Here is a 61,845-nt window from a genome sequence, read left to right on the forward strand (position 1 = left end):
GCCGTGAATAAAAATACGGACTGAACAGGGCTTAGACTGTTGGGTGAACTTTCTTTGTTTCAAAACCAACCAACCAACCCCTGAAGCTCCTGTGTAATTGAATTCTGGCCTGTGGGAGGCAATGAGGCAGCAGAGGCGAACACCAGCCATCATCCTGAGATTCACGCAAGCTCAGTCAGACCAAAGCTCTTGTCCTTGGGACACGGTGGCAGGGCTGTGAGCCATAGGCCTTGTGTCCTGTGCCGTATTTGTTTGATCTGGATGCTGCTGGCTGCTCTCAGGGAGCCCAGAGGTTCTCCCCACCCTGCTCAGCCCCAGGGAGCCCCACTGTGGGGTCAGAGCTGGCACTGTGGGGTCAGGGCTGCCTCTGTGGGGTCAGAGCTGCCTCTGTGAGGTCAGGGCTGCCACTGTGGGGTCAGGGCTGCCACTGTGGGGTCAGGGCTGCCACTGTGAGGTCAGAGCTGGCACATCCCTGTGGTGCAGGGGGAAGGCCCCTCAGTAGCCGTGTGGCTGTTGCCCCGGGCAGGCGTGTTCCTGCTGGGAGCTGGTGTGGGGCTCTGCCACAGCTGGTTTTGACTGTGCAGGCCAGAGCGCTGTGGTTGGGGAGGAGGAGCCCAGCCTTGTGGGGCCCTGCCTCTGCCCAGGGATGTCGAGCAGAAGGGCACCCCAGAGCAGACGGCAAGGGGCCCGCAGAAGCCCCCCGGGGCAGGAGGCTGAGCTGCAGCCTGCGGGGGAGGCAGAGGGGCCGAGTGGCTGCCAGGAGAGCAGGTACAACATGGGCTGCTCCTGCCCGGGGCACCAGGTTGGGGTGGTAGCAGGGACATGGCCTAACACGGTTGGCGGGGTGCACAGTAGCGTGGGGAAGCTGACTGAGGTTTTCTGAAGAGCCCTGTGGCTTGCAAAGCCTCCCTTCTGCGGGAATGGTTGAGGGCTGAAAGCGTGGCTGGCTCTGCTGCAGACAGGGGGAGAAAAGCCCTGTCTGAGAGGGCCACGGCAAGCAAAGGGGAGAGCAGAGGCTTCTCCCTCACCAGTAGCACAGCGATCACGAACAGCTAAAGGCCTCCTTCCTTTGCAGGGTTAAGAGGGCCCTGAAGTACAGAATGTCATTGAAAATCGTCTCCCTGTGGCTCCTCCTGGTGGCTCTTGGTAAGTATTTGTGAGCAAGCAGCTGAGAGTGCCTGCCTGGCTGTGCTGGATGCCAGCGGTCCAGCTGTCCAGCGGTCCAGCTTTCTTTTTGGCCAACTTTGTGGAAACTCCTGCAGCCCACATGTTTTTTGAGAACGTTCTGGATGGGGACTGGCTTCTGGACTGCCAGGAAGACTAGTAGTCTTGCAGCCATGCTGCTGCTCTTGTCCCTGGAGCAGGCCGCCAGACGGCTTGTTTAGCCTGCAGGTCAGCGGGAGAAGGGCATAGGTAGTTCCAGGCCTGACCTGGGGATTCCCAGCGGGGGACCAATGGAGAGGGACCTCTCCTAGCCCATGCAGCCTGGTCTCAGTGCTCGCTGAAGCAGTGCGGGGAATGGACTGGCTGTGGGACACTGAGCACACCTGAAGATCAAGGTTGCCCCTCAAGCTTGGGCTGATGGCTCCAGTCAGAGGCACATCCTCTGCACCCCACATTCCCCACCTTGTCAGCTAAACTGCTGCCCCACTCCAGGGGACACAAAGGGGACACAATGCGACTGCAGGGATCACTACCAACCCCAGTAAAATAACTGTCTCTTGGCGATGTGAATTGCAGCTGGTGTTTACTATGGGACGACACTACCAGTGTGGATGTCAATGGGGTCAATGGGACTCAGAGAAAAGGTTGGTGACTCTTGTGGGATGGTCACCTGCTGCCACAGAGCCCTGCTGACGGCAGCTGGCTGAATCACGGGCACTTCCACGCAGGGAGACCCAAAGCAGCAGCAGCTTGTGCCATGTCTTCCTAGGGAGGCCTCTCCTGGGAAGCCCTGGCAGCTCTGGGTAGCAGATGCTCTAACAAAGGATTTTTCCCTCTCAGGATCTGACCAGGGTGTTGGCAGATGACCTGGAGGCCCTGTGGTGAGAGATGTTTCCTGAGCTGGAATTGGTTCTGTGCCTTAGATGGCTCAGCCGACCTTGTGCTGCCTGCTGTCATTTCCCTCACAGCCAGGCTCCCATCCTTCCCTCCTGCCTTTGCCTTTTGCTCAGCCTGGTGCGGAACGGGAGCTCTTGCAAAGCAGGGAAAGCTCTTTGCTGAGCCCAGATACTCCCAGAGGGGATGGGCTGCTCTCTGACAAGATGTCCTTTCCTGTTGCTGCAGGAAGGCTCCTTTGCGTGAGGAGGAAACCCCGAACCTGCAGCTTCTGCTGGCAGAGGTGGCTCAACTAAGGGCGGAGCTCAACCGGGAGAAGGAGAGGGCTTCAGAAGAATATGTGAAGGTGTCTGACTGGGCCCTGCAAAGCTCTGGTAGGGACAGAAGCAGCCTGGTGTCCTTCCCCTGCACCTGTCTGCGGCACTCCCCAGAGGAGCCTGTGCTGCAGGCACTGCTCCCCAAAGTGGGGGAGCTGAACTGCTTCGTGGGGTCCAAGAGCAAGGCTGTGGTAGAGTGGCTCTCCCAGGCTTCCTCCCAGTCCTGCCCTTGGCCTCCGCACGTGTGCCTGTGTGGCTGGAGGGGCTCTCCTCCTTGCCTCTGCACCTGAGAAGGGAATGGCTGGGCTGTCCTTGGCTGCCCCTGCACCAAGCCCTCAGCTTTGGTTGCTGTCACTCACATGGGTGCCTGCAGTCCCCAAGAGCCCTCAGACCCTCTCCTCGTGGTGCTGTGAGAGAAGCAGTCACCGGGCATGTGGCTTCTGTCGTTCCCCTGCACAGCTGGGCTCCCCCACCAGCCTGGTGATGAGGAGAGGAGTGACAGATGTGGAGCTGGCAGGCGGTGGCAGAAATAGTATCTGAGCACCAGGCCCTCCTAGTCTGTAGCCTCTTGCAGCCACCTGCTCTCCCTTCCTTACAGGTGCCAGCATCGACATCAGGAGAACTTCAGAGACCTATGATTTCAGAGAGAATTTGGGCTGCTGGATAAGATGGTTCTTCCACAGTCCCAGCCCTCCAGATACTATTTTGCAGGTAAGATAGCAGAAATCATCAGTGCCCATTTCATGCCTTCCTCTGAAGTTGGGGACCTTTCTCAGGAGCTGTCCCCCTCAGCCCACTGGTACTGCCCAAGACTCTAGAGCAGGGCTGTGCTTGCTGGAAATCCGTGCTTCCCCTGGGGAGGGGAATGGGGCTGCATGGAGCTGAACTGCTGCCTCTGTTTTCAGCTGGAACAGATCCCACATGTACGCTGGCTCCTGTGCTTCAGGCTTCACAGGCACTTGTGTTCTCCCCATCACTCTCTCACGTTTCACTGCTCTCCCTTCCTGTTGCAGCCGGATGTTACCCCAGAACAGTGCTGGCCTTTTCGAGGGCATCAGGGCCAGGTGGTCATCAGGTTGCCAGCACGAGTCCATCTGACTGCCATCACACTGCAGCACATCTCCAAAGAAATCTCTCCATCTGGGACCATCACCAGCGCTCCCAGAGACGTCGTTGTCTTTGTAAGACTCTGCTGGAAGCTCTGGCAGGAGCTGGGCCCCGGGGGAAAGCCACGACAGGGTCTTGCTTGCTTTTGTGCAGCCTGTGAGGTTTGAGTCCTGCTCTCTCCTGAGCACTGCAGTGTCCCAGCGGGATACGTCAGGGGCTCTAGAGGTTTCATCCCTCTTAAGACTTGTTGCGGCCCAGCACCTCTGGTGTCTTGACCAAAACTGAAGGGGGAGACTGAGCTCCACCATAACCAAGCAGTGCTAGAGCTCTGCTGGAGCCGCAGGAGCTGAGGGGGGTGGGGATGGGGTGTAGATAACAGCAGGTACGTTCATTCCCTCTTTGTCGGGCCCAGCCTGAGCTGCTCTCCTTGTCTTTTTGCGGCAAGGGAGTGGATGCAGAGGGAGAAGAGGAAACTCTCCTGGGGACGTTCACGTACAACGTGGCAAAAGAGCCCATGCAGACCTTTCCTCTGAAGGTACAGTCCACGCACGGGGACAGGATGCCAGGGAGCAAAGGAGGTTGGCCTGCAAGTCAATGGCTCTTGCAAGAAGGAGCACAAATGCTTTCTGCCTGGGCAGCAGGACCCGGTGCACTGCCGAGGGAGACCTGGCAGTCTTGGGAGGGCTGAGTAGTGCACACGGTGGTGGTAGTGAAAGGACAAGGCACCAAAAGGTGCCTGGCTGCACCCACTGCCCTCAGCAGAGCCAGCTGCACGCGTGGCTGCTCCACCCAAGCAACATCTTTGTTCTGTGCAGAAACGGGGATGCCTGGGAGGGGGAAAGGTGTCGGGCAGTGCTGCCGCTGCGGCCCGTGACCTGCTGGCAGGCTGGAGAGTGTCCTCTGCTCCCAGCATGGCATGGCCCTGCTCTGCCGGTGCTCTGATGCCTGCCGGGAGGAAAGCAGGCGGAGCCTGCAGGCAGCGGGAGCTCGGTGGGGTTGCACAGCAGCTGCCCCAGGCACAGGAGCAGCTCCCCGGCCTCTCTGTCAGCACGGAGCGAGCGGCAGAGGGAAGGGGCAGAGGGCCGGGAGACTGAGCTCCAGCCGGGCCGGCCGGCAGAGGCTGCCGGGTGCCTTCCCGTGTCCCGTGTCCCCAGGTTACCCAGCAGCCCTGGGACCAGGAGTGGGCCTCCGGTTTCCACGGCCACTCCCACCCAGCTTCTGGAGCTTGCTCCTGGGCAGGAGCAGCAGCAGGAGGACGGCTGGCAGGGGGAGGGAGATCTGTGGGTGGCATTGTCCCTCTGAACAGCTCCGCTGCCTTTTCCCTCTTCACAGAACGCACCATTTCCCAGACCCTTCTCTTACATCAAACTGCTCGTGAGGAGCAACTGGGGAAACCCCGACTACACCTGCATGTATCGAGTGCAGGTTCACGGGAAGATGGCCAAACCAGAAGGCGTCAACGGAAACTGAGGGAGGAGGGGAGGAAAAGAAGGAGAAGGGGGCGGGGGTGGGGAGAAATAAAGGTGGCAATTCAGAGCGGTGTAGGAGACTTGTCTGCAGAGTGGGGTGTGCAAGCAGGTCCCTTGCGGGGAGGGCGGGAGCGTGTGGAAAATGTTGGGACTGCTGCTGTGCCAAACCAGGGTGCGTTTACCCGGTGTGCAGTACTGCAGTCCTCACAGGGAGTCCAGGTACTCCTTTATTCCCGCTCTGCACAGAAAGGGGTGCTAGGTGGTAAATCCCCAGGGCCAGCACCCCTTCCCCATATCACAGGGCTTCTTTTATCCACAAGAAATGGCAAAATTGTCTCTTCTCTAAGTGTACTGATAGAATTGGTCTGCGTGATGGGTTATCTAGTTCTTTGCTTCCACTTCAAGTGGTCGCCCTTGTCCTCTTCACTAGGCCTGCTCAGAGGGTAGGTTGGAAGCTTTTGTGAGCAGGGGGTCCTGCCAGCCTGCGGGGAGGGTGTTTTAGTAAGTGAAAGAGGTGAGTTCACCGGAAGCGTCCTTGGTTATCTGCTTTGCTTAGGGCTTAAGGCTGAAGACCTCAGTGGTTACTGTTGTTCATTCAACTCTTCTTCATGCTCAGGTTAGTGCAATAAACATCCCCTGGCATGGGTCGCGCTGACCCGTTTTGTGCAGCAACATCGCTGCTACTCAGTTTTTTCTTAGCAACGAGGAATCATAGAACGGTTTGGGTTGGAAAGGACCTTCAAGATCGTCTAGATCCAGCCCTCCTGTATTGGCAGGGACACCTCCCAGTAGATCAGGTTGCTCAGAGCCCTGTCCAGCACAGCTTGAATACTTCGAGGGCAGCCACAACTTCCCTGGGCAACTGGTTCCAGTTTGTGGCCACCCTCAGAGTGAAGCATTTCTTCCTAATATCTAATTTAAATCTACCCTTTTCCAGTTTAACACCATTACTGATTTCCTTATTGCTACATGCCCTTGTTAATTGTTTCTCCCCAGGTTTCCTCTGTGGCCCTTCAGGTACTGGAAAACCAGTATGAGGTCTTTGGAGCCTTCTCCAGGCTGAACAACCCCAGCTTTTTGAGCCTCTTTTGGCCATCTTTGTGGCCCTCCTCATGACTTGCTGTAGCAGGTCCACATCCTTTTTGTGTCTGGGGCTCCAGAACAGGACATGGTACTTCAGATGGGGTCTCTGACAGGAGAATCACCTCCCTCGACCTGGGCCATGCTTCTTTTGATGCATTTGTCATGCATCAAAATGCTAGGCCATCAACGAAAGGAATGACAGATGCTGGGTATTAACCCCTCTACCCTCCCCTATAGGGAAAGGAGAGAGGATAAGGGAGAGAGTTATGGGATGGAAACTGAACTGCAGAGCTTTAATGAAACAAGGTTGTTGAAAATGAAAGTAATAAAATATTTCCAAACATATACAAAATCACCGTGTCCCCCTAATAATGCTCACATCACCACCAAGACTGCAGGGCAGGCCCTGTAAAAAGTCCCAGACTCAACTCCTGGAGTCAGTGACAGGCAGGAGCTGGGTGCAGGAAAGCACAAATTCAGGAACGCACAGATCAGGGTCAAAAGCAGAAGAATTGCTGGAATCTTCTCAGGGCACTGGCCATGGAGGAAGAAGAGCTTACCCTCATGATTTCTCAAATTTACATAAAGCATGAGGTCTATGGGATGGAATACTTCCTTTGGCCAATTCTGGTCACCTGTCTTGTGGGCTTCTCCCCAAAGGAGGGATGCAGATGTGACACCTTTCCTCCCTCCTGTTTCTGGTGCAGAAGATGTTTTTCAGAACCCAGCCGTGGCCTTGGTGCTGCAACACCATTCTCCAGCAGTAACTGTAAGAATGGAGCATTACCAGTACGTGCAGCTACTTGAAAGGTACTTAACTGAAAAGTTAAATCACTAGAAAGAAAATTGGTTCTACCCTGGCTCAAGCAAGGGCAGGTGCCCAGGACAGTTGGCTTTCTGGGCTGCAAGAGCACACGGCTGACTTGTGTTGAGCTTCTCAACAGTCCCAAATCCTCTTCTCCAGGGCTTTTGGCAATCCATCCTCTGCCCAAGCTGTAATTGTGCTTCAGACTGGCCCAACCTTGCACTTGGCCTTCTTGAACTTCATCAAGTTGGCATGGGCCCACCTCTCAAGCCTGTCAAAGGCTTGACCTTGACAGCTAGGAAGGGTAGGGCTTAATTGACCATGAGTAAGGTGAAAATAAAGCATGAGTTCAGAGACCACTCTTCAGTAACCTTCAGCTGCTTCAGAAATTTGCCTTATTTCTGCACAAAGCCCCTAATAGCTGTTCAGATGTTCAGCAGGAAATTGCAGATCTGATGCCTTTTCTCTGCAATGGAAGACATCAAAGTTCTCAGGCGGTTTTTCAAGTAGCTCTTCTGATGAGCAAAATCTGTGGAGAATGATGTGGGACATTAACAAGGCATTACCACAATTCTGGAACTATAGAGTCTTCCTTCACAATTTTCAGAATAAGCCTTGCTGTGTGATTTCACAGCATGAAAAGGAGTACAGAGAATCATAAACTGGACCCCCAGTGCAGACACAGTAGAAGTGTCAGTGGGCTTGCTGCAACTTTTCATGGATGCATTGTCCTGAGACCAGTCCAGAAGTTCTGCTGCACTTGAAGTAATGCCCAAGCAGGAACTTAGCCCTCTTTTTTTTTCTCAGCAAAGTCTGGTATAACAAAAAACTGGGTCAAGGGGATGTTGTTCCTAAGCTTGGGTGTTTATCTTTTGAAAACTGTATCACCTGTTTAATTTAACATTTTTTTTTCTTGCAAACAGTCACATTCTGTTAGCAGTTATGCTAATGCTTGAATTTTGTCTGTCTGCAGTAAAAGGATGAATATTTAATTGTAGTTCTGCTGATCAGATTTCTCTCCTATGAGAAGCTGATAAAACAAATCGCGCTTTCACAGCCACAGGTGAAGACATGTAGGCTTCCTCAGATGCTGAGAGCCGAGCAGCGTGACCCGCGAAGCACGGAAGTGCCCGGCACCGGGAACTGCCCTTTTCCCCAGCTCGCTCTTCCCGCCCCACGCGCCGGGGCTCCCCGGGGCCGCCGCGGGGCGCTGCCTGCAGGGAAGCCCCGCCCCCCCGCCCCGGCCCCGCCCCGGCCCCCGCCCCCCGCGCCCCGCCGCGCGCGCTGACCCTGCTGCAGCCGCCGCGCTCCTATTGGCTGGCGGGCGGGGCACGTGACGGGCCCGCGCCTGCACGTGGCGGTGGCGATATTAGGGGCCTCGGTGCCCGGCGCCATCTTCTCCCCTGCGGGGCTGCGGGGGCGGCGGGAGGGAGGTAGGAGCGGGGCTGGGCGCCCGTCTGATGGAAGCGGGGGTCCCGATCCCGTCCCCTCCTCTCCCATCGCCCCCCGCCCGTCTCTCTTTCTCCTTCCCCCTGGCTCCCTTTCTCCCTCTCCCCCGTCCTCCTCCCTCCCTCCCCACCCTCCGTCCTCCTCCACCCCTCCCTCCTCCTTGTCCTACTCCTTCCGGCCTCCTCCGCCCCCTCATCCACCCCCAGCCCCACCACTCCGTCCCCCCACCTCTTCCTCACGACGTTGGGGTGGCGATGAGGACACAGGCAGGGAGTCACTGCTCATGTGTTTCTTCTCTTGCGAGCAGATCCGGCACAACGCAGCATGAACCAGGAGGACTGGAATGCAGAAATGGGGGACGAGGATTCATCAGTTCTTCCCAGCCTTGAGCAGGTATGAGGTGGCAGCTGTTGGGCTGTAGCATGTTGGCTTTTTTGTAGTTGCCTGTCCCTGTGGTTGCTGAAGCACACGGCAGAACTTGTCCTTAACTCGAGTGCTGAAAACACTGTGTTTTCCTAACAAATAGCAGCAATTTCAGTCTCAAGATGTTGTGGTGTCTTCCCTCCTTGAAGGCTTCTGGGGCATGAAAGCCAATTGGTTTTACTCTTCCAGCTCCTCAATGCTGCTGCCTTACATGGGGTTGTGGCAGGATGTTTGATTTTTGGGAAAGTGTATGGAATAAAAGTGGCACATACTAGTAACTAATTCAATATGATACATGGGCTAGTAATCGAGTACCTCTGGGGGTAGGCTAGTGGAGCAGCAGAGGCTGGAAGGCAATAAGCAAAAGCTTAGGTAGAGCAGAGACTTGTAATTGCAAATCAGCTGTGGAAAGGGTATTCAGGGAATGTTTTGTACTTATTGGAAGGCATGGTTCCTGCTGCCTGCCATTTTTCTTTTTTTCCATTCTAATGCATTCCTGTTCCCTTATGTATGTCAGATCTAAGTGTTCTGAAATTGTAAGATAAACTGGCAAGAGATGACTGTTTTTTGGATTTGGGTAGGCTGCAGTTTCTGATCCAGGTTGCATTGGTTTCAAGGTCCTTTCAGCTGTTTCTTGAATAGTGAAAGGGCAGTGATGAAACTGCCTTATTGGAGACTAGGAGAACCATGTTGTTTGGTGGTAGTTCTCGGCGTTGGGTTTTATGTGAACTGGAACTTCTCTCTCTTAGCTTTTCTGTTTGCTGTCTCTTTCTCTTGGCAGTCACTGAATTGGTTTTTGTTTCCTTTTTTTTTTTTTTTTTTTGATCCCCACAGCGGAAGGGAACATGAGTGACTGTCTCAGCTGATCTCCATTCTTAAACATAGGTTCTTAAAAGACAGTTCTGGAGTTGGTAGCAGAACTAGGGTGATGTCAGGTACCTACTGCCAGGTCTAGTTTTGAGCTAAATCGTATGCAGAAATTGTTACTACTCAATTTTAGTTTTTGCATAGCAGCAGAATGCTTTGGTGTGAAATGGAGGGTAAGATACAGGTTTGTAATGAGAGACAGGTAAAGAATAATGTTTTTGCTGCTTCTGGTGTTGTTGTGTGTATATTGTTATCAGAATAAACTGCCAGAAGTTTGAAAAGAATCTGTGAAGAACCTTTGATTGTTTGCATTGGTCTCAGTGGGCATTTAAATACAGCCTTCATGGAAGAGGTTGGAAGCGTAGAGGCAAATGGCTTATCCAGGTGGATGTATAAGGCTAGAAGTAAGGTTGCCCAAAGAAGAAATGACAGTGTACACTTTGAGAATAGCATTTTTACCATTTTGGGTTTGATTTGTGGTAGTGGTTGCTAGCCACATTGAGAAGTGTGAAAGCTGTGGTAATACCTAAAAAGCACAGTCTTGAACTAGAAGGTTTTGTAGCTGTGTGATGTTCCTCGGTCAGCTGGTGTTTTGGATTAGTCATAGGGTATCTGGCTTGCATTTAACAGGAGAAATGTAAACATGGCCTTTGCTGGAAATAAAGCTGAATATAAATAAAGTGTGAAAATGAGGTGCTGTTCTGAATTACCTCAAAAGGATTATCTGAATCTTTGAATAAATTACAAGGACTAACATATTTCAGATACTTCAAGGTAATTTAGCTTAAAGATACATCTTTTAAGATGATCTGTAATAATCCTTTATTAAGCCCTAGAAATGCAGTTAGTCGAATATATTGATGTGCAATGAACTGAACTTAGCAGAAGAGTCTGAGAGACTGTATTTCCGAAGATGCAGGTGGCAACTTCTTTTAAGCTGGAGTTGTATTGATGTACTTTGCATAGCCTGGAGTCGACATGATGGTGTTCCTTTTTTCTTTTTGTAGGCTAGATTCTCTGGAAGACCAAATGGCCCCTCATCCGACTTCAGTCCAAGTATAGGCTCATTTGGTATGTGAAGGGTACTTCTGATTTTACTGATGTTTGGGGGGGTTGATCGTTGGAACAGTTGAAAAGATTAAAGAAAACCACAATATTACCATTGTGGTATGTTTGTGTGTTCCTCCCCCCCCCCCGAATAAACAACATAAAATTGTACCGTTAACATAGTGAGTGAATTTTCCTGTTGACTCTCAACCCGTATTTATTTACTGCATTTACATACTGAATACAGCCTGTAGCTTCTAATGGGAGTCAGTGTGTGTTACCTCACTAGTGTTTCTAGAACAGGTTATGGTAAATGTGAACAGCATTGAAAATTGAAAAGCCTTATGTGCAATGGTGAGCAGTTGTAGTGAGGTCCTCTGACAGTTATGTTGACAATAAGAGAAGGTGAGATGAAGAAATTCCAAGAAATTAAGCAAGAGAGGTGATGGAGGCCCCATCCCCTTTAATTTTTTTCGAACTTGTTGAACGGAAACTTAGATCCATTTAAAAAAAGACCAGCCCAACAAATGAAAAACAAAAGCGCAAGAGAATACAGTTATGTTTGCTGTTGAGTTTCTGTAAAGCACTCCTGATTTAATGAAGATGATGCCTTTCAAACCTTGAGCAGAAGTTTTAGATGCAGAAGTTAGAAGAAGTCTAGGTCTAGAAGGTGGAAGTTCTAAATATGCCAAGCCAGGATTGCTGCTGAAAGTAGCTTGCACCAGACTTTCCTTCGTGTGACTCTCAAATAGTTAGATCAGGGAACACATTTTGTTTAGAACTGATAGACTGTGGGATAAGGCAGCCAGGGTGTGGTTTTCACTGTAGTCTCTGATCTTAGGCATGGTCTTTTAAGGCTGCCTGAGTATATTCTAACTGTAGTGAAACTGAGTATGATGTACACATTTTGAGCTGGTATCATTTGGTTGACCCAGCTGTGGGAGAACGACTGAAACTTTAATTGTGGTTAGCACAAATTACATGGATAGCAAAGACCAGCCTAGGATGGAAGGGACCTCAAAAGCTCATCAGGTAAACTTTGCTGATGTCTCCCAGTGTGGCTTGTAGCTGTTGGCCTTTGTCTCCTTGGACGGAGGAGGGACTGGTCACTTGGGAGGAATATAGGAATGTTGTCAGGGAATGTAGGGAGGCAACTAGGAAAGCTAAGGCCTCCTTGGAACTTAACCTTGCAAGTCGGGTTAAGGACAGTAGAAAGGGCTTTTTCAAATACATAGCCAACAAAGCTAATACCAGAGGCAATATAGGCCCACTGCTGAATGAGGTGGGTGCCCTGGTGACAGAGGATATGAAGAAGGCAGAGGTGCTGAATGCCTTCTTTGCCTCTGTCTTTACTCCTGCAGGCTTTTCCCATGAGCCCCAGATTCATATAACCCCAGAAGTAGTCAAGATAGGTGAGGACATAGTAGATGAGAATTGGGTTAAGGATCAGTTGCATAATCTGGACATCCATAAATCGATGGGTCCGGATGAAATGCATCCAAGGGTGCTGAGGGAGCTGGCGGAGGTCATTGCTAGTCCACTCTCCATCATCTTCGGTAAGTCATGGGTAACTGGAGAGGTGCCTGAGGACTGGAGGATAGCAAACGTCACTCCAGTCTACAAGAAGGGCAAGAAGGAGGACCCGGGTAACTATAGACCGGTCAGCCTCACCTCCATCCCTGGAAAGGTAATGGAACAACTTGTCCTTGGCACTATCTCTAGACATATCAAGGAGATGGGGGTCATCAAGAGCAGTCAACATGGTTTTACCAAGGGTAAGTCATGTTTGACTAACCTCATAGCCTTCTATGAGGAAATTACTAGGTGGATAGATGATGGTAGAGCGGTAGATGTGGTCTATCTTGATTTCAGTAAAGCATTTGACACCGTCTCCCACAGCATCCTTGTAGATAAGTTGATCAAGTATGGGTTTGATGATCAGGCAGTGAGGTGGATCAAGAACTGGTTGAAAGGAAGAAGTCAGAGAGTTGTAGTCAATGGGGCAGAATCTAGTTGGAGGCCTGTGACTAGTGGAGTCCCTCAGGGGTCGGTACTGGGACCGGTGTTGTTCAATATCTTCATCAACGACCTGGATGAGGGCACAGAATGTACCCTCAGCAAGTTTGCTGATGACACCAAGCTGGGAGGAGTGGCTGACACACCAGAAGGCTGTGCTGCCATTCAGAGAGACTTAGACAGGCTGGAGACTTGGGCGGGGAAAAACCTGATGAAGTTTAACAAGAGCAAGTGTAGAGTTTTGCATTTGGGGAAGAAAAACGCCATGCACCAGTACAGGTTGGGGGCTGACCTGCTGGAGAGCAGTGTAGGTGAAAGGGACCTGGGGGTCCTGGTAGACAGGAGGATGACCATGAGTCAGCAGTGTGCCCTTGTGGCTAAGAAGGCCAATGGCATCCTGGGGTGTATTAGAAAGGGTGTGGTTAGTAGGTCAAGAGAGGTTCTCCTCCCCCTCTATTCTGCCTTGGTGAGGCCACATCTGGAATATTGTGTCCAGTTCTGGGCCCCTCAGTTCAAGAAGGACAGGGAAGTGCTTGAAAAAGTCCAGCGCAGAGCCACAAGGATGATTAAGGGAGTGGAACATCTCCCTTATGAGGAAAGGCTGAGGGAGCTGGGTCTCTTTAGTTTGGAGAAAAGGAGACTGAGGGGTGACCTCATCAATGTTTACAAATATGTAAAGGGTGAGTGTCAAGACGATGGAGTTAAGTTTTTTTCAGTGAAGACCAGTGATAGGACAAGGGGTAATGGATACAAGTTGGAGCATAGGAGGTTTAAGATGAATATCAGGAAAAATTTTTTTACTGTAAGAGTGACAGAGCACTGGAACAGGCTGCCCAGAGAGGTTGTGGAGTCTCCTTCGCTGGAGACATTCAAAACCCGCCTGGATGCCTTCCTGTGTGATGTACTCTAGGTGACCCTGCTCTGGCAGGGGGGTTGGACTAGATGATCTTTCGAGGTCCCTTCCAACCCCTAGGATTCTATGATTCTATGATTCTATGATTCTATGATTCTCCTTCATGTGGCTCTTTGTGAAGAGGGAGCCCCTGTCTTCTTTGTAGATACCCTTCAAGTACTGGAGTACTGTGATGAGATCCTCCCTGAGCCCTCTCAAGGGAGAGAAGACCTAACTTCCTCAGTTATTTCTCATAGGTCAGGTTATCCATATGTTTACAACTGCTCATGTGTTCATGAACAGTTAGAACACAGCAGTGTGTTTATTGCTGATGTATCTGTCCCTTGCCTTATAGTGTAGAGCTGAGAGGCAGGCTGACTTTCTGCAATTCCTTGTCTCCAAGATGTTGGGCGATTAGGAAGGGCAGAAACAAGATACCGTTTGTGCTACTTGAATTCCTCTGCATTTTGACATTTACAGGAAGTAGCAAATGTGAAGGATAGGCTTTGCATTCATCCTAGAACATCAGCAATGTTTTATGAGGTCTCCAGTTTGCTGACTTCAGTCATGGCTTCACAGAGAACAAGTAGGAAAGGCAGTGCTTGTGAGGAGAACTTTTGCACTCTAGGTGGAGGTGGGTCTTGGAGCTTTGTGTTTTGTTAGTTCAAACTCTTTCTTCCTGACTGCCAGCTCTGCCTGCTGGCTTTTTCATTGGGTATTGCAAAAATAGCTAAGTATTCTCTGATTCTGCAGGCTTTTTCTGCTGAAGGTCTTGCTTTCAGTGTCAGCATTGACCATTGATTCCTTTCCTGAGTGAGGCATGTTTTGCCGGTTTAGATAAGTGTGAGGAATTTCAAAAGGTCTGTCTTGGTGTAACAGTCTTTCTGGTTCTTCTTACTTGACAGGGATCTCTACTAGTGTGTTCAGGCATAGGTAGTAGTGCTGAGGTTGCTTAAGCTGGGTGGGGCAAACCTTGCTTTCTGTCTGAATGGGAACTGAAAGAACTAAAGCTGTTATGGAAGTCCAGAGGTGATGCTCTCTGCTGATAAGATACTGCATCTTGTCTTGACCTTATCTAAAAAGGCTGCACGACTATTATGGATTCTTTCCTTACAATTACAACATGATAGAAAAAGGTGTCCTCATTTGTGTTCTTTTTTCCAAAAAAGGCTGCATGGTCCTTACTTATTTTTTTTTTCCTTGCAAAAGTTTCAATTTATGAACAGATTGTTCTTCAGCAGAGTTTTAAATGAAGCTCTGTATAGTTTTTAACTTCTGTTAGTGGTACAGCTCACTTGTTTGACACTAAATAGCATGAGAAGAGTTAGTATATGCAGGTTAAAGTTGAATTTTGATTTTATTTTTTTCCTTGAGGCAGTAACTAGGCATAGTACTGCTGTGTAAATCCTTGGAATGAGGATAAGCTAGAAGTAATACTGCATACTTGGATATACAGTTTACTTTGACTTAATTAATTTTGTTAATTGCTTCTCCATGAACACAAGACTGACTTTACAAGCTGCCTAGTCTGAATTTTCAATTCCAAAGGCAGCTTTTTCTTTCCTGTTTTATACACCTTTGGTACTTGAAAAAACCCTAGAAACAACACCCACAAATCCTAGAACTAATAGTATTGATAAAATTTTATTTAATTAGTATGTACAGGATTTGAGGGTTCATGTCACTGGAATGGATTAAAATCAGGATTTTAACTCCCTACATACAGTAAAAAATGTAAGTGAATGCATAGTCAGTGGATCTAGCAGCTGCTCTTTGAGAGTGCTGATGCAATGCTAGATTTTAACTTGAGTGACTTGGAAACAAGGATTCATTCTGAAACTGTGGACTCAGGCACCCCCATCTGCTGCTGAGTCCCGTTTGGGACTTTTCTGGTCCAGAAGTGTTTACCAGCTGAGGAGCACGGGCTCCATGTTTCCATGTTGGTTTATGTATTTGTGATTCACCGTCATTATTAGTAAGTAGTAGTACTTCATTAAGCCTATTTTTTTTTTCCAGACCTGGAATCTCTGTCCCTTATTCCCCTTTTACTCTTCCTCTGGACGTGTAGTGGGGGAGTAACAGAGAGCGTCTGTCACCTGGTTGTTGGCTAAAAGTGGGACAGCTAGGACTGAAGGTGTTAAGCTGCGTTGGTCCCAGCATTGGTCAGTGGGGTGCTCTGCCAGTGATTGGGCACTAGATGGAGGCTGTGCTGCTAATCACAACCCTCAGAGTTCAGGGATTCTACTTTCAATCTTCCTGGCTGATTATGGAGGCTTGTACTTAATTGGTTTGTGTATGAGGATGTTATTGGAGATAGTGTCAGAAGCCTTACTTTCTGCTTGTTCTTCTCTTCCAGGTGCTGTTGAAAGACATAGGCAGGATTACTTTGGAGGGTATTCCAGGAGTAGAGGTAGGATTGTGTCATTAATGTTTTTAGTTTTGGGGGTGATGAAGCCTTCCTTTTGAGCAAAACATGTAGGATGGAGGCTGTTGCAGCTGGTGTCTGAGTAGATTCTGGAAACTGACATTTTTGCTGTGTTGTTAGCATTACTGAGTGCTGCTATTCCATATGAAAAACAGTAGCTACACCTGTGCTAAGCTTTGCAAGTTTTTATTTTTATGTTTTTTGTCTTATAAAAGGACACTTACATCACATATTTTTTTTTGTTAAGTGGGGGATAGGCTAAAGACGTGAGGTTGCTTTCAGCCTGAATGATTCTGTAATGCTACTGTTGTGTTTAAAAAAATTCAAACAGCTGGAACAACAAAGCAGCACAAAGCCAAAATATACAGTAATGTCTAAGACAGTGTTTAACGTTGTTTCTTTAACTGTGGATCCTGATGAGTATCTGAACAGACAGTGTCAACCAGTGAGTAGATTTGGGGGCAGCAGAAGGAATTTTGGAAACAGAGGTAAATTTCTGGGTGTATGTAATTCTAGTGGCTAGTTGTATGTGATACATTGAATTTACCCTATTCAGCTACTGGGTTTGGTTGTGTCAAAGTTAAATGAGTGTTTGTGACTCAAGACGGTAATACCAATCCTTATTGCTGCATAATAATGGAGGTACTCAGTATCAGCCTTTAGTTTTTACTACACAGCATAAAATACCCACCATGTTTGCCAGAAGGCAGGAGTCTACATTTAAAATCAATGTTTTGTTTACCTCTTCCTTGGATTCCATCTCCCTGGAGAGTGGCATTTTCCTGGTAATTTTGTAGAGTCATAATGTAATATGAAAGGCAGCTGAACATGAGAGTTAACTTCCATGCCATGTGAAGTGGAATACCAGTGCTGTTGTGTGGAAGACCTGAAAGCTTGCTTTCTTTATTATCTGTAAAGTGATACTTAATGCCTGTCCTCTTCCTGCTTGCTCCCCCTCAGGTGGCTGACTGGGGAAAGTAGTTGGAAATATAAATACACTAGGTACTTGACGCTGCCTGTCCCAAGCAACTGAATAAGCAGTTCTGAATAATAAGAAAATAGAAGTTGAAGGGCTGACAGGCAAGTTTCCAAATCCTTGCTCCATAGGAGGCAGCTACTGCAATACTGCTGCACTGTACAGTACTGGTGACAAAATGTGAGATGGTATGGATGCTGCCCATTGTCCTGGGACTGAACCAGGGGACTGAACTCCTCTGCATCATAACTAAAGAATTGAAAGTGACTAGCTTATATAGCAAATATGCCTGTAAAGTTGAGTACTTCAAGACTAAATGTTGGATTTACTACTTGCGGGAACCAATAATACAGGAGCACCTTAGACTCCATTTCTTGACATACTTTTTGGCAAAAAAATACTACAGTGCTCATTTTTCCATGTTTAGGAGAATCAGTTTTACTCTGCTTTTTATTTGAATTTGTAAAATAAGGGCCGTGAAGGGTAATTGCCAAATAAAAGTAACTTGATCTGCACTTGCAAAATTGGATAAACTAAGTTGTTGTGGTGCTATGCTGTAATGCAGGTTTTAAAGAAGGGGATGCTATAGAAGATTCTACACAAAATAGAGGTTTTAGAGGATTTCCTGGTGGCTTTGGACAGAAGGAGAGTAAGTGTGTCGTTTTTTTTATAGCGACTGGTTTGTGGGGAAACAACATGTATTTGGTAATTTTAGGTTTGCTTGCTCCCTGACAGAGCTGCAACTATAAAGCTGAAAGCTGTGGAATAATTTCTGTTCTTAACTGTGTTGTGGAACGTGGATGACATTTGAAAAGCAGCATCACTGGCAGTAATACAGCATAGATTGGAGTAATAAAGAATCTGTTTGGGCTGTGGCACTGTATTGTTTCTGGAGTAAATGGGGTTAGCTTTAGGCACAGTATTTAGTGATACTGATTGTAGGCACTATATCCACTACACTGTGTGTTACTTCCAGGTATTAAAGTTGAGCAAAGAGACAGACCTCAGTCTGGCGTTTTTCTTGACTCTCGAGGAAGACGAGCATGTGGAGATCGTACAGGTGAGACTTTTTGGTGGAGTGGTAAACCTTTCAGACTTCCTTATTGCTGATTTGGGGTGATGCAGGATCTTCTTAGCTTTGTTAAATGCTGTCACTGTGATTGGATCAATTTTGTTAATTGTATTTTCAAAGCTATTGTTATCTGTAGTATTTCTCTTGGTGCTGCTGTGCTACTAACTGGGTCAGTTAATGCACAGTGAAGCAGAGGTACTAACCCTAAAATTCAAAGCAAGCCTTTAAGAACTTTCTCAGTTTTGAAATAGTCACTCTAGACTTTTTCCACCCCCCCAATGAAGGAAGGTACTGCTATGCATTTGTCCAGGCTGGCAGGTAAGATTTATAGCTCTGAGAGGCCATCTCTTGATGACTTCATTCTAACCTTGGGGTTTTGCTGTCTGCAGAGGATTTTTCCCTCATGGTCTTCCTTTGCCACTGGTGCTGTAACTTGTAACCTGTGTTGTGCTACCTATAGCATAGTAATCTATCATTCAGAGGAGTCCCATAATTTAAATTAGAAGTACCATTAAACTAGTGTACTGGCTGGTGGTAAACTGTTGTAATGGGTAGTGGGTGGCTGATACTCTTAAGGTGAGAACGTTTTGTTTCATACTGGTAAAATAATTTTCACTGTTGAAAAGGTAGAATTATTAGCATGCGTTTTCAGAAGTGCTCTGTACTACCCAAAGAACAATTGAATAGCCTCTATGTGACTTAGTTAAAATAATGATATGTAGCAATTAGGTGTTGAGAGAGGCAACACATTAATACTTGTAGTGCGTATAACTGCAGCCTTAATATAGGATAGTCACTCCTTGCTTTTTCTTGACTGTTGTATGAAGTGGTTTTATGTAGAGACTGTTAAGGATTTTGGAAGGCAACAGTTGCTCTAGTCTGTGTAGAGGTTTATATGGAAAGAGAATTGTTCATAAAGATAGTTTGTTGTGTGGGAATGTCCTTTTATAGTAAGGGAATGTGCTTGGACCTAGAGGAGCAGTGCATGCACTGCTAGGCTGTTGTGCTGTCTCCTTCTGAATAGCTGTCACGTTGCTCGTAGTTTGCAGAGGTAATGAAGGCTGTGCTTTTCTTGACAGTGATGCATTCTGCAGAGATACTGTGTAAGTGTGTTGTATCTTCTGATGGAATATAATTATTTACAGGAGCTTACACATGCTGTATGTTGCATGTTTGGTTGGATTCTGTCACTGTCTCAATGAAGCAGTGGTTTTACAGAGTTGCTGAAGACTATTGCTGCCAAACAGAGCATTTCTGATCCAACTCACAGAACTGGCTGCCTCTTTCGAACTGGTATTTCTGCTCATAGTCAGTGATTCAGTCTTGCTGAATGTGAGCAAACATAGATGCTCTTTTCCACAACTGGTTCTGCCTGTGCAAAGGATATGCCGGACTTCAGAGGGCTCATTCCTCTTGGTTATCTTTAAGTAAATTATGCTTGTTGTGATTTAAGCCTAACGTACAAAAAAGAACCGGCCATTATGCTGCTCACTCTTTTTCTTGAAACCTTGTGAATTCCTTTACAAAGATTCTAGATTGTTGTATTTCATTACCTTAGGCAAAGCCCAAATTCTTAAGAGTCAGTTTCTTCAGCTTATACCATAAAAGGCAGTTAATGACTGTCAGCAAAATCACAAACACCAACAGTATCAAAAGTGGGTGAATTAAAACATTCAGGGTTCTTTCTGCAGAGGGTGAGTGTCCTGAAAAGATTTCCCACCAGTGATGGGTTGTCACCAGTAGCACTGTAAATTGCAACTCCTAAAGTTCATGTTCTGGTCCATCCAGTGGGAGATGTTTTTCAAGCTTTATTACCACATAGCCAATGCCATCCTGTTTCCGCTGGAACAGGCCATGGGATACTACTGTTTAAGTATAGTGAGGTTCCTGTGTCTCTGGGATGTGTGTGCAAATTCAGCAATCTCTTTTGTGAAGCATTCAAGTGATTTGTCACATGTTTCTGAAGCTCCTCTAAGCCCTCCCATTATATGAGTGGTACACAGCACATATGGAGCCCATTAGGTTCGTCCATGTAATAATTCAGAGGGTCTTAGGCTGCACTTCCCGTCAGGCTGAATTCTGATGCTAACACCAATGCTTTTACCCATGTTAATGTTTCCTGACAAATCTTACCTATGTCTTTATCAAATAATGCATCTTTTCTACTTGCCCCCTTACTGTCCTTGCTTGCAGGCAGTAAGTAAGCTGTGTGCAATTTCCAGTTAATTTCTAAGAATTTACTAGCCTGCTGAACTACTTTTGACACAAAGTGTAGTCCCCTGTCAGAGAATATCACTTCTGGCACTCCAAACCTCGGAATAATTTCCACAAAAAATTAACCTTGTCCTTCCCCAGCTTTATTGTTCTGCTAGGGAATTTAATAGTACCCCCAGTCAGTCTGAGTCCCTATCTTGATCCATTGTCACTATTCTGGAGATAAGATCTAATTTAGACCTAGAGACTCCTCTTCTGCCAGGAGCCTGGGGACTTCTTTTCTGATGCCCTTCTTGTTTACAGTATACACAGGGATTTAACACCATCTGGGCTCGATTTCAGTTATCATCATAGGCAATGATCTCGCATGTCTCACTCTGCGCTGGCCTCTGCTTTTTCCTGGCCATGCATTCTGTTCTCTGGGGCAGACCATCATGTAAACAACATGTTAAACATTTTACAGTTAGCTTCAGGGCCCGAATATATCAATTTTCTAGCAGGCTCACATAGTCTCTCAAAAGAGATTGAAAATTCCTTGTCACACCCCTGTTTAACCTCATACACAAGTTTGTTTGTTTGCTTTGGTCTGTGGGTCCCATTCTGAACCCCATACAAAATTATTTGCTGACGTCACTTCAGTCTGTGCAGGTTGCTCCTGGGGTTTGGGTTCCAGTCCGGGTTCTCCCTGGGCATACCCTGGTGAATGTTATATTGTGGATATTTATGTTCCACTTCTTTAGCTTTTCCAACTATGTGCTTTTCCTCATTACTGAGGAGGACTTCTAAAATGCCTGGATATTCCCCCAGGTGGGATTATATATTATCATGATTGCTTAGAGTAGCTCAGACACTTCTCTGGATTAGCTCCACAGACTGTTTCTAGTTCAAAAGGTGTGATGCTTTAAATGGGACATGCACAGCAACAGGCTGTCCCTTCACCTTGACTGTCTTAAAGGGGCATGAACAGCAGGACACTGTGCCCTCATTCTCTCAGCCACTGGAATGGAATTCATATCCTCCAAATACAACAACATTGACTGAAATATAATACTGCTATAAATAATAGTGGTCATCAGTTACCAGATTTTTTCCTGGTAAGGGGCTATTCCCAAACTTTTTCCAGTTTCCAGAATACATCCTAAGGGTGAGCATTTGGTAATGTTGCCTCCTGCTGAGGATACATTACCTATTTTAATAACACAAATACAAGACATTCCCCTCGTGGAGTCACGGCACTGCGGGTCAGAACTCCACACTCTCTTTGGAGTTAGACTGTCTCAGTCAGTCAAACACCCAATTCACAAGGCTTTCAACCATTCCCATAAAATAATGCAGTCCAATTCCTATCATCAGTCCCAAGCCAAAAATCAGTATTTCCCATAATAACTCAATGTCCGGGTAACATTTACCAAGTTCACAATGTGTAAGTAACACTCACAGAGTCGATTAGCAGGAAATCAGTGCTGAACCAAAAGCGCACTCAGGTGCTGAAACTATTTAACAGTACAGGATCAATACAATTTCAGTCACTAACCCTGGGTAGCAAATACCAAATCAAGGATTCCCAAATACATATACATTAAACATATGTGGATGTTGCACACACATGTAAATGACGATCAGATTCAAATTCACAAACAAATGACTGTACTAACCAAAATGATCGATACAGCCATGAAAAGCAGCAGCCAAATGATTAATATGAATCATGCGTGCAGTTGTATGCCACCCTGAGGGATTTTTACAAACCACGACTTGCGGGCAGCCTTCAAGATGACCAGTCCTAAAACAGAAAGAATGCCTTATTCTTACCAGAGGTCCTTGCCTGCTCCTGTGAGGATGCGCAGAGTCAATGAGTCCCTCTAGAGAAGTCTTTGGGGCCAGCCTAGGGAGTTGCTGACTCAGAGGTTCCTGCAGCCGGACAGAGAATGTCCCACCTGGGTTGCCAAAACTGAAACAGAATTCTGAGCTCTAAACACTGTTGGTATCTAACACTCCACCAGGGTAAGAGGCTAGGTGCAGCTAGGTAAGGATTCTGAGATAAAATCCGAATAACAACAACCTGTTATTGAGCAGGCATTCTTCACTGGCAGTGCTGGGCAACACTGGGCATTCTCCACCATAAGTGCTTGAATGAGCTAGCAAAACACCCCAATAAATGTACACAAAAACCCATGCATGGTCAGTTTTATGCCAGTGAGTTTCCAGCATTCTTTTACATAGTAATTTTATTTCCTGGAACTAGATAAAATATTTGCTTTGTAATTATGCATGCTCAGGGGTTTCCTGTGGGGGTCTTTGTGGATTCTAGTCCTTTGTTTTTTCCTCCTGTGCTAGTAGATTGCCCAGGTGGGTTCAGAATCAACATGACCATATGATGGAATGTTGTCTGTTGGCAGCAGATCTTAGAAGGCTTGATGTTCTGCAGAATGCTTGGCATAACTGACTGATAATTTCACAAAGGACATTGTTTTAAAAGTAACCCATTCAGCTAACTTAGTACAGCAAATTCATAATTTTAGTAAATCTAGTAGGCCTAATTCTTTATTTCTGTTAAATCTACTAATGAGTGTTCTACAACTATCACTTCCCCCTGCAGCATGGGGGACAGGGAATGGGGTTTAGAGTCGGTTCATTGTCCATTGGTTTCTGCTGCTCCTTCTTCCTCAGGCAGAAGGGTTCTTTACAGTCCTACCTTGTTTCCCCATGGGGCCCCTCCCATGGGAGAGAGTCCTTCATGAGTCTCCAACGTGAGTCCTTCCCACTAGGTGCAGTCCCTCAGGAGCAAGCTGTGCTAGCATGGGATTCCCACAGAGTCATGGGCTGCTTTGGGAGCAGTCACCTTCCCTCGTGCCACATCCAAGTCCATGGACTACAGGTCCATGGTCATCTCTCCTGGTGCCTTTAGGGGATTCTCTGCTCTTCTGTGGGGTGCAGGAGGACAGCCTCGCCGTGGACTGCAGGAGAGCTTCTGCTCGGACATCTCCTTCCCTTTCTTCCTCACCAGTTTTGGGATCTCAGCCCAGCGCTTTGCTCACCTCTCTTCTTGGGCTCCTTGCTCTCTGCTCTCAGGTTTTACCTAAGTTCTTTCATATGTTAATTACAGAAGTGCATCTCTACTGGCCTGGCCTTGGCCATGGGAGCAGGGGAGGCTTTTAGTAGCTTCATCCAGAAGCTGCCCCTGGGGCCACTTCCCCACTGCCAAAACAAACCAGCACAATGCTTTATTTTATTTAGACCTCTTGTGATGGTCATCTCATAATCTGGGGTGATTGCTTTTGATTTGATGATACAGGACTAAATACAAGTCAAGTAAGGGCCACATGTGGTTTGTGAAGTCCCTCAACAAGCTGGTGGGTTTAATTCCTTCATGTTGTTATGCGAAGTACTACTAAGTGCAGTGTTCCAACACTGTCTCCTTCTGCCCTTTAAAACACATACGAGGCCTTTGTCTTCTGGCTTTTTGTAACTGAGCTTTTGTTACTTAAATATTTTCAGTTATTCTACCAACCATATCAGGACCCACTGCTGAGTTTTCTAAGTGTCTCTGGGTGTTTATCATGAAGATTCCTATTTTTTCCTAAAAGCAATTAACTTTTAAATACTTTCTTTAACAGCAGCTTACAAAGAACGCAGTGAAGAAACAGATTCTGAAAGAGGTAAGTAGCTTCTTTGCAAGTAATACATGAGTTTTAATTTGCTTTTAACTCAAAGAACATTCTCTTACTTCAAGTTGTTGGAAGTACTTGGGTAAAAAAGAAGGTAGTGGTATGGGTAAGTGCATAACCGAACTGTTTATGTAACATGAGTTGCCAAGAAAATACTGTTAAACTCAGTATGTTTAAACTTTGTTGATATTTAAATTACTGGGCAATGTGGTTGTTCTCACATGAGGACTTAAATATTTGGAATCGAGTGGTGAAGTATTCCTCTGTTGATAGCTGTTTCTTATTTCTGATGGTGAAGCTTGAGAGAAAACTTTTGGAGAACTTACTTGGCAATAGTTTAGAAATCCTAAGTGGTGATAGTCAATAAAGCAAACTAAAAAAAAGGAATAGTAGTTTCTGATGCTACAGCATATGGGATGCTATTTCTGGAAAACAGGCTTGATATCTTTTACTGAATGCAAGCTAGTAAACAGAATTTCCTGATTTGCATGTGTAGATCAGATTGAAATGTATGATGAATATTGACTTTCTGACATGTATTGAAAATGCCAGTTGGACAAACAATTAGAGTGTTTACTTACCTGCAGTGTTTTTTGCAAATTACTTTAACCTTATTGTGTTTTTTTCTTACTCTTGAAATGCATCCTGACTTCCATATGAATAATTTTGTTTCCTGATCCTTCCTCATTCGAAATGTACCTGTGAAATGGTTTCTAGTGCTAACCTTGCAGTGAGCATCAGATAATTAATTTTGTACCTCTGAGTTTATTAACTTGGAAAATACATTAAGAAATACAAAACTATAAATGTACTGCCATGAACAGATGTCGTGGTTTGACTCAGAATTGACAATGTTCTTGATCCCCTCCCACCCAGGTAGGGAAGGAGAGACTAAGAGAGACTTTTCTGGATTGAAAACTAAACTACACAGCTTTAATTAAACACTAACAATTAAAGAAAATACATACAATTATATACAAATGTGTTCAGGAATGTGCAAACCTCTGTTGCCTCCCAGCAACTCCCACAGCATCTCATTAGCTGTCAACAGTCCCAAAAAGTCCCGGAGCTGCTGGAGAGAGCACAGAGTGATGAGGGTCAGGAGAGCTTGAGCCTGCGGGTTGACAGTGATGGATGGACGGAGTCCTGCCTGGACACCGGCCATGGATGGAAGAGAAGGGAAGGAGAAGCAGGAAGGAAGTTGTCTTCTGTGATCTCTGACCTTCCTCTGAGCTTACGTAGATGGAATGGAATATCTCTGGCCAGTTTTGTTGTCTGTCTAACTTAGCCTCCTATGGGGGGGTCATAGATCTCTCGGTAGTGCCTGAGCCAGCAGAATAAAGACTTGACCTTGGAGACCCAGCAGTTAGAAAAACATTGCAGCATTATCAGTAGAAAGCTTACTGAAAGAAAAAGAAAATAATCAGGAAAAGGAAAATTGGCTTCATCCTGGCTCAAACCAGGACACTTGACCCCTTATTCCATACCATATGTCGCATATAGGCTCTGTACTTTACCAGCTGTCAAATTAAGGATTTTCCCCCAGAGTCAAGTTACCTTGAGGTACATATTGTACTTCACCATCCTCCATCATCACACACCAGGTATGTCCAGGTCCCTGAGCAAAAGCAACACCCCGGACAGGTTTACCTTTGCCTGAAGCAGGATAGACCGAAACACTTTTACCCAGCAGGTTCCTTTCACATACCACAGGGACTTCATCCCCATCTGCAGTGTGTAAAAGGTCTGACTGAGCAGGACCAGCCCGATTGATGGATCCTCTGGTATTGAATAACCAGGTGGCCTTTGCCAATTTTTTGTCCCAGTTTTTGAAAGTTCACCACCCATTGTCTTCAGGGTAGCTTTCAACAAACCATTGTACCTTTCAATTTTCCCTGAGGCTTGTGCATAGTACAGGATATGGTATGTCCACTCAATACCATGCTCTTTAGCCCAGTCAGTCCCAAGACTGTTTTTGAAATGAATTCCATTGTCTTACTCAGCTCTTTTTGGAGTACCATGTCTCCACAAGATTTGCTTCTCAAGGCCCAGAATAGTATTCCAGGCTGTGGCATGACGCACAGGATATATTTCCAACCATTCTGTACTTGTTTCCACCAAGGTGAGCACATAGTGCTTACCCTGGTAGGTCTGAGGCAGTGTGATGTAGTCAATTTGCCAGGCCTCCCCATACCTGTACTTTGACCACCTCCCCTAATGCCACAAAGGTTTCAACCGTTTTGCCTGCTTAATTGCAGCACGTCTCAGAGTAGTGGATCACCTGTGCAATAGTGTCCATGGTTAAGTCCACCCCTCGGTCATGAGCCCATTTGTATGTTGCATCTCTGCCCTGGTGACCTGAAGTGGAACATGAACAGCCTCATCTTGTTGGTTGTATTGATGTTCCTCAGTGGTGCAACTCAGGTGCGTGTGTGTTTACATGATGCACTTTTACCATCACTTTCTCTATCTGAGCTGCAGTGTCTTTTCACAGGTCAGCAACCCAAATAGGTTTACCTTTTCGCTGCCCGTTGTTCTGCTGCCACTGCTTTAGCCAACCCCACAAGGCATTTCCTGCCATCCATGAATCAGTGTAGAGATAGAGTCTTAGGCCACCCCTCGTGCTCAGCGGTGTCCAAAGCCAGCTGGATGGCTTTTACCTCTGCAAACTGACTTGATTCACCTTCTGCTTCAGCTGCTTGTGCAACTAGTTGTGTAGGACTCCACATGGCAGCTTTCCACTTCCGGGGGGTTCCCTGCAAGACAACAGGAGCCATTGGTGAAAAGAGCAAATTGTTTCTCAGTTTCTGGTGGAGCTTCTTGAGCCCATCTCACCACTACTATGGTAGCATTCAAAGTCTGTGCCTTCTGGCCAGTTTGTAATTGCTTCTACAATACCTGGATGATTAGATCTTCCTATTCGAGCTTGCTGGGTAATTAAACCAGTCTGTTTACTCCAAGTCAAATCGATGGCATGATGGGTAGGAAAAAGGTTACTCTGGAACATGAAGCTCAGTATTGGTAATCTGGACACCCTTCAGTGCCAATCACTTCTGAAGCGGCTCTAACTCCTTCATATGCTGCAAGTATCTCCTTCTCAGCTGATGTGTAGTTGGCCTCAGAACCTCTGTAGCTCCTGCTCCAGAATCCCAGGGGTCAACCTCGAGTCTCCCCTGGTGCTTTCTGCCAGAGACTCCAGTTGGGACCGTTGTGCCCGGCTGCGGTGTAGAGCACATTCTTGATGTCTGGCCCCGTTCGAATTGATCCAAGAGCCATTGCCTGCACAATCTCCTTTTTGATCTGCTCAAAAGATTTCTGTTGGTCAGAACCCCATTTAAAGTCACTCTTCTTTCGGGTCACCCCATGGAGAGGTTTCACAATTTCCCTGTAAGTTGGAATATGCATTATCCAGAAACCAATAGTTCCTAAAGAGGTTTGAGGGTCCTTTTTAGTAGATGGTGGAGCCATAGCTGTTATTTTGTTAATCACATCCATTGGGATCTGGTGACGACCATCTTGCCACATGATTTCTCAGGAACTGGATCTCTAATGAAGGTCGTAAGGTCCTGTGACTGTGCTTCTTTGTACAGCAAAACCAGCAGCATTCAGAAGAATTTAGATGAGATTTTTACTTTTCTCAAAGACTTCTGATGTGTTGTGCTTAGGACCAGGATGCCATGATGGTCACCAGTATCAGCCTTTATTATTAGGTTACACAGCATTCTTACACCTTTTTCTCCTGTCCATGCACCTTATGCTTCCTTCCCATTGGTTAACAGCTTCTGTTCACATGTTCTATCTTACTTTGTGATAGGTTACAAGTTTCTTACATTTTCTTACAAAAATGTCAACACACATCTGTATCTCTCATCCGTATCTCTCTCATACCTTCTTTTCCCACAAACATGTTTGTCCCTGACTGCCAAGGGCACAGCTGTAGTTTGTCGAGATCAAGGCTGCCCATGGCCCGTAGCTGATGCCCACAATTCCTGCTTTTTTGTTTTTCAACAAAAGGGCTGCGTTTACCATCCTCTGCAGGGCCCCTTGCAGAGTAGACGGCAAACACAGTGCTACCAACAAAATGATAGTGATGACACATAATGTTGACAATCCTGTTTGCAACAAACTTTTAACCCACCCTGATATGTTTCAACCTTCCAACCATTATTCAGTCAAAAAAGTCCGTTATCTTCCGTGATCCTTTTGGTGGTGTCACTCAGTTCCTGGATGCCCCTGGGGATTGGCTTTAAGTTGTCTTTCAAGTCCACATTCCATCAAGGCTTCACGTCCGTTTCCATAAGCTAACAATAGGAAATCAATAGCAGCACAATTCTATAAAACAACATAACAAACACTATCCACATCAGTTACTAAGACACTCAATAATTCAGAAATCTCATTAGCTCCTTTTACCACAAAACACACTAACTTACTCAATTCTGTCAAAACATTTGCGTTTGTGTCTACGTTTGCGTTTGCGGCCTCTAGCTGAAGCAAAAAATGAACTAAACAGCAAAGCGCTCCCTAGCATTTCACAAATCTACTGTGTTAATACAATTCGACATCTGTTACAATCCTCTTTTTTACCTGTAGTGATAGGTATTATTTAATATAATTTTCGTGCTGATGAAAAAGATACTCAGTCTGACCTATTGAAGTACAAAGTTTTGTTTGATTCATGGCATGTAACAATGATACCCATATATCTTTACTGTTCCATGGCATCAGGCGAGGTGCCATTAATTCTGTCATCCCGATGATTAGTGTCCAGGACAGGGCATACACACCCAGCAGGTACCCAGGGAATCCCAGTATCTGTGGAGACACAAGCATAACCTTGCCCCCAAGTGACAAGGTCCCAGGGACCTTCCCAAACTCAGGTCTGAAGGTTATGAACCCAAACAGGGGCACAGGATCGCACTAGGTCCCTGTCAGAATGCAAAGAAGAAAAATAAGTTACAAGAATAGGTACTGTGCTAGAAGGAGGAATGGTTAAATGATTCATTGTATATACTGCTTTCCATACTCGCGCTTGTGGAGTTTCACCCATCAGTGTTACCTCACACAATGATGTACTGCAGGTGTTCTGGAGCAACACCCTTATCAAGTGCAGTCCATGGAAAATGGTTGAGCTGTGTTTCCACCCCTGGGGCAGTCGATTCCAGGTGTACTGGACTCCCCTCCAGGTAAAAGCAAACTGTGACCTGCACTCTGGTGCTAGAGGAAGAGAGAAAAAGGCACGAGCAAGGTCAGTTGTGGCAACACCACCTGTCTGCTTTCAACTCCAGCTCGTACTGAAGTTCTAGCAGAGCAGCACTGAGTGATGGTGTCACCTCATTCAGACCACCATTGTCCACTGTCAGCCTCCAGTTGCTATCAGGCTTTCTCCTTGGCCAAATAGGACTGTTGAAGGGTGAGAGAGGCCTGCTGATCACTCCCTGGCTCTTCAATTGCCGAGCAGCTTATGAATGGGAATGACAGAGTCTCTGTTGGTGTGATATTGTTGTCCGTGCACTGTTGAAGTGGCAGTTGGCACCTGTTGGTCTTCAACCTTCAGCAACCCCACTAGAGAAGGGTCATGTGAAAGGCCAGGCAAAGTATGCAGCTGTTCAGTGTCCTCAGTCTCTACAGCTGCTGTACCAGAGGCCCACCAGTACCCTTTTGGGTCATGGAAGTATCCTTTCTTGAGATAATCTCTGCCAAGGATGCACGGAGCATCTGGCCAGTCACTACAGGGTGCATTTGTCACTCCTTACCAGTGAGGCTCACATCCAGAACAGTCACTCCAGAAATAGTGATGGATTCTGTCCCTTTATGATTCAATGGCATCAGGGTGCACTGTGCGCCAGTATCCACGAGGGCTTTATACCTTTGTGGTTCTAATGTGCCAGGCCACCGAATCCACACAGTCTAGTAAACTCAGTTGTCCCTCTCCTCCCCCTGGCTGGAGGCAGGGCACCTTGAATGTTGAGCATGAGAGGTCGATGCACCATCCTGGGTGGAGACTGGTGCAACCTTCTTCTTGGAAGACCCATCTCCTGCCTTTGTTCTGTTTAGTAGCTCTTGCACACCTATCTGGAGAACATCAGTGGGTCTCTTGTCCCAGATTCTCACATCCTCCTTAAAATAATTACGTGAGAGAGTCCTCTTCAGATGCCGGCCATGGATAGAAGAGAAAGAAAGAAGCAGCAGGAAGGAAGTTGTCTTCTGTGATCTCTGACCTTCCTCTGAGCTTACATAGATATATGGAATGGAATATCTCTGGCCAATTTTGCTGTCTGCCTAATTCAGCCTCCTATGGGGGGGAGGGTCATAGATCTCCCCGCAGTGTCAGCAAAGACATGGCCTTAAAGTCCTGGCAGTAACAAAAACATTCCAGTGTTACCAGTAGAAGTCGTACTGAAGGAAAAAAAAAAAATCAGTAAAGGGAAAGTGGCTTCATCCTGGCTGAAACAGGACAACAGATTAATTTTATCATAATGTGTTAATAAATGTCTTGTTACTGAATAGGATAGTTTACAGTGTCATGAGTTTTTGTGGTAGAATTGGATTTTGCGTGATGGTAAAGTGAAGCCTAATTTAGGTTTTGAGAGTTGCTCTTCAAAGCAAAGCCTTGGAGCAAATGTGAGACAAGAGTGCTTTTAAAAAGTCTGACTTCATTTGTAAGTGAGTTTTAGGCCTAGTAGTACAAAACTGAGTTATAATAGAATGCATTTGTGAAATTTCTTGCCTTCCTGAAGGTTGAAGAGAAGTACCACTGAACATTACTTCAATAGCTCCGTACTTTCAAAATAGTTTTAAAGTTTTCTTTATATTATTCATGAACATGAGTGGTTGTGTTCTTAAGGTCCAAAGGTGACTTATGTGCCCCCTCCTCCACCTGACGATGAACAAGCCATATTTGCACATTACCAGACAGGAATTAATTTTGACAAGTATGATGAAAATGTTGTTCAAGTGTCAGGACTTGACCCTCCAGCGCCATTACAGGTTAGTGAACTTCTTTATCTCAGGGTTTATGTTGAGCATGATTCTTCAAGAATGTATACTGAGTCTAATACTCACTGCTGATTAAAATATTACTACAGAGTTTGAATCTTGCAGACACTACTATGTTGGAAGGAGATGCTGTACATTTGAAAAATACAAATTTGAATTCAAAATTATGTTGACAAACTACAGAAATGGCCCAGAGAAAGTAATACATCAACGACAGGAGCTATAGTCCTTACATTGCAGAAAAACACCAATTCAGATCTGGAAAGAAATAAGTTGTTGGCAGCAGTCTGTGGGAAGGCTGTTAATTATCTTGTTGAGATCTGGTATGGAGGCAGTGTAAATGAACACCTTTCAGAATAGTTTTCATTTGGACAGAGAGATGTTTTTGAAGTAATTCATAGCTCTGTTTTCTGTGGGTGCAGTTTGTTGTTTAAATGTAATATATAACTTTGCTTCTGCTCCATACCAGGTGGCTAGTTAAAAAAAAAAGCAAAAAAAAGGCAAAAAACCCGCTCGTTTAGGGAGAAGAGTGAGGAAGAAGGCCAGAGAGGGTGGCAGCACCTGTGTTGAAAGAGAAGATGAAGAGGTTTTTCCCCCATCAGTCTTCTGAAATATTTTCTTCCTAGAATTGAACTGATTTTGTCATGTATGTTGCTGGATCCCTGGATAGGGATGTTGCTTTAGCTCCCTTTAATAGTTCTAGCACAGAGACTGAGTGTGTATCCCCTATGTGAAACGAAATTGAAGAGTTTCAGTTTGTTTTTATAGCATGCCATAATGTGAGTTCACCTGCTTGAATCCAGATGTATGCTTTCTGAGCAGGTTTTTCTCAAAGCTGGTAAGACCAGCTGAAGGCCTTGACTATCTTAGAAACAAGTTCACTTGAATGGCATGAGCAGGTTGAAGAAACATTTGGGGCTTTTTACCTGTAAGGAACCTTGGCAGTCTAGGTGAGACCCCCTTAAAACTTCATGCCTTTTAGTGTTTGGATTTCTGTGTCCTATGGTAAGCATCTCGGTTTTTAAACTGTTACCTTTAGTGGTTGTGTACTGTTAATAATAACTTTCTCTCTTACAGGATTTTGAAACAGCTAACCTCTGTCAGACCTTAAATGTGAACATTGCTAAAGCTGGATACTCTAAACTTACGCCAGTGCAGAAGTATAGCATGCCTATTATACTGGCTGGGCGGGATTTAATGGCATGTGCCCAGACAGGATCGGGAAAAACTGTAAGCGTTTTTTGTAGTATTCGTAACTAGTGGGAGTGTGTGCCCTTGAACTTTTAGGTGGATGCCTCAGCCTTCCACATTCCATATTCTTCACATCTTGCTGTTTAATTATCTGACTTGTACTGCAATGTGTAGTATTAAGCAGAGATAGAAGTGATGAATGTGTTGTCACATTTTTGGGCTGAATTTCTTTTTTGTTTCAGTGAGCCAGTGTCTCAATACAGCATGCCAGTCTTCAGGGCTTCAGATACAGGACAATGGGTTGTTTTCTTTCACACTTAGCCAGATTATAACTGTGTTGGTCTGTTTTGTTAGACTTAGTTTTGGGTGATGCAGTATTAATCATGGGAAAGGTTTTTGAGTTGATACTAAGTTGACAGTTGTCTAATGTACCCAAATCTAACAAGCTTTTTCCCTTTCAGTAGAGTGTGGAACTCCAGTGTTACATAGCAATTGCTTTTTTTGAAAAACCTCTTTTCTTGCAGAGGAGATGTCCAAAGCTTATGCTATTTATGTCCTGAATGCTTTTGGGACTGCTGTACAGATTCTGTTTTGGGGGTTGCTAGACTTAGGTAGAAGGAAGGGTGCTGATGCAGCTGTTTTCCAAACTGATCTACTATTGTTGAAGAATGGTGATAAGTGGTTACCTTACAAACCTAACTGATAATAGTGTAAAGCTTGTAAGGAGGGTTTTTTGTCCTGGGGTGTATAATGTATTTCAGTGTGTGTCAGCATGATGCGCGGTACTGCCTGAAGAACCCAGAAGCTAGGTGCTGCATGACTCTATTCCTGCATTATTAGATTGTTAAGGCCCAGAGAGCTATTTTCAAGGAGAAACAAGCTTTTAACTGTAGTGCAGTCAGCTCAATCCTTTTGCAGTCTGATTTCCTTCAGGTTGATAGTGTGCTATATCATTTAGGGTGACAAGAACTTTAAGACTAAGCAGCATAAATACTGATTTTTTTTTTAGGCAGCTTTTCTTCTACCAATTGTGGCCCATATGATGAGGAATGGTGTAACTGCCAGCAGCTTTAAAGAGCAGCAAGAACCAGAATGTCTTATTATTGCCCCAACTAGAGAACTGATAAATCAAATCTTCCTAGAAGCAAGGAAATTTGTGTATAGGTAAGCTTTTGCACTGTTGTCTGGTATTGATCATTACTTTTTCTGAATCAGCAGTGCTTTGTTTTTTGCATGAATTCTTTCAGAAATTTTCCTCTGCCAAGTGAATGACTACAGACACTTGAATTTAAATGGTAATATTGGCTATCAGGTTTCTTAGTGTATTGCTAGGGATTTAAACTCCTAATCCTCCTGATACTGGGGTGTGGGAGAGAGCGAGGCTTATTCTAGCTTGAAGAGGAGGTAAGTGCTAAACTTCTGTCACGTAATCTTTACTGATGAGAAAAATGAGATTTTTAAAATGAAGTAACTGAAACATAGCTTGCCTTATGTAATTTATACGTGTTTTTATTTTTGTCCTGACAAAAATAAAGGTATATGTTAAGGGTTTTGGTTAACTTTCACAGGTGGTTTCTAATGACTCTGTACTTCCAGTTGGTTCTGGTCTTGGGCAGAAATTTCACAGCAAGCTCTTTTAGCTCTGCTTCTTCAGAACAGAATGAGATGCCTAAACTTGTCATTAGGCCCTAGCATGTTGTGTGAGAGTACTTCTGGACTAGTTTGCCAGTGGACTTTCTGCTGCTAAGTGATAGTTTTCATCTATGCACAGGAGGAGAATTAAATCTGTTGTCTGTAACAAGTTGCTCCTGTTAGGAGGTGGAATGGAGAACATTCACATTTTCCATGCAAAATCTAGAGGGCTATGGGAAGTACTGTCATGTTTGCCTGGCTACATACTAAGCTTGTTACTAAGAATAGCTTCTTAATCTCTAGAATTGTCATAACTATGTAACTAGTTCTATTAATTATGCTATTTTAAGCTAGTTACTGACTATTTAACAGTCAAGTGACTTCTGAATTTAGAAAGTTTCTGCTACAGCTGCCCTGCAGTAAAAGCAAGATAATCCGCATTTGGAGGGCCCTTAGGGTTTGAATCTATTGCCTGTAAAGAAGTTCACAAGTAGTAATATGAAATACATGTATTAATTGATACTGGATAAGTCTTGAAATGTTATGATTCCAACATGTTTCTGTTTTTAACAGAATTATAGAATGGTTTGGGTTCAAAGGGAACTTAAAGATCATTTAGTTCCAACCCCCCTGCATGGGCAGGGACACCTCCTGCCAAATCGGGTTGCTCAAGGCCCCATCCAGACTGGCCTTGAACACCTTCAGGGAGGGGTCATCCAAACCTCCCTAGGCAACCTGTTCCAGCATCTCACCACCCTCACAAGAAGGGAGATTTTTCCTAATGTCCAACCTGAATCTCCCCTCTTTTAAGATTGAGACCATTGCCCCTTGTCCTCTTACTATACACCCATGTAAAAAAGCCCTACCCCAGGTTTCTTGTAGGCCCCATTCAGATATTGGAAAGTTGCTATAAGGTCACCACGGAGCCTCCTCTTCTCTAGGCTGAACAACCCCAGCTTCCTCAGCCTGTCTTCATAGGGGACATGCTACAGCCTTCTGATTATCTTGGTGGCTCTCCTCTGGACGCTCGAGGAGTTCCATGTCTTTATGTTGGGGATTCCAGAACTGGACACAGTACTTAGTCCAGGTGAGGTCTCACCAGAGCAGAGTAGAGGGGGAGAATCACCTCTCATGACTGTCTGGCTGTGCTTCTTTTGATGCAGCCCAGGTTATGTCTGGGCAGCAAGTGCACCTTGACGACTCATGTTAAACTTCTGATCCACCTCTACCCCCAAGTCCTTCTCCTGTGGGCTGTCCTCAATCCTTACTCCTCCTAACCTGTATTCATACATTTGGATTGCCTCGACCCAGGTGCAGAACCTTGCACTTGGCCTTGATGAACTTCATGCAGCTTACACGAGCCCGCTTCTTGAGCGTGTCAAGGTCCCTCTGGATGGCATCCCTTCCCTCCATTGTGTTGACTTCACACAGTAACTAAAACTTCCTTGAAAGTTCCAGTTAAACCTAGTAAAATGTTAAGAGTTTATCTGATTGACCATTGTTGCATATGAGGATGAATTAGTACCTTCAAGGAGAGACAATTTGAATTTATGTATAAAAATACACGCTGCATGCATGTAAAAGCCTTAGCAGGAGGTTATAAACATCAGCTTGTAAACTTGCTCTTCAGAAGCATAAGGTGGATCTTGCTTCTAGAGCTGATGTTTCTACAGCAGAAGATGATCTGGTACAGATCTAACAAAAAACTTCAGTAGGGAGAGCACTAAGTCATGTAGCTTTTGAACAGGTTTGCAGTCTAATGCTTGAGAGGCACACTACATGGTCAAAGTGATGAGTTGCTTCACAGAGATCTATCTCTGTATTTTTATTTTTTTTTCAGTCCTTTCAAGGTGTGCAAGGATTACTTCTGAAGCTCTGAAAGTGTATGTTTGGTGGCTCTGCTTTTTCTAAGTATGCCATACCAAAGGGGACAGTGTCTAACACAATTTTGGCTTACTGCCAGTAGCTCTCAGTTGAAGGGAGAGGGGAGAATGTGGGTGAAATGCAGTGTTCTTTCCAAGTAAGCCAGCTGTGCAGCCTCTATTATGCAGTGTGACTAGAAATTTTGAGCTTATGGTGAGTGTGTTTCTGGTCTTGCATCCTGCTTTTGGTTTTAAGCTGTGCTGTGTGGGGAAGGAATTGAACTGAATAAACTAGCTGATGGTAGATCTGATGTTTTTTTACATACTTTCATGAAACAGTAGTGTTTGCATACTTACATAATTAATCCCAATTTTTTTTCTATATAATAGAACTTGTATAAGGCCTGTTGTGATCTATGGAGGTACACAAACGGGCCATTCAATTCGTCAGATAATGCAAGGCTGCAATATACTATGTGCCACTCCAGGAAGACTTCTGGACGTCATTAGAAGAGAGAAGGTAAGATCTTAAAGCTTAATCTGAATTTCCTAAACACTCTCAGGTTTTATATGCTGTTGTTCATTCTTCAAATTTGACAGGAGCAGAGATGGAGCCACGAAAAACAGTCAGTATGCTGCCTTTGTACAGGCGCTTACTTGAAATACAAGTGACCATTTCTTGGAATATCCAAATAATGTGAGGTTTTTGAAAGAGCAGAGTGAGCCCAGACCTATTGAGTCCCTTTCATGGTCCACAGGAAAATACCAGTTTAAATCAAACTGGCTGCAGTGTTGTTGGCAATTATGTTCTGTAGTTTAAATACATGGAACATCTTCTCTTAATTCACTTCAGAAATTTTGTAGCAGATTTTTGCTTGATGTTCTGTTTGTATTGCTACAGTAGCTTTTATCTCTCTGGAACAATGCTAATATTAATTCTTTTAATGTTTTAATACTGATTTTATTAAAAATATTAAAGCCTCCAGGTGTAATACTGTTTTTGAATTATTTTTTTTTGCAGCCATTTTAAGTTCAGTTTGAAATTGCACATATTGTAATGGTGGCTCAGTGATGTTGCACTGGACAAATGAAGTTTGGAAAAACATTTCTTGGTAATAAACTGAGGGCTGGCTTTCTGCAGTTGTTAAGCTTCTAGTCAGAATGGCAGTCTAGGCCAGCAGCAGTGAATTTGTAATGTCCTTAATGCTTTCTGACATAATTTTCTTTTAAGAACAGGCTTTTTGAGAATGTGTGAGGGTTCTATGAGAGAACTTTCTAGAACTCAGGACACAATTTAGAAGTAGATGTGCTGAATAATTTTTGATCTATAGGCTATTTATTGGTTTTCATCACTGAACCAAGTTCTGAAGCACTTCATTTTCTGCATACTGTTAGAATTAGTACAGATTAAGAAGTTGAAGAGAGGTTGAAATGCAATTAAGGCATAACACACATAGACTTCTGTTTGTGAATAGTTAACTTCTACTGGAAAGAGAAATAAGAAGTGCATTTTGGCAATTAGGATGTGACATAAGTGTATAATGTCAGTGAACCAATACAGGTATTCTGTGTTTTTTTCACTGAAATACTTGTAGATTGGTTTGTGTAATGTGAAGTACTTGGTGCTAGATGAAGCGGACCGCATGCTTGATATGGGTTTTGGGACGGATATGAAGAATCTGATTTCTTTCCCAAGCATGCCACCAAAAAACAAACGTCAAACACTCATGTTTAGTGCCACTTTTCCTGAGGAAGTTCAGAGGTGAGTAAAGTAATAATGGAAATATATCTGAAGATGTATAGAGATAAAAGTCTGAAGAGTTGTTAAAGACAATCCTTACGTTTAAAAAGTTGTAATCTTTCTAGAAGATACTGAATGTTGATGTTAACATTTCTTGTTGAAGACTTCCTTGTTTTTTTAGGTAACGGAACTCTTGATAACTTGCATAAATTAACTAGTCAATTTAGGTCAGGACTCTAAAGTAACTTAGAAATTTTGTCTGAAGGCTTTTAAATTCCACTTCTGCAGAAATTCTTCTACTGCCTCTCTCTTGTTCCTCCCCCACCACATCTGTGCAAGCCAAAAAATAGTGATCTTGCTGTTTAACAGGTAGCACTGGTAGCATTGTCTTGGACATCAAGAAATAATATAACCAGAGATCTCAGTTACTGCTCAACTCAACAGCCTTTCTGATACACATTCCTTATTTACATGTATAAGTGCTGTTTTGTTTTTGTAGTGTTAAAGCTTCCACAAATGGGCTAAGGATATATCTTAGAGCTTTACTATTCACTGCCCTTAAAGTTCCACTTTCCAAGACTCTGAGAGACAGACTTCAACAGATGGTAGTAGGGTTGCTGAGCCTGGGAGTAACAACAAAACCACCCCATTCCCTGTAGATGGGTGGACATTATTCAGTATTTCTTCTCTTGAAGAGACAGGCATCTGAATACTCGTATCAGAGGTGTCTAAGCTTCAATTTGAGCAGGTGAGACAATTTTGATAGCTTTTGTGGTACGGATACTTTTTGTGACAGCAGGACTAAAAAGTGGTACATATTATTGTTTGAGAGCACTGAACTGATCAGACTGCTGCAGTGAAGTATGTTGATTCTTCAGTGAAGTCCTAACAACTTTCTTCTGGCCTTCAAAAAGCCTGAATATGTTTTGTGAGATGGAGATAAAACATCTCCAGTAGTTGATTGTCCTGAAGGAAAGAGGGGAGTGGGCTGCTTTCTCCCATTCAGTCAGTTAATACCAATATCTGCTGGGGAGAGGAGTTGCCTTTCTTTAAGTAGGATTGCATTAACTTTGAACTCTTTCTTTATCTGTCTATTGTAGTTTTGTTTCCTCAGTAAGACTCTTTTTTATAGTTTTTTTGTATTGGAAGCTCTTGTTGTGGACTAGTACTGGCCTTGTTTCCACAGCTGGGAACCAGGTGTTCAAATGGTACTGTACACACGTTCATCTTCATTCCATGCATTTACTGTTTGTGGCGGAATGTGGCTCAACTTCACATGGCATCCTGGGAATGTCTCCCTTTAAGATGCATGATGTGCTCTGCTTGGCTCAGGTTTTGTGCTTGAGAAGCGGAATCTTGATCCCTTGGTCTCTGATGAACTGTTGTCTTTACCAGTGTGTCTTCACTAATGGTCTTGTTACATGTTTTTGTTACATACTGACAAATGAGTGAAGAGTGCTGCAGCTGCCAGCATCTGAAAGGAGGAGATGTTTACTGTCTGCTTCTGTTTAATGAAAAAAAGCCCAACAGATCTACCTTTCTGCTGTCAAGTCTTGCAGGATTTTCAAGTGCTTGTGGAAGACTTCAGAAACCTGACTGCTTGGATCATGGTTTGGCATCATGTTAATAGCATTCTTTTAACCTAACTGGAATGCCTAAAGATGATGTTCTCATTTTAGAGAGTAAAAACCCTTCTTGTCTGGAGTAATTTTATTCCTGAATTTACCTCCTTTCTGATTCTCAAGTCAGGAAAGCTTGTGTTTTCCCACACTGCTATCCAAACAGCTTCAGACAGTATACTACTTTGGTAGTATAGGACAAGGTGCTTTATTTGGGCTTGCTCTGTTCAGACTCTCCTGACTTCTGTTCATAGGGTGTAATCAGTTTTAACATACCATTTGGTTTTGTGTCTGAATTTGAGTCTCTGCTGTTACATAAAGCTTTGGTTGATCATGGAGACTCTTTCTGTGCATGTCTGCACATTTCCTAGCCAACTGATGAACTTCAGCCTAGCATTTCACAGAATCACAGAATTGCTAGAGTTGGAAGGGACCTCTAGGGGTCATCTAGTCCAACTCTTCCAGTGAAGTAGGATAATCTAGATTACTTTACACAAGACTGTATCCAGGCAGGTTTTGAGTAGCTCCAGAGGAGACTCCACAGCCTCCGTGGACAGCCCGTTCCAGTGCTCCGTCACCCTCACTGTAAAGAAGTGTTTCCTCATATTTAAATGGAACTTCCTGTGCTCCAGCCTGTGCCCATTGCCCCTCATTCTGACACTGGGAACTACTGAGAAGAGCCTGTCTCCGTCTTCCTTGCACCCACCCTTTACATACTTGTGTACATTGATAAGGTCTGCCTTCAGCCTTCTCATCTCCAGGCTAAAGAGTCCCAGCTCTCAGCCTTTCCTCATAAGAGAGGTGCTCCAATTCCCCCTATTGTCTTTGTCACCCTTCTCTGGACTCTCTCCAGTAGTTCCCTGTGTATCTTGAACTGTGGAGGCCAGAAATAGATGCAGTATTCCAGCTGTGGCCTCACCAGGGTAGAGTAGAGGGGGCAAATGACCTCCCTTGACCTACTGGCCACACTCGTCTTTATGCATCCCAGGATTCCATTTGCTTTCTTGACAACAAAGGCACACTGCTGGCTCAGGGATAATTTACTGTCTGTCAGGTCTTCCAGATCCTTCTCCTCCAAACTGCTTTCCAGCAGGTCCACCCCTCATCTATATTGGTGCTTGGGGTTCTTTCTTCCCAGATGCTGGGCCCTACACTTCTCTTACTGAACCTCGTGAGGTTCTTCTCTGCCCAACTCCCCAGCCTGTCCAGGTCATGCTGAACGGCAGCACAGGCCTCTGGAGTGTCAGCCACCCCTCCCAGTTTGGTATCATCAGCAAACTTGCTGAGGACACACTCTGTCCCCTTGTCTAGACCAATGATGGAACACATTGAACAAGACTGGACCGAGTATTGATCCCTGGGGGAAACCACTGGTTACTGGCCTCCAACTTGACCCTGATCCATTGATCATCACCCTCCAAGATGTGTCACACAGCCAGCTCTCAATCCATCTCACTGTCCACTCATTAAGCCCACTCTGAGTTTCCTAATGAGGATGTTATGAGAGACAGTATCAAAAGCCTTTCTGAAGTCAAGGTAGATACAATCCACTGCTCTCCCCTCATCTAGCCAGCCAGTAATGATGTCATGGAAGGCAATCAGGTTGGTCAAGCATAATTTCCCTTGGGTGAAGCCATGCTGACTTCTTCTAATGAGAAGTTGTCACCGTTTGACTCAGTTTGACAACAATGCTCTCGATCCCCTCCCCCTCCCACCCAGGTAGGGAAGGAGAGAGAGAAAAAAAAAAAGAGAGAGACTTGGCTAGATTGAAAACTGAACCGTGCAGCTTTAATTAGAATACTAATGTATGATATGAGAGGATATATATATATATATATGCGATTATACGAAGGTGTGGGTAGAAGCCTCTCGCCTCCCCCCACCCCCAGCAACTCCCACAGCACTCCCCTCAGACGAGACAATTCTGAGGAATCCCGAGGCTGCTCCTGGAGAAAGGCAGAGAGTTTCGAGGGTCAGGAGGGCTTGAGGTCGACAGGTCGACGATGATGGGCAGATGGTGTTTTCCCAGACGCCGGCCACGAAGGGAAGAGAGAGAGAGAGAGAAGAAGGAAGGGAGACAGAGAGGCGAAGTGAAGCAGCGAGAGAGCAAAGCAGGAAGGAAGGAAGTTTTCTTCTGTCATCTCCGACCTTCCCCCGAGCCTACGTAGATACATGGAATGGAATATCTCTGGCCAGTTTTGCTGTTCGTCTAACCCAGCCTCCCACGGGGAGCCACAGATCCCCCGCAGTGTCTGAGCTGGCAGAGCAAAGGCATGACCTTGAGGGCCCAGCAGTTATAAAAACATTCCAGTGTCTTATCAACCTAGCAGAATGCGCAGTTGCTAGTTGAAGAAAGCTGACTGAAAAGAAAAAAAGGAATCAGCAAAAGAAAAGCTGGCTTTATCCTGGCTCAAACCAGGACAGAAGTCTTTGCTTTCACATGTTTTGTGATGATGTCCAGAATGATTTTTTTTCTAACACCTTCCGAGGGACAGAGGTAAGACTGACTGGCCTGTAGTTCCCTGGGTCCTCCTTCTTGCCCTTCTTGAAGAGTGGAGTGAGATTAGCCTTCCTCCAGTCTTCAGGCACCTCTCCTGCTCTCCATGACCTCTCAAAGATGATGGAGAGTGGCCTAGCAGTAACATCTGCCAGCTCTCTCAGAACTCGTGGATGCATCCCATCAGGGCCCATGGATTTATGGGTGTCCAGTTTGGCCAAGTGGCCTCTAACCTGGTCCTCCTCTACCGAGGGAAAGTCCTCCTTTCTCCAGACCTTATCTCTTATCTCCAGGGTCTGGGATTTAAGAGGGCTGGCTTTTGCAGTGAAGACTGGAGCAATGAAGGCATTCAGTAACTCCACCTTCCCTGGGTCATCAGTCACAAGGGGCACCTGCCTCATTTGTAAGCAGGCCTACATTTCCCTATTCTTCCTTTTTTTATTGATGTACTAGAAGAAACTTCTCTTGTTGCCCTTGATGCTCCTCACCAGCTTTAGTTCCAGGTGAGCCTTAGCTTTCCTTGTTGCATCCCTGTATTCTCTTATAACATTCCTGTATTCCTCCCAAGAAGTCAGACCTGCTTTCCACATGCTTTAAATTTCCTTCTTTAATTTTTTCCAGAAGGCTTTATATTGCCCATGAAAAAGTCTTCTCTTGCTTCCTGTTTCTTGTTTATGGATCAATTTTCAGGGAGTTTAAACTTGCCCTTTACTTTCAGTTTAGAACTGTGTCTCTGTGTGATCTTAAGCCAGTCAGATCTTAGGACCAAGCACTTTAAATTGCTAGCAGCTTGTTTATTAGCTGTGAAAGTCACCTTGACGGTGGCAATGGCTCCTATAAATCAGGTGGGAGATTAAAATCCTTAAGGTAGTCCTTTAACATTTTTAAGACTTTCCTCTTTTTTTTAGGAATTCGTTCTAAAACTTGAGATTACTTCTTTTCAGTTAAAGGTTTACTTGTTTACCGTCTGAATTTTATTGCAGTGGAAGCTGCTTTGTGTACACTGGACAGGAAGCACACTCGTGTATTGATAAGTTCATACACATTAGTAAAAAGTAAAAAAAAAAAATATTATGAGGCATTCTAAGGAGGTACCTATTTTGTCAAGTTTGATTTCTCAGATAAGGTCACCTCTGTAAGCAATAACTGGAGAGGGAGGCTGCCTGAAAAAAAACTTTACTTTTGCCTATGGAAGTTACTTGATCTTAAAGCAAATAAGCTACATAATAGACTTAATATTGCTCAATTTTGTTTCTTCTCAAGGCTGGCTGGCGAATTTTTGAAAGCTGATTATTTATTTGTTGTTGTTGGACGTGTGGGTGGAGCTTGCAGTGATGTTCAGCAGACTGTTCTTCAGGTTTCTCAGTATTCCAGGAGGGATAAACTGGTAGAAATTCTACAGAGCATAGGTAACTTTCCTTATTGCTAATGATTTTCTAGGGAAGACAAAATGGCTTGTTTTTAAATGAGTTCTGTTGCTATTTGACCAAGTCATGATTCCATTCTATTAATAGATTTTACAGGCTTTACATGACTAATGGTTGAAGCTTAAAACAGACCTCAGGCAGTTCTAGATTTATAGACATACTTGTGATATTTCTCAAGGTCTCATCTCTACTGGATACTAGCAGACAAACTTTCCCAGATAGTTTATATGCTCGAGTATCTGTGAGGGTATTCTCTCCAGCTTGTACGTGTATTAAACTTCATAGGTGAACGTTTATGTCTATACTTGATTAATGGCAGGGCTTTTTCCATTTTTGCTCTGAACATATCTTAAGTTTTAATGCTGAAAATTGAAAGGGGTATTGGAATTAAAAAATGGTCTGTGTTCCTTGCTGTTCAGTGCTCAGAATGATGTGCCACTTTTAGGCACATGCTGTCAAAATGAAGTATATGCTTACCACAGAGAACTAAATTTATTTCCTCTTACTGAGGAGGAAAATACAATGCACTGGTCTTCACTTGAGTTTCTGTGTTTGTCTGGAATTTGATGGATTTAATTTTATTAGTTCAACACAGGCAAGCAATTGCAATCATACCTTAAAGACTTTATTCAAAACCTGTTCTGATATTAGGTGTTTTTATAAGTAGTTGCAGCTGCGAATAGTGAAAGTGCACCAGGTTTCAAATTGAAGTTGATTGGAACTTTTGTTCAACATAGGTCATGAACGAACCATGGTGTTTGTGGACAAAAAGAAAAAAGCAGATTACATCGCAGCCTTTCTCTGTCAAGAAAACATACCAGCCACTAGCATCCACGGGTGAGTATATTTTAAATGAAAGTCAGTTAGTTTTTATTGTCAGTCAATTTTTAATTGAGATTTCATGTTCGGTCGTATCTGTGTCACTTTGCTTTCTTTGTTGTGCATAGCCCTGTGATCCTCAGCAACTTTGCCCTGTTGAGAATGTAGTGTTTCTGAAAGCCAGTTCTCACAGCATTTGCTGAGTCTCCATTTTTCTGGTTCAGCACACCTGAAATGCTCTGTATGAATTGGAGAATCCTATGCCTACCACTGCAATAAAATCAGTAGATAACAAATCGAGTAGAATCGGCCACTGTTAATATGTAGTTTTTGTCATCATGTGTGTGACCAAAAGCAGACCTTGTGGCATTACTGGTGAGATATTTGCCAATTCAAGTGGCAGTTGAAAACCTTCCACTCTGTCTTACAGGCTTTCTCAAAGTGATGAGATTAGTCATCATGTTCCATACAGATTTCAGATGCTGTCATTTCTTAATCCTCAGTGTGTTTGTGAACATAGAATTTGTGTGGAGATCGATCTAAAGCGAAGATGCTCCTAACTTGTTTTTGTTGTCTACTCATTAGTGTTGCATACCTGAACAAATGCTGAGAAACAAGGTGAAATAGTTGCTAATTCCACAATCTAAAAAGATTGTGTCTTTCATGTAATGAGCTAGAATGTAGTTCTGTGGTGTTCATATGTCAAAATGTAGAACAACAAGCTCAACCTTAAAATTTCCAGTAAACTATAGCATACCAAGAATATAACTTTGCAATCTTTTTCCTTGCCAATAAAATGATGTTTTGGATAGTGTTCTGACAGACATCAGAATTTCAAGATTGTAGATGGGTAAAAATTACCTTAGCACATGAATGCTAAATATTGTCCCTCAGTGGTCTGTACTGGAACCAGCACTGTTTAATATCTACCTCAGTTGTCACCAAACAGGCCAAAAATAAGTTATGGACACCAGTGTGATGCAGATAAGCAGGCATTTCTTTATTAAAGCACTGAAGATATGGGGCATAACTCGGCATATCCTAAGTTGCATTACAATCAGCAGGTTTTTATATATTCAATTTCTATTATATAAATTATTTAGCATAAGAATGCATATAGTGCTCACTTTTAATTACTTGTTAAATTTAACATTTGCATTGATTGGCCTCTTACGATCTTTTGAGTTACAGAAGTTCATGCATATTAATTTCTAAGAAAATATCGTTGGTCATCTGTAATCACTCTGTTGATTGTAGTCCCTGATACTCAAACCAGGATGGTATGGTTAAGTGGATCTCCCAAGTAGCATAACTGGTTACTGTGACTCTGGCCACCATGTGATAGCTTCAGTATTCACTGTTGTATTATTCTTTCCATGGTAGCTGCTTAAACATAATATCTTACTCTTTATGACTTTACAGTTTCCATTTAAATATAATATTAGACCCTAGCTGCTTTTACCACTTGCTTTCTTCGTGTGGTTTCTGTCAGTATTCAAGTAAAACACAGTAACACACCCCCTATGTGATTCTGATGAGACAAATTTCTCCTCAGTTTTGTCTTGCCCAATTTAGCCCAAACAGGCTCAACCACCCAAAAAATAATCAAAATCAACTCAAATTAGTAACAAGTGATACAGACAGTGGGATTGAGGGCATCCTCAGCAAGTTTGCAGATGACACTATGATGGGTGGTGCAGTCAGCATACAAGAGGGGCAGGATGTTATCCAGAGGGACCTGGACAAGGTAGAGAAGTGGGCCCAAGTGAGCCTTATGAGGTTCAACAGTGCCAAGTTCTGCACATGGGTCCTACACCTGGGTAGGGGCAGTCCTCATTATCAACACAAGCTAGGGGATGATGTGAGAGAGGGCAGCCCTGTAGAAAAGGGCTGGGGGGTAATAGTGGACATGAGCAAAAAATGTGCACCTGCAGCCCAGAGGGCCAGTCGCGTCCTGGGCAGGATCAAAAGAAGTGTGGCCAGCGGGTCAAGGACAAGGATTCTGCCCCTCTACTCTAGTAAGATCTCACCTGCAGCTCTGGAGTACTCAGCACAGGAGAGACATGGACCTATTGTAGAGAGTCCACAGAAGGGCCACAAAAATGACTAGAGGGCTGGAGCACTTCTACAAAGACAGGCTGAGAGTTGGGCTTGTTCAGCCTGGACAGGAGAAGGTTCTGAGGAGACCTTACAGTGGCCTTCCAGTACCTGAAGGGGGCTAAAGGAAAGCTGGGGAGGGTTTGTTTACAAGGGCAGGTAGTGACAGGACAAGGGGCAACAGCCTTAAACTAGAGTAGGGTTGATTTGGATTGGATATCAGGAAGAAGTTCTTTACAGTGAGTGTGGTGAAGCACTGCAACAGGTTGCCTAGAGAGGTGATGGAGGCTTCATCCGTGAAGACATTCAGGGTCAGGCTTGATGAGACCGAACAGCCTGATTTAGTAAAAAAGGTCCCTGTGCACTGCAGGGGGGTGGACTAGATGACCTTTAAAGGTCCCTTCCAAACCCACCCATTCTATTATTCTGTGATACTTGTGTGCATCCTCTGCCTTGTCAGTTTTACAGGTCTGTGAAAGGTAATTTGAAAAGATCTGGCTTTCTGTTCTTGGCTAACCTGAGCTGCTCTTCAACCTCTTTTGTTCTTAAACAAAAGGAGGAGGTTCTTAAAGTATTTTTGTAGAATTACTACACTGCGAGTTAAGGTATAATTAGGAAGGGAATAACTGGTTTCATGGAATGCTGCTAAATTGTCATGAATGTTACTTATTTCTGATTCACTTGAGTTTTTGCATTGAAGTTAGTTAGGATAGTTGCACTTTCAAGTATGAGTCATGCCAGGCTTCACTAAATGTCTCAGATTCTAAAGAGCACTATTTTTTAGCCTTCTGATTTGTTCTCTTATTTGGACAACAAAGAACATGAGTTGAACTTTGATCCTACTGTATTTAAGTACTGGATAATCTGAAAATGCTCTTTAAAAAGTGCAAACCCCAGAGAAAATCCAGTTTTCTTCTCATGATGATAAACACAAGGCAAGTTCAGTACAGTTGGCTGGCCACACTTCCTAGTATATCTGATAAATGGCCTTTGCTGGAGTCCAGGTAGGCTTCATCTTTGCTGTTCTGGCTCCATGCTACAAAGCAGTAGGAAAAACATTCCTAACTATGGCATGAAGAAACAACTAGTTAAACAAGTGGATCTTAGGGAGGCAGTGTGTTTGATACGTGACTATCGCTGGTTCTTTGTAAAAAAAAAAAAAATTATCTATAGAGGTCGGTTAAAATGTTTGCTGTCTCTTACTGCTAATCAGTTAACAATTCAGAAAACCTGGGTAGCGTGTGGATTTTTCTTTTTCCTCTGAGAACCACTTTTGTCCTTGAATCATGACCTTTTCACTTGTATCTTAACTAACGCTGTGGATTTTTAGAGACATCCATTCTAACCATTGCTTTCTTTGCAGAGATAGAGAACAGAAAGAGAGAGAAATAGCTCTTCACGATTTCCGTTCAGGAAAATGTCCAGTTCTTGTGGCAACTTCAGTGGCAGCAAGAGGTCTGGATATTGAAAACGTTAAACATGTCATTAATTTTGATCTTCCATCCACCATTGAAGATTATGTACATCGAATTGGACGAACTGGTCGTTGTGGCAATACAGGAAAAGCAGTTTCCTTCTTTGATGACAGTTCAGATGGTCACCTTGCGCAATCTCTAGTTAAAGTGCTTTCAGATGTAAGTTTCAAATTTTAGTGCTTAACTTTTTCTCTTCTTCAGGATTTAACTTGAATGTACTGAGCAATTATTATTTCTTTGATACAGTTATAAAACTCTTTAATATGAACTGGTAAAGCAGTCAGAGTCTCTAAATTCACTTTTCTGATTATGTAGGCCCAGCAAGAAGTTCCTGTTTGGTTGGAAGAAATTGCTTTTGGTTTTCAAGGACAAAGAGAGTTTACATCATTTAGTACCCAAAAGGTAAGTCCAGAAATGAACTGGAAGTCTTGGCTTTTATTAATTTTTGTCTCAGTATAAAAGCGTGTTTGACATTAGATAACCAAAATAATGCCACTGAAACTGTTTTGCCTGTATCTGCTCTGTATCTTAGTTGTGCATCTTCAGAGTGCTCAGTGTTTCTGCAACTAATTTTGGACAGTTTGTTTGACTTGAACTCTTACAGCGTGGCCTTATTAGCTGCATTAGTCTCAATCTGTAGTGTCAAGAATTACTCTTGTGGAAGAAAAGGTTCATGCAACTGTTGGCAAAGGCTGTAGTTCCAAAAGTTGCTGTTCTGCACACATAGGGTAGGAGCAAATGGTTGATAGTTATACAGTCACTGCTTGTTACATATAACTCAATCAAGTAGTTTGTTTGACTAAAAATCTTCAGTTAATGGTAGCTAGATAAAAGCCCCAATCTGATCCACATCAAAATTGTTCTTAATGCCTGTGATGAGGAAGAGCCTTCTGGTCTCTTAGTGTTGCTGATATCAGATGTTAAAATACAGCTTGAGTAAAATAGACAGCTTAGGTGGTGTAGCTCTCAAATCTGAAGTCACTAGTTCAGGATTTTAATTCTATGCCTAGTCCTACTATGAATATTTTTTTTTTCAACTGATATTTGATACTTCTGTCTACTTGGATTTTAATGCCTTCAACAAAACTCTTCCCTTCCTCTCTTCAGTAAGAACTTCATCACATCGCACTTGCATTCCAAATATGAATACTCCGCTACAGACCGTAAGAGAAATAATTTCTCTCAGTGGTTACACAGTGTCTGAAGCTCAAGTTCAAACTCATACCTTCCTTTCATTAACTTTTTCCATACCATAATTATTGGAATTACTGGGTGGTTTGAGGATATTTACCTGCCTAACCAGTCCTGATCAGGTCCAAATGTTTTTTCTTGGGGCCTTCATGGGACCTCAGTTACACATTTAAACTCTTTCTGTTTATTCTCACACTTCCAGCCTCAGCGAATCTTTCTTTATGTTTTTGTTCATGGACACACTTTAAGTCTGTACAGATTGCTTTCAAGGTGGATCTCATCAACCTTTGAGTCTAGATTGCTTCCATATAGTTGTGTTCAGGCTTTGTGGAGTGTCTCCCAGCATTTCTTTAACTGTCATTTTTAAGTCAAAGTCTGTCTGTCATGTCCTGTATTGTGGGAGGCGACGGGAGAAATGCAGCCGACCATGATGAGTGATCAGCAAGTCTCGTTTATTGACTCCAATCAGGCAGTATTTATGCTCTCAATAATGAAGCTCATACATAGTGCAAAGCTAAGCTCACCATTGGCTAACTATTAATGTTAACCACGCCTTTGATTACATTATTGTACTTAGTGTTCCCAGGCTAGCTTTCTCACTCTCATGCCCATGTTCCCTCTACCATATCTTGTTATTGTATAGCAGTTTTTGTGCTCAAGGACATGCTGTCCTGGTTTCTTGCAAAACTCCCTTTTCTCAGCTCTTACAATTAACCAGCTGTATCATGTTTACGTGACCTTTCTCACGCAGCCAGTCTTCTGCAAGACTCTCCACACTGTATGACCTTTGAGTTGCCAAACCTGAGAGTCACTCTTCATTGTCATACTTTTAAATGATTTGAAGTATTTATTCTAAAGTGGTGCCTGTTCTGTTTTCTAGAATTACAGAGGCAGAGGCGGCATGAACCCAGGAAGAATGAAGATGCCATATTCTGCAAGTGAATCTGAGTCATGGGATTAAAACTACTTTAGTCCCAAAGTCGAATGTATTCTGTTGTGGTTTAAGTGAACTGTTAAACTTAATGTTTCTTACTGTTGAGCTTATTGGAACACTGAATGTTTAAAATAGAGTAGCTCCTATCATATGCTAAAGGTGTTTGAGCAACTTATATATATACACTCCCTTGTGACAAACACAGTGATGTTTATAACTCCACATAGGACGTCAAAAGCATTTTTTCAGGAAACATTTTAGATACTGAATGTTAAAACTTGCAGTAGTGCTTGATGCTTGGTAGCTAGTACGCTGTTGTAAAAAAGACAGGCAAGATTTTGCAAGTGGAAAATAGTAGATCCCTTGAACTTTGATTTTGTTACCAGGATTTTGCATGGGAAGATAGCCTGTGAAGACCTGGTTTGGAAAAGAGCTGTATGTAAAGGGGTCATCTCAACTTAATGTTCATTCCTATTTGTAACAGGTCAGTTTTAAAATTCTGATCTAGTGATGAGGTGACTTTATCCTGAGGTTCTGTTAAACATCTTGTAAACAGTTACTTAATAAAAGCTTGCGGATTTGATAGCTGCTTCTGCACCGGATATACAAAAAAAAACTTGTCATTTCAGTTTCATGAACTGATACTATTTTGATATGCATGGAACATGTATGTCTCTGTGTGGAACTGAAGGTCAGTGGCTATAGCTACACCTTAGTTGAAATGCATGCTATTGCAGAGATGTCTGTAGAGAAGGATAAAACCCTGTTTCATTTCTAGTATATATTTTTTGGTTTTGACAGCCGTAGATACTGTTCTGTTACTTCTTGTGGGAAAGTTTTCTTTAGAACAAACTTGGTGGCTTATGCCCAAATCAGTTTCCCACATTCATGGAAGATATGGAGGGTAAGCAGCCATTAGCAGTTCAGGGAGTGTTCCTTAAAGTTGCTTTTTCTTTGTTTTTTTTTATTTACCAGTGCAGAAGGCTACAAAGACGCATATCATTGTGTCCCAAATGAACATGCAAAGTAATTGTAATTTGTACTGTCTTGCACAGCTAAACAAGTTTATAGTCTTCTCATCTTCTTCAGTATTTACCACACAATGCAGAGCACTATTTCTTGTATAGTCTTCCCACTTGATACAGGGAAGTAATACTTTTAAGCTCTGCTTACAAGACTGAAGATTTAATGCCCATGTTTGTGAGAATCAAAGTGATTTGGGTAGTGCTGTGAAATCTGTTATTGTGGAAAAGTGTGATGCTGTTCTTAGTTTTTGTTTTGATACATTCTCAAAAGTGTGTATTTACTTAAGTACCTATTTACAAAAATACTGTTACTTTTGTAGACTTGAGATTTACTGCTATATAATGTGCAAAAAAGTAAAGTAAGTCTTGTGTGCTTGGAAGTGAGCTGAAGGGATGGTGCACCTAAATTGCAACTCAAAAGTGGTGGATGTATTCAATTGTGAAGTCTCTAAGAGTACAGTACCCTGGGCAGCATGACTCCTTTGTCTGACAAGCAAATATTCTGATAATTTTTTAATCAATTCTGAAATTCAGGTAAGAAATCAAGGGTGCTTTTGGTTGTTGACTGCAATAAATGCAAGTGAACTTCATTTTAGAGGAGCTGTTTGGCTGATGAAGCCTTCCATTTCTGCAAAACAAAACCAAAGGAAATGTAGCCATGGACCACTTTTAGCCTAGAAGGAGCCTGGCGTAGCCTTGTTTAGGGGACCACTTAGATCACTGGGTGTTTTTTCATTTGCATCCCATCCTATGCCTCTTGGGTTGTGAGGGGCAGCAAAGGGAGTTCTGTAACTGTCTGAAGAGGTGTTCTGGCCATGTTGTTAACTGTCATTTGCGCTGAAGACTAGGTAAGGGAAAAAGCAGTGCTGTTCTGGCTTAGAACTGCTGAGAACTGTTAAGTGCTCAAACTGCTCAACAGCTTTCTTTAGAACTACTGCATGAAACACTAAACATTGTGGAATTTAATCTCCTTTAGAGAGCTGAAAGTGCAACTTGTCATACCTGACTAAGGGCCATAAGGTGTGGTGGGTTGAAGTTACAGATGCAGCAGTCTCAGGCTTCCATAGCTTTTTCATGTCTCTCACAGTTTATCAACTAAAACATCTCAAATCACCTCTATAACAATAAAGGGTTTGTATACAGCATGTTTATCAAAACTCAAGGGTTTGCCTTAAATATTTTGATAAAGGAGTATTCATCTTTGTGTAATTCTGGATGGGTAGGAAGATGGTTGACAATCATTCTTCTTTTCTGAATAAACGTTTATCTAGTCAAAGATAAAGGTGAAACGTGAATTGTGTATACACACTTGCAGTATCTTTTCAAGACACATTTGACTGCTGGTGTACTGTTTAATTATAGGATCACAAAATCTTAGGGGTTGGAAGGGACCTTGAAAGATCATCTAGTCCAACCCCCCTGCCTGAGCAGGGTCACGTACAGCACATCACACAGGAACGTGTCCAGGCAGGTTTTGAATGTCTCCAGTGAAGGAGACTCCACAACCTCTCTGGTCAGCCTGTTCCAGGGCTCTGTAACTCTCACAGGAAAGAAGTTTTTTCTGATGTTTACACAGAACCTCCTATGTTCCAGTTTGCACCCATTGCCCCTTGTCCTATCACTAGACATCACTGAAAAAAGCCTGGCTCCATCCTCCAGACACTCACCCTTAACATATTTGTAAACACTGATGAGGTCACCCCTCAGTCTCCTCCAAGCTAAAGAGACCCAGCTCCCTCAGCCTTTCCTCATAAGGGAGATGTTCCACTCCCTCAATAATATTTGTGGCTCTGTGCTGGACTCTCTCAAGCAGTTCCCTGTCCTTCTTGAACTGAGGGGCCCAGAACTGGATACAATATTCCAGATGTGGCCCCACCAAGGCAGAATAGAGGGGGAGGAGAGCCTCTCTTGACCTACTAACCACACCCTTTCTAATGCACCCCAGGATGCCATTGGCCTTCTTGGCCACAAGGGCACACTGCTGGCTCATGGTCATCCTCCTGTCCACCAGGACCCCCAGGTCCCTTTCTCCTACACTGCTCTCCAGCAGGTCAGCCCCCAGCCTGTACTGGTACATGGGGTTGTTCTTCCCCAGATGCAAGACTCTACACTTGCCCTTGTTGAATTTCATCAAGTTTCTCCCCAGCCAACTCTCCAGCCTGTCAAGGTCTCTCTGAATGGCAGCACAGCCTTCTGGTGTGTCAGCCACTCCTCCCAGTTTAGTGTCATCAGCAAACTTGCTGAGGGCACACTCTGTTCCCTCATCCAGGTCGTTGATGAAAATATTGAATAGTACTGCTCCCAGTGCTGACCCCTGAAGGACTCCACTAGTTACAGACCTCCAACTAGATTCTGTCCCATTAACCACAACTCTCTAACTTCTTCCTGTCAACCAGTTCATGATCCACCTCACTACCTGACCATCAAGAGCACTCTTCCTCAGTTTATCTATGAGGATGCTGTGGGAGACAGTGTCACATGCTTTACTGAAATCAAGATGAAGCGCATCTACCACCCTACCATCATCTGTCCACCTGGTTACTTCCTCATAGAAGGCTCTAAAGTTGGTCAAACATGACTTCCCCTTGGTAAAACCATGTTGACTGCTCTTAATGACCCCTTCATCCTTGATATGTCTAGAGATAATGTCAAGAATAAGTTGTTTCGTAACCTTTCCAGGGATGGATGTCATGCTGACCAGTCTATAGTTACCCAGGTCCTCCTTGCCCTTCTTTTAGACTGGAGTGACATTTGCTATCCTCCAGTCCTCGGGCACCTCTCCTGTTGTCCACGACTTACCAAAGATAATGGCAAGTGGCCTAGCAATGGCTTCCACCAGTTCCCTCAGCACCCGCAGGTGTATTCTATCCAGACCCATCGATTTATGGATGTCCAGATTGCTTCCCTGATCCCTAATCCAGTCCTCATCATTATTTGTGTTCTTTATAGAAACTTTTTGTATCTTGGCTTTCTGTGTAAGGACTTGATGAATTTATACCCTCATGTTTCTGGGTAAGAAGAGGTTGCACAGACTTCCTGTTTGCCTGCACACTGTCTTGAACTACAGTATATCTTAGTTTTGAAAAGTGGTGGCATTATGCACTGGACTACATGATCTATTTTTCTTCTGCTTCAACAAATTGCACATATGCCATAGGGTTTTGAATTAATAAAAAATATTAACCAAAAAATGTATTTAAGACAAAAACCCCCAAACCAATAATGAGCAGACTTTACCAATATAGTAATTGGTATTGCATTAAGTAGTGCGTGCACAAATCTGAAACCCATGATAAAGTCTGGAACATTTGGTGGCACGGTGTTTGCAAACATTTCTGCTTGAAGTTCCCTTTCACAGTAGTCCATAAATAAACTGAGAACATAGCTTTTCAACACACTCTACTACTCTGCTCAATGCAAACTTTTTTGTATTTCCTTTACTGTGCATTCTACAGTTTCAGTTTACATGAAAACAACTAGCAAAACCTGTCCCTGCAATGTTAATGAGATTATTTGAAGAGGAAAATAAGTCAGATTTACTACTTTTTTAGAGAGCCAGAAATGGAAGAACTAAGACTGACATTAGATACTTCTCTCTGATAAGAAGTATAGAATATCCAGTGGGAAGAGAGCAAGGAAGAATTAGGATTTTTAAAAAATTGAAAACTTCAAGAATAGTATTTGCAGAAAACTATAGTTCCTTCCTGAATATTCGGGGTGTTTTTAAGCCTCTTGTGACTTCTTAAATAGATGTTTAATATGCAGGAATGTATTCATTCTTATTCCCAGCTGGAGAAAACACTGACAAAATTGGGGTGGGGAATGAACTGCACTGTTAGCTGCCTCTCTGTCACTTTTTATTCCTGTGCTTGGGTAGTTTTTTATTTATATGGAGATGTGTTGAAGTTTTTCTGGGAAATACCTTCTTCACGCTTCTGATAATACTTTCTTCACTCAAGAATCCTGTTGTCCTGCAGATGACAGCATGGGTGTTTTTAAAAGATGTCATTAAACTGATTGAACCTGAGAACAGCGTACCTGTAATTCAGTTTAGATGCATCTACACTTGGCAGTGCCTGAAATTTTTTTCTTCATGAGGTGAGATTCTCGTAAGAGTCTGAGAGGACTGAAATCAGGAAAGTAAAGAGGAAATAAAAGTCTGTAGAGGTGACTTTCGAGAGCTGTGTTTTGGCTGTGCATCCTGATCAGAATAGCAGTTCTAGTAGTGGTCAAGAGCAAGTGAAGTTAAGGGTTTCTTTGTGTAGCAGAGAAACATAAAATAAAAATATTTTATAAAGTAGTAGAGAGCTCAGGTGCTAGCTTTGATGAACAGACAAAAAAAAAAATGTTTTTTCTGAAGTTATTCCACTCACAGAATCATCAAGGTTAGAAAAAGACCAAAGATCATCAAATCTAGCCATCTACCCTACCACCCCTTACCACTAAACCATCTCCCAAAAGCACCACATCTACCCATTTTTTGAACACCTCCAGGGATGGTGCTTCCACCACCTCCCTGGGCAGCCTGTTCCAAAGCCTCACCACTCTTTTTGAGAAGAATTTTTTCCTCATATCCAGTCCAAACCTCCCCTTGTGCAACTTGACCTCATTTCCTCTTGTCCCATCACTAGTCACTAGGGAGAAGAAGCCACCACCCACCTCACTACAACCTCCTCTCAGGTAGTTGTAGAGAGCAATGAGGTCTCAGCCTCCTCAGCCTTTTCTTCTCCAGGCTGAACAACCCCAGCTCCCTCAGCCTCTCCTCATAAGACCTGATCTCCAGACCCCTAATCAGCCTAGTTGCCCTTCTCTGCACCGTCTCCAGCACCTCAATGTCCTTCCTGTACTGCAGTGCCCAAAACTGCACACAGTGCTCAAGGTGCAGCCTCACCAGGGCTGAGTAGAGGGGCAGGATCATCTCCCTGGTCCTGCTGGTCACACTGTTCCTGATGCAGGCCAGGATGGTGTTGGCCTTCTTGGCCACCAGGGCACACTGCTGGCTCATGTTCAGCTGGTTGCCCACCAGCAGCCCAGGTCCTTTTCTGCCAGGCAGCTCTCCAGCCACTCCTAACCAGGCCTGTAGCACTGCTGGGGGTTGTTGTGGCCAAAGTGCAGGACCTGATGTTTGGCCTTGGCCCATCAGTCAAGCCTGTCTAGATAACCCCTGCAAAGCCTCTTTGCCCTCAAGCAGCTAGACATTCCCACCCAACTTAGTGTCATCTGCAAACTTACTGAGGGTGCACTCTATCCCTTCACCCAAGTCATCAACAGAGATGTTAAACAGGAGCAGCCCCAGCAGTGAGCCCTGGGGAACACCACTCGTGACTGGACACCAACTAGATTTAGTTCCATTGAACACAACTCCCAAGTTATCTTTTCTTCAGCATTACTGGTTCAAGGATTGGAGGCAGTCAGGAACAAACACATAATGCAGATGAGGCTGGTGTTGTCATGAGAGTTTTGGCTTTTATGATAATGGGACCTTCTGTGAGGACTACAACCATCTGGGAAGGGATGGAATCCACCTGTCTGTGAGAGACAGGGGAATCTTTGGTAACAGGCTAGCCAACCTGATGACGCAGTCTTTAAACTGAGAGGCCTGGGTGAAGGGATCCAAAATGGCAATTATCACACCACCATCACCACTACAACCAATTGTAGAATAAACCAAGCCAACCAGAGTAATGTAAAATGTGCCACAGCTGTCTCCTTAAATTAGAACTGGAGCTCTTTACACAGTCAGATAGTTATGACATCATAGGAATAAATGAAACATGGTGGGATGATTCACACAGCTGGAGGACCATGATAGATGGTATAAACCTGGTCCTTGTGGGAGGCTTTAACTACACAGACATTTTCTGGAAGACCAACACTGCAGCTCACTTGACATCAGTCAAGTTCCTTTAATGTGTAGAAGACTGCTTACTCACATAAATGTTGGATGTGCTAACCAGGAATGAGGCACAGCTGGATATAGTACTCACTAACCAAGAAAACCTGCTCTGTAGTATCTTGGTTAGTGACAGACTTGGCTGCAGCGGCCACAGTGCTGTGGGGTTTGGGATAGTGCTGAGCACAATGAAGGTTAATTCCAGGAAAAAGGTTTTAGATTTTAGAAGAGCAAACGTCAGGTCACTCAGGGCTCAGTTGAAAGGGATGCTGTGGGAAGCTTCCATGGACGGTAAAGGGACTAGTGAGTGCTGGGAGTTTTTCAAGAACACTCTCCTAGATGTGCAAAACCAGTTCATCCCCTCTGAAGGCAAGAGAAGTAGACTAAGCAAGAGATCCCCCTGGCTTAACTGTGAGCTTCTGGGTCTGCTCAGAACCAAGATGGAAATGTATCAGAGGTGGAAAAGTGGAACATTTCTGGTTGAAAATTACAAGGGCATTGCTAGGGCATGCAGAGATGCAGTTAGGAAAGCAAAAGCTCAGCTTGAGCTGAAAGTGGCCAGAGATGTAAAAAACTTCAAGAACGGATTCTTCAGATATGTTAACCACAAGCAGAAACAGAGGAATAATTTTGGCCTGCTATTAAACAGGAGAGGAGACCTAAACCCCAACAGTGCTGAAAAGGCAGAGGTCCTCAACACCTTCTTCACCTCTGTCTCTACCAGTGCTGTTGGGTCCCAGGCCACAGGAACAAAAATCCAGGTTGATGCAGACACCGACCCACCGTCAGTGAAGGAAGAATTCGTGTGTCAACTATTGCAGGAACTTGACCCATACAAATTGATGGGTTTGGATGCCATCCACCCTAGGCTGAGAGAGCTGGCTGATGTGATTGCAAAGACACTTTCCACGGTCTTTGAGCAGTCATGGAGATCAGGAGACATCCCTGAGGACCGGAGGAAGGCTAATGTCACCCCCATCTACAAGAAGGGCTCAAAGGAAGACCCAGGTACAGACCCATTAACCTCATTTCAGTCTCTGGGAAGGTCAAGGAGCAAATCCTCCTGGGGACAGGCAATAGAAGCACATGATTGACAAAAGCCAACATGGATTTACCAGGAGCAAATCGTGCTTGACAAACATGATCGCCTTCTACGACCAAGTGACCCCCTCAGCTGATGCAGGGTGAGCAGTGGACATTGTCTACTTGGACTTTGTCAAGGCTTTTGATACAGTTCCCCACTGTCTCCTCCTGGAGAAACTGACTCACTAAGGCCTTGACAAGTGGTCTGTGCAGTGGGTGGGGAACTGGCTGACAGACCATACCCAGAGGGTGACAGTAAATAGTTCCTCCTTAAACTGGCAACCAGTCACAAGTGGGGTTGGTATTGGGCCCAATCCTGATTAACATCTTTGTAAGTGACCTGGATGTTGGGATCAAGAGCACCCTGATGAAGTTTATTAATGAGTGGACAGGCTGACACTCTGGAAGGGAGAGCCATTCTCCAGGATGACCTAGACCAGCTGGAGGAGTAGGCTAGCAGGTGAAACAGAGCATTAACCAAACTCTGACTTCAAATAGTTAACTGCTTGTAGGGTGTAAATCTCTCATCTGGGCCTCCTGCTAGTGAGTTGTAAAAGCCTTTTGTGTGAGTTTATCTGTAGTTTTAGGGAAGAAATACAAGGGTCCTTGAAGAAGAAAGAAGCCATTCAACTGTGACTAGGCATGCCTGCTGTAACCAATTTTACTGCGAAGTCAGCAGAGATAACTGGGAGGAGAGACAGAACTTGGCCAAAGGTTCCAGTGAGGAAGACTCAAGGATGAAGTAAACAACCCCCAGGAGACCCTCATGGACTTAGCACGCATGCGATAATGGGCAGACACTTATGTAAATGATTTCTCAGGAAACTAATGAATATATAAACCGTTTCTTAGAAATATCACACATAATTAAGTATCAGCTGTATATACATCTCTCACCTTATCCTGTAAGGCATGCACGTTTCTGGAGGAGCTATCCCCTGTGCATCCGGCGCTGTGAATAAAGATACCGACTGAACAGGGCTTAGACTGTTGGGTGAACTTTCTTTGTTTCACAGGAAACCTGTGAAGTTCAGTAGGGAGAACTGTAAGGTCTTGCACCTGAGAGCATGTAACCCAAGAGTGCAGGTTAGCCTGGGATCCACCTGGCTGGAGAGCAGCTCTCTGGAAAGGGACCTGAGGGTCTTGGTGGACTACAGGCTCAACAAGAGTGAACAGTGTGCTGCAGCAGCAAAGAAAGCCAACAGGATGCTGGGCTGCATCAACAAGGGCATCACCAGCAGAGTTGAAGTCATCATCCCGCTCTACTCGACGCTTGTCAGACCACACCTGGAGTATTGCATTCAGTTTTGGTTCCCGCTGTAAAAAAAGGATGTGAACAGGCTGGGGAGGGTCCAGAGAAGGGCCACAAGGATGATCAGAGGACTGGAGAACCTGCCATATGAGGAAAGGCTGAGAAGACTGGGCTTGTTTAGCCTTAAGAAAAGGCAGCTTGGGGAGACCTTATTACAATGTTCCAGTACTTAAAGGGTGGCTATCAAGAAGATGGAAACTCCCTATTTACAAGGAGTCACATGGAAAAGACAAGGGGTAATGGGCACAAGTTGACTCTTGGGAGATTCAGACTGGACAGAGGAGGTGAATTTTTCACCATGAGGACAGTCAAACATTGAAATAGTCTCCCAAGGGAAGTGGTAGATTCCCCCACACTGGACAGTTTTAAATCTCAGCTTGACAATGTGCTGAGCCATCCCATATAAACTATAGTAATACCTAGAAAGGGTGGATCAGATGATCCTTGAGATCCCTTCCAACCTGGTATTCTGTGATTGATGTTGCAAGTTCATATGCATCAATGCTCACTCTGTCACTCTGCTTCTTTGTGAATTTTCAGACAACAGATTGAGACTAGAGGGGTTCTTAGCTTGTTAATGATTTAGGCCTTTACCTCCTTTGGATCCTGTATCAAACTAGCACTCGTTTGATTAAGAGGTCAAGAGCATCCATCACACCTCAGACCACAGCAACACAAATGCCCAGTGTCACCAAGGAAATGCTTGTCCTGGCTCCTTGGGAGCTACAATTATGGGTATCCTGATAGGGAGGGAAGAGCTCAAATCATTCTGTGAATCCTTTATGAGAATTTAGGAGACTTGGAAATAACTTATTTGTATCAGAGACATTTCCTAAACTGTCCTATTCCAGAAATGTGCTGACTTAGCAAGTACCTGCACAGCCTCAAGTTTAGGCTGGTCATGCTTGCTCCTGTAACTTCATCTATCTAAGATAGGGTTGTTTGTTTATTTTTATAAAGAGCAGTTGTACTTCCATATCATATTCTTCAGTCACCAAAATTTACCTCAGAATTGCAGAGTTAGAGATTCATTAGTGAAGTGGTTTACCTCTGCATATTTTCCACTATGAAATATTTCACAAAACACATCATAACAACACCAGTATATTTCAGAAGAAAGCCCATTCATAGCTGCCACAATTATCTTCCCAGGCTTCCCAAGAGTGTCATACCTGAACATCCAATGAGTTTTTCTGTACAGACAAGGTGGTGTCATGATTGGCAGCAAAGCTTCATGTCTCAAGTACCCTTAATCCCACTTTCTGTATAATTGATGAAGATATTAAACAGCACTGGTCCCTGAGGGACACCACTTGTCACCCATTTCCATCTGGACATTGAGCCATTGACCACTACCATCTGGATGTAACCATCCAGCCAATTCCTTATCCACCCATCAAATCCGTATCTTTCCAACTTAGAGAGAAGGGTGTTGTTGGGGACAATGTCAAAGGCCTTGGAGAAGTCCAGATAGATGACATCCATAGGTCTTCCCTTGCCCAGTGATGTATTCACTCCATTGTAGAAAGCCATTAGGTTGGTCAGGCAAGACTTGCCCTTATTAAAGCCATGCTGGCTGTCTCAAATCACCTTCCTGTCCTCCATATCCCTTATCAAAGCTGCTGGGAAGACCTGTTCCATGATCTTCCCAGGCATAGAGGTGAGGCTGACAGGTCAGTAGTTTCCAGGGTCGTCCTTTCTAGCCTTTTTAAAAGTTGGTGTAATTTTTCCTTTTTTCCAATCATTGGGAGCTTCACCTGACTGCCATGACTTTTCAAATATCATGAAGAGTGGCTTGGCACTCTGCCAGTTCCCTCAGGACTCTGGGATGCATCTCATTATATAGACTTATGTACATTCAGGTACCTCAGGTGGTCATGAACCTTCTCTTCACTTACAGTGGGAGGGACTCTGTCCTCTTGCTCCCCATCTTGTGGTCCTTCATCTCAGGATGTGTGAGGAGAGAGGTTGCCAGTGAAGATGGAGGCAAAAAAGTTGTTGAGAACCTCAGCCTTCTCCTTGTCTGTTGTTACTAGCTTGACATTCTTGCTCATTGGGTGAGGGACAGGAATACGTTCTTTAACTTTCCTTTTCTGATTGCCATACCTGTAGAAGCCCTTCTTGTCATTCTTTGCCACACCCTGGACTTCCTGACCCCATCCCTACATCATCAGGCAGCATCCCTATACTCTTCCCCAAACACCTGTTTCTTGTTCACTGCCTGTGCATTTCTTTCTTGCCTCTTGGTTTGGCCAGCAGATCTTGACTCAGCCATGCTTGTCTCTTGCCTTCCTTGCTTCATTTCTTATCTGTGGAAATCAAGAGCTCTTGTGGTCTATGGAAAGTGTCCCTAAGGATCTGCTAGCTCTTTTCTGCTCCCTTGTCCATGAGGACTGTTTCCTGTGGGGTCCTATTGACTAGCTCCTTGAAGAGCTGGAATTTTGCTTTCTGAAAACTCAGGGTCCTGACAGTGTTCGCCTAACTCATGTTCCTTAGAATTGTGAACTCCACCAGTGCATGATCACTGCAGCCCAGACTGCCTCCAGTCTTGACCTCTCTGATCAGCTTGCTTGCATTGGTCACCATCAGGTCCAGTATCGCATCCCGTCATGTAGGACTGTCTATTTCCTGGTTTAAGAAGTTATTGTTGAGGCACTTCAGGAGTCTCCTGGATTGCCTGCAGCTCACCACGTTACTTTTCCAGCAGATGTTGGAGTGGTTGAAATCCCTCAGTAGGATGAGAGCCTGTAAGTGTGATGCCTCCTGTAGCTGGAGTAAGAATGTTTCATCAGTAGGCTGTCCTTGATCAGGTGACCTATAATAGACACCAACCACAAGGATACTATGCACCACATCTACATGTCTTTTAAATACCTCCCAGGATTATGACTATCAGACTTACCTGGGCAGCCTGTTCCAGGGCTTGACAATGCTTTCTGTCCTTAAACACATTTTTCCTGAGGTGCCACCACCTCACCTGAGGAACTCGGCTATGCTCTGTGATGGGCCCGTGGGGTTGGCTGGAACTAGCTGTGTCTGGCACTGGACAGCCCTGGTGTTTCCTCACCCCTGCTGCCCATATCTCAACCACTGCAGACTAAACCCAGCCTAGCATCGCATGTGGTGGGGCAGGAGCCACATTGCTTTAAGGTAAGAAAGC

The 61,845-nt window shown here is 44.3% G+C and overlaps 2 protein-coding genes across 2 annotated transcripts; both read left to right on the forward strand.

The window, feature by feature from the left end:
- Positions 1-646: 646 nt before the first annotated feature.
- LOC127395632 (sperm-associated antigen 4 protein-like) lies at positions 647-4,952 on the forward strand. The gene is made up of 6 exons (XM_051642830.1): positions 647-768; positions 2,287-2,432; positions 2,974-3,086; positions 3,389-3,556; positions 3,928-4,017; positions 4,815-4,952. The coding sequence occupies exons 1-6, from the start codon at positions 647-649 to the stop codon at positions 4,950-4,952; spliced, it is 777 nt and encodes a 258-aa protein (XP_051498790.1).
- A 2,139-nt stretch (positions 4,953-7,091) lies between these two features.
- DDX4 (DEAD-box helicase 4) lies at positions 7,092-51,606 on the forward strand. Its single transcript, XM_051642831.1, has 17 exons — positions 7,092-7,143; positions 8,596-8,681; positions 10,586-10,649; positions 15,890-15,943; positions 17,500-17,583; positions 17,911-17,994; positions 23,838-23,879; positions 30,736-30,878; positions 31,965-32,117; positions 33,088-33,242; positions 35,963-36,092; positions 37,168-37,334; positions 42,693-42,838; positions 43,594-43,693; positions 47,136-47,406; positions 47,563-47,649; positions 49,319-51,606. Exons 1-17 carry the CDS (start codon positions 7,092-7,094, stop codon positions 49,397-49,399), a joined length of 1,899 nt encoding a protein of 632 aa, XP_051498791.1. The 3' UTR covers positions 49,400-51,606.
- The last annotated feature ends 10,239 nt before the right edge of the window (positions 51,607-61,845 follow it).

Source organism: Apus apus, chromosome Z (assembly GCF_020740795.1).
Source record: "Apus apus isolate bApuApu2 chromosome Z, bApuApu2.pri.cur, whole genome shotgun sequence".
In the NCBI taxonomy this organism is placed as follows: Eukaryota; Metazoa; Chordata; class Aves; order Apodiformes; family Apodidae; genus Apus; species Apus apus.

What these genes read in the sequence shown, in the direction of transcription:
- DDX4 (XM_051642831.1), top strand. Translation starts at nt 7,092, where the DNA reads ATGGGCCCACCTCTCAAGCCTGTCAAAGGCTTGACCTTGACAGCTAGG. An exon ending in AGGGTATTCCAGGAGTAGAG is followed by an intron (nt 15,944 to 17,499) that starts GTAGGATTGTGT and finishes GCTGTAATGCAG; the next exon opens with GTTTTAAAGAAGGGGATGCT. An exon ending in AGACAGGATCGGGAAAAACT is followed by an intron (nt 32,118 to 33,087) that starts GTAAGCGTTTTT and finishes TTTTTTTTTTAG; the next exon opens with GCAGCTTTTCTTCTACCAAT.
- LOC127395632 (XM_051642830.1), top strand. Translation starts at nt 647, where the DNA reads ATGTCGAGCAGAAGGGCACCCCAGAGCAGACGGCAAGGGGCCCGCAGA. An exon ending in AGTGGCTGCCAGGAGAGCAG is followed by an intron (nt 769 to 2,286) that starts GTACAACATGGG and finishes CTGTTGCTGCAG; the next exon opens with GAAGGCTCCTTTGCGTGAGG. An exon ending in CTCCAGATACTATTTTGCAG is followed by an intron (nt 3,087 to 3,388) that starts GTAAGATAGCAG and finishes TTCCTGTTGCAG; the next exon opens with CCGGATGTTACCCCAGAACA.